Here is a 72,089-nt window from a genome sequence, read left to right as displayed (position 1 = left end):
GACAAGATCCGAATCTCAGACACTCTTCTCAGAGGAATCCAGTGACTCTCTTTTAATGCCAGGACCTGAAACTATTGGAAAAAAACTATTTAAAAACTATTTATCATAAAACTTAAAGCGTTGACAAAAATGATACGCATACATTTTGCCTAAAACTATCTTGTTTCCTTGTGATCATTACAGTAATACACTACATGGCCAACAGTATATGGACACCTGTTCAAATTAGTTGATTTGGCTATTTCAGCCACACCCGCTGCTGACCGGTGTATAAAATCAAGCACTCAGCCATGCAATCTCCATAGACAAACATTGGTAGTCGAATAGCCTGTACTGAGGAGCTCACTGACTTTCAATGTGGCAACATCATAGGATGCCACCTTTCCAACAAGTCAGTTTGTGACATTTCTGCCCTGCTAGACGTGCCCCGGTCAACTGTAAGTGCTGTTATTGTGAAGTGGAAACTTCTAGGAGCAACAATGGCTCAGCCACGAAGTGCACAAGCCTAAGATCACCATGCGCAATGACAAGCGTTGGCTGGAGTGGTGTGAAGTTCACCGCCATTGGACTCTGGAGCAGTGGAAACGCACTCTCTGGATGTGATGAATCACGCTCCGCCATCTGGCAGTCTGACGGACGAATCTGGGTTTGGCGGATGTTATGAGAATGCTACCTGCCCCAATGCATAGTGCCAACTGTACATTTTGGTGGAGGAGTAATAATGGTCTGGGGCTGTTGTTCATGGTTCGGGCTAGGCCCCTTAGTTCCAGTGAAGGGAAATGTTAACGCTACAGCATACAATGACATTCTAGACGATTCTGTGCTTCCAACTTTGTGGCAACAGTTTGGGGAAGGCCATTTCCTGTTTCAGCATGACAATGCCCCCGTGCACAAATCGAGGTCCATACAGAAATGGTTTCTTGAGATTGGTGTAGAAGAACTTGACTGGCTTGCACAGAGCACTGACCTTAACCCCATCGAACACCTTTGGAATAAATTGGAATGCCGACTGCGAGCCAGGCCTAATCGCCCAACATCAGTGCCCGACCTCACTAATGCTCTTGTGGCTGAATGGAAAGTCTCCAAAGCAATGTTCAAACATCTAGTGGGGGAAAAAATATTCCCAGAAGATTGGAGGCTGTTACAGCAACAAAGGGGGGACCAACTCCATATTAATGCCCATGGTTTTGGAATGAGATGTTCGACGAGCAGGTGTCCACATACTTTTGGCCATGTAGTGTACATCAAAGAACATTGAGTGAAAACATAGAAATAGAATCCATTTGCATGTGAAAACAATTGTATATTTATAAAATAACTAGTTTGTCACCATTTTATTGTGATGGTTAAACATGACATGAGGTTCAAGTCAGTAAGTTGGATATATTCAATATCAATCTGTCAAACTAGCCTACTACAATTAGCAGAGTATGAAATGAACAAGTCACAAACTGGGCAAATTGTGTGGGGACAGCTTCCAGTGCTGAATGGTCAATAACATTAAAACCGCATTCAATTTAATTGAAATAACATTAAATAGAAGGATCACAATGGAAATAAGACTCCAGGCTTTATTGTGTTTTATTAATTCTAATTTAATGTATTTATTGTACACATGCCAGCACCTCTGTGTCTCCACTAAATTTGAATTTCTTTGGGGGAAAGTTCCAATTACACCTTTTTGGATTCATCATATGGCTATATCCATGCCAGACTTTAGTAACACATTTGACATGTAGCCACACACTTGACTAATTTAAATCGATGGAAGAATGTAAAGTGTTTCTGTCATTCTATGAATGAGTTAAATAGGTTATCCTATGAGTTTGACTGCTGCTGTAGTTATAGTTTTATAGACTTGACCTCTATGGCAGCTGTTGTTTCTGTTCGACACTAGGATACTGATTTGACTAAAGACATGACGAAAGGAGCTTCAGCTATTTAGTTCTGCAATCCACCCTGTGAACAGGGACATATTCGGAGGTATTAAAACATCAAACTGTCATAATAACCACAATAACCTTTTAATAGGATAACACTGTATATCATTTTAATCCACTCACATCCATGACTATTCACATGTACTTCTCCATTTTGCTTGTTTGAAGATGAAAAATTGCACTTATTGATCATAACATCTCCAGAAGTTAGTGATTCAAACAGCTTTTTGTGCACATTCAACACAATTCTGTGAATAATTGTACATATATATCTGGCAGACCTGGATCATTTGGTTGTGTATTCTTCATCACAATTTACATTTTAAGATATAATTGTGGATACTACAATTATATTTCATACAGGTATGGTCAGGCGAAATGTATCCAATAAGTTATTGGAAAAAGGCTTCTGTGGGGTGAATGTATGAATCCTGTGATGGCCTATCTACAAGTCTTTTTTTTAAACCTGTTCTAGCTGTGTGTGCAATTTGGTCCTTCTATCACTAAAGTTACAATTAATTCTATGTCTATGTTTCCAACATTCTAATGTCAATGGCACAATTTGTGAGATTTTTCAACAATAGTTGTACCTAGTGCATTCAAAGTTTATTATGTTAAATATATCATTTAAAAGGTAATTTCATGACCTTTCAGAAACACTTGTCAAACACAGTTTAACATGTATCAGGTATTCTGATATGTACCCTAGAGGTCAAAGTTCTGTTGAACTGAACATTCCTGAAAATGTGTCTGATGGATAGCTGTGAATCTAAGCATTCCATTTATGATTGAATTATAGAACTTGTTTTATACTGACAATGTTTGTCATAGGGTAAAAGTCCTATCGGAAAAATTTATGGGATGGCGGGTGAAAGAAAAAGAGAACAGAAAACTCCCAAATTTGGGGGGCTGGCTCATAGACTACTATTAATGACCCCGAGCCCAAGTCAGTTCGTGACTTGGGCGTCTGCAGGTGATTTCGTTTGGCTGTCATTCCTCATTCACCTGACAGTGGCACAGATTCATCACTACACCCGTACAATAGATGGCGGTAGAGAGCCAGTAAACTAATTACAACCCCTAAAGAAGTAGTAGGGGTCAAAGTGGAACGATTTACGCATGTGACATTGAAAACGAGAAGGGGTAAATGCAATTTTCTGATTGATAATTTGGAAATGAATGTTATATGCTTTGGTTTGCTATCTATTTTAGTTGCGTTTTCTGGATTGTGGAGGCGATTGACTTTCAAGCTTCCTTGAATCCTCGGCATGCATCTCTCTTTTCAAGCTAACTAACGTTAGCTAACTGTCAACAAAATGTCACAACAATTAGCTACATTGCTAGCTCTAGTTTTTTCGGGTTAGCTACTACAATTAAGCTAACTAGCTACATATTCGCTTGGCAACGTACTACTAACCAGAAAATAGCAGGTGTGTTTTGCTATAGCCAGAAGAACGATTACCATTCTATCTAGCATAGCCAATGTTATCCAGCATCTAACTGACAGAGCCATCATTTTCATCACTGGTCAATGTCAGTGTTGCATTTGTGTCAATAAAACATAATGAAAATGCACACAGTTATTCACACAGTGTATACTTAAAAATAATATATCTATTTTATAATCAACTTTACATCACAGGAGAATTTGCTGATCAGCACATTTCATCTTATGTATCCAGCAAGCTATCTATACTGTCACTATCATAGAGATCCTAATTATATGGTCATTATACTGTATAGGCATCCATAATTAGGCTGTTGAGTAGTAAATGTTGAAAGATAATGACTTCTCGTTGTCTCCCTTTGATTTTTACAAACCGCACACACCAATTAAGTAAAATTCTGTTGTATTTTCTTTTCTCTTAGGAAAATGCGATTAACAGCCATACTGTCGATGGCCGCTAAGGCTGCCTTCCCTAAAGACTACCGCTACGGCACAAGTCGGCCATGGACCATAGCTGCCAAGAGATTGAACCCACCAGGCAAGAAGAGAAGAAAGGTGTTCATTGAGCCCATAGCTTATGAGGACTGGTCTGTTTTCAAAGGGGACACAGTAAGTGGTCATGCCAAAAGGACAATGAAGATTTTTAGATATGGAATATTTAAGCAATAAGGCACGAGGGGGTGTGGTATATGGCCAATATATCACTGCTAAAGGCTGTTCTTAGGCCCGATGCAGCAGAGTGCCTGGATACAGCTCTTATGTGGTATGTTGGCCATATACCACAAACTTTATAATTTCTAATAATAAATATTATACACTGAAAATGTTATGCTTCCATCTAAACACTGGTATTGCAGTTATATGCCTAATTCCTTTGCAGAGATACCAGTTATTAGACACAAACAAACTGTTAGGCAAACCATTGAGTTGATCAATTCCTTGCTATAAAAGCAACACATGGAAGGTCACAATAATGAGATGTAGGACTGAAAAGGGAGTGTCACTGGCAAGGTTTATTCAGCCATTAGCCTGATGTTTTGATGCTTTGATATTCTAAACTGGTATTCCACCTTGACCAGGTTGAGATTCTCTCTGGGAAAGACAAAGGAAAGCAGGGAAAAGTGGCCCAGGTCTTCAGACACAGAAACTGGGTCATCCTGGACGGGCTGAACACGGTAAGAATCCTAGTCATCGTTGTAAGACGGGATATGTTTGCCACTTCCATAACAGAGAAGACATTCATACACTACATTCAGTATAAACACCCAACAGTTGTATAATATTTTCTATACATACTGTATAACCCACTTGATATAGTGCCAGCTATGGTTGTTGTTGCGTAGTCACATATTTATTTTATTTTTGCATTTTAGAAAACTGTCCCTACTACCAATGAGGAGCTTCATAAATGCTTGATGGGCTTCCTTCTAATATTTTTATCATACTGGTTTCTAGTGCACTGTCTTTGAATCTGGGTAGCCTTTTCAATGGCTTCACAGGCCAAGCTACAGTTGCAAAGACCAGGGCCCGGTTTCATCGCTAGAACCATAGGATCCTACAACTCACAAACTAGACTTAATGCCATCCAGTAATTTATTTTGCTACCATCATTACAGTGAATTTAGTGAGAATCCATTGTCATGTTTTGGACTATGATGATAAACAAGTATGGTATGTTTTATGTTGAACCCCACTTTATATTATTAAAAAAGAATATGGCTCTTTTTAGGCTGCGTTACAAACGATCAACATTGATTTCAACAATAATTGAAGTTCTGTTATCTCTGCAATGTTTGAATAGATTAAATGAACCAAGTATTTCTCAATTTTAGCATTTCAGGTACATTGGGAAAACTGCAGGTTACCGGGGGACCTATATTGCCAGCGAGGCTCCCCTTCTAATCCGAGACATCTCACTTGTCGACCCTACTGACAGGTGAGTCCCAGTGCATTATGGGGAGGTCCAGATTTTAACATTTGTCTAAGCCTATGATCACCAAACCTGTTTCTAGATAGTTGCTGGGTGTGCAGGCTTTGGTAACAGTCCAATACTGAAATAACTGATTCAGTTAACCAGGGCTTCAGTGGAAAAGTCTCATGGTATTCAAACCTTTACCACAGGGTGGTGCAGAAAACCCCCATGCAAAACAGAAGCGGAACAATAGCCTGCTCACCCAGTAACTATCTACAACCAGGGTTTGTGTCCATGCTCAGAGTTTAGTTTAGATTTTCAGTAGATTTTATGTGCAGGGCTTGGATTTAATGGTGCAATAAGTAGTATTTTTGTGCACAGATGTACCCACATTTCTATTGTATTTAAATAGTTTATGATTAGTGAATGCTTTGACTTGAACCCTGACTGATCTTGACTACTTTAGTCCTGAGTTTAATACCAAACCTGACTTCTGTCTGTTGCTCCAACAGGAAACCCACTGAGGTGGAGTGGAGGTTCACAGAGGAGGGGGAGAAGGTGCGCGTCTCCCTCAGGACGGGCCGCATTGTCCCCAAACCAGTGTTCCAGCGCAGAGACGGTATCGTACCGCAGCAGTGGAAGGGTGAGTCTGCGTTTGGGGAGGAAGGAACAAAGGCTAGAGGAGGAGCAAAGAAATCTAGATGGATTGATGAGGTTGAGAGGGAGCTTTTGTGAATGAGAGTCAAGCTTGTCAACAATTTGGGTGAAGATGAGTGAGTGGAAAAGCAGGACACAAGCTGGTCTGGGTGATGTATAAGGAACACCTTTATTTGTTTAAAGCGGTAATCAGCAGTTGAAACAATAACAAAGCGTAGTCTCCGCCATTGTTTTGGTAAAAGCTGAGGGATGGGACTGGAGAAATGTAACCACTCAAATTTATTCACAGAGTTATGGATGCAAACTGTCCATGATATCAACATTCTAATTTAAAAAATGTGTTTATGTAAATGTTTGTTCACATTTACTTTGTTTACAAACATTGGAGTAAAACAGGCTTACCTTTTGGCTTCTGATGGGGTATGACAGTTGAACTAAGCTCATGAGGCATTAATAAGTTATATTTTCAAGAATCAATGGGATTTGGTAGCAAAATTTGGTAGCAACTTCAGAATGCCCCTTTAAAGGCCCAATCCAGCTATTTTTATCTCCGTATCAAATCATTTCTGAGTAACAATTAAGTAACTTACTGTAATGATTTTCAATTAAAATTCTTAGCAAAGAGCAATTTCTCAAGCAAGAAAATTACTAGGAATGTTTGGGACTGATCTGAGCGGGAAGGGGAAAACTGAAAACTAGCTGTTGGTGGCAGAGAGGTCTTTCTTATTGGTCTATTAACTAATTTACCAAAACTCCATCCCACCAAAACAGGCTGAAATTGCAGGCGGTCTTTTCAAACCACTCTAGAGTGGAAATATATATAACACACAGGATAAATCACATTTTGGCCGGCACTGGGCCTTTAACATATACCGCCTTGTGAAATCACCAGGCAGGCCTTAACTCCACCCATGCAAAACCTACTAATTAGAAGGTCCTGTGTAGATTGTATTTTCAACCAGCAACTATCAGAAAATAACACTGATTAAAAAAATATATATATATATATATACTTGTACAGTGCTAGTTTCATTAGCTGTTATTACACAATAAAACACAGGAAAACTTAATTTCGACTCCACTGGGCCTTTAAATAATTGTATTATAGCAATGTGAGAATTGTGCTGAAGTTAACAGTTCCCTGCGTCTCTAGTCAGAATTTGGCCTATGATTAGGATCCTTTTGCAGTCCCTCCATAATTTAGCGATTCTGCCATGGCATTTTTAGATGTTTTTTTTTCAAAGTCAACGATACTCCGCAAATTTGATCAATTACCGCATAAAACAGTAAAATCATCGCAATATCACAAAAAAGTGACCGATCACACACTACGAAAACAGGGCTCGCTGTTTCAACCAATCGCTTACATTTACTGCATAATATGGTTCAATCAAGCCAACAAACTTTTTCCTTCATCAGTGCATTTTCGTAACAGTCAATCACAGAACAATTACTAGGGTGATGTGTACCAGATTATAGACTGGTTAGGTGATTTGGGTCAGCTACATGCTGTGTACTTAGTGTAAGTATACCCTTTCTTCTGAATTAACCACCCCTAATTTTGAAATCCCCTTATTGGTTGGTGTCTGCCATCCCAGACTGCCCTAAGGACACCAGTCCGGAGGACACCCTGGAGAAGACTTACACGGCCTCCCTCAAGACTCTGGAGGAGGAGGTGATGGAGAAACTGGGCATCGAGGAACCCAGGAGGAACCGGAAGACCTACTGGTACTGAGGGGGAAGACCCTCTGGTGTCTGGGCCACAGGTTGGGTTAGGGGTTGGGGCGTTGCATCCACGCTATCCCTACTGAATGCTCTTTATGGACCTACAGTAGGCCTATATCTGTGTCTTAAAGAAATGTTCCACATCGCTCAGTCCAGATGGATATCAGTGGAAATGGGTTGAGTGAGTACAGTAACGTGATGGGAACCTTCATGTGCACATAGAAATGTAACTGCATTACAGATCCTCTGTCAGGCATAAATTCAGCAGAAGTCACTATTTATGATGCTTTCAGAGTTTGGCTCAAATGTTTTGGTTTGTTTTTATGTCATAAATAAATGTCTAAGTAATCTACAATCCTCTTCTAGATTTGACTTTGTTTTCCTAGATAGTGGGAGATAAAAACTAACACTAGAAGTAATCCTAATGTTTCTGTGTTACAAATTGAGCAGGTAAGTACTACATCTGCATTTGTTGTAGAATTGGCTACTTTAGTTATCCATTCAGATGTTGAACAAGTGGTCTTGTCAAAGCATCCCCAAGTGAACTTATGTCTGAGACTTAGATGAATATGTGTAAATCTGCAATGACGTCTCGTGTTACCAAAACTGCACAGTCAGCAACTAGTTCAAGCTTTTTAAAACAGGTTTTTACTTTGCAGGACAGAACTTGGCTTTTGTGGGACATTTTGACAAATAGAGAGCTCAGAATTTGACAGACGAGCTGAAATCAGAGTTATGGAGAAAGACGTCAAAGCTCTAAAGTTTGAGCTGCAGCAAACGCAGTGCCAGGAAAAAAATGTAGCTGCCAGCCTCTCTTGTAAAAGGGTTTGGGAAGATGAAGTAGAAAATACCTTAAGTCATTACTCATCTTGGGAAAGCTCACTGCCACTTTGGCCATTTATATGTTAAAATTAGTTCAATTATACTACTTGGGCCAGGGTGTAATAATGCCATTTTAAGCTTTAAGACAAATGTCTGGGTTTCTTTTCAATCCGTCTGAAGGAAAGAGGCGAAGGACCAAGTAATGGACATAGTCCAGAAGTAAATCCCTGGCAAGGGCGTGGCGAGGAGCTGGACGTCTTCTCAATAGGACCACACTTTCCTCATTTGATTAGGGTGCGTCGTCTTCTATGCCCAGTCACCTCATTTGACTCTGTTGGAAGCTGGATATGTGACATTCAAACTTTTACCACAGGGTAGTGTACAAAGTACTCATACAGGTTTTATATGATGGTCAAGAAGGGAAAAGCCCACCCCCCAAAAATAACAATACTGATGTACTGAACTGTTGAAAGTCCATGATTTATAAATGATTCATCTTTACATTTTATTTTACAGAAGTGTAATAATATTCTGTCGGCCAATAGTGGAAAACCTACAGTTGTCCTTAGTCAACTGAAAAGCAATCTTCATAAGTCTGTTTTTTGTCACTTTGACATCCTGCTTGTACATTTGCATAATTTTAAAATAGCAGCTGCAAAGGTGTAATGTAATATGGATGCATCCATTTCTTCAATTTATACTGTCGATCCAGTTGATGCTTAGATTAGCTGATGCTCCCTGGTGATAAAATGACACCGACAGACAGGGCAGCCGTGCTTCTAGCTCCTAAGCAACTTTGCAGTATTTAGTTTATGTGTTATAGCTTACATTATTAGCCCAGGATTTTGGGGGGATTATTACATACAACTGGAAATAACATTTGGATATCAGAGCGGCGGTAACCAGCATTACGATCAGGAATACGACTTTCCTGAATTTGATCCTTTGTTCGTACACCCTATGGCAATTGAACTGATTCCAGAGGCTGATCCAAAACACCGCCGTGGAGAAGAGGTATTCGGAGTCTGACTAAGGAGGCGTGCACACTAGAGGTCAACCGATTAATCGGAATGGCCGAACAATCGGAAATCGGTATTTTGGGCGCCGATATGCCGATTTATTTAAAAATATATATTTTATTTTTACACCTTTATTTAATCTTTATTTAACTAGGCAAGTCAGTTAAGAACACATTCTTATTTTCAATGACGGCCTAGGAACGAGGCAGAACGACAGATTTTTAACCTTGTCAGCTCGGGGATCCAATCTTGCAACCTTACAGTTAACTAGTCCAATGCTCTAACACCTGATTACATTGCACTCCACGAGGAGCCTGCCTGTTGGCAAATGCAGTAAGCTAAGGTAAGTTGCTAGCTAGCATTAAACTTATCTTATAAAAAACAATCAATCAATGACTGTCATTGCTCCAATGTGTACTTAACCATAAACATCAATGCCTTTCTTAAAATCAATACACAAGTATATATTTTTAAACCTGCATATTTAGCTAATAGAAATCCAGGTTAGCTGGCAATATTAACCAGGTGAAATTGTCATTTCTCTTGCGTCCATTGCATGCAGAGACAGGGTATATGCAACAGTTTGGGCCGCCTGGCTCTTTGCAAACTAATTTGCCCGAATTTTACGTAATTATGACAACATTGAAGGTTGTGCAATGTAACAGGAATATTTAGACTCATGGATGCCACCCGTTAGATAAAATACGGAACGGAATAAACGTTTTGTTTTCGAGGTGATAGTTTCCGGATTAGTCAAAGGTATATGGTTTAGAGAGAAATAGTCGACGCGTTATAATTCCTGTAATAACTTGCGGCTGAATTTGAAAGGGGTTCCTTCGTTATTTTACCGTTCATGTCTTCCATAGAGAATGTCTTGATCTACTTTAAATAAGGTCTGTGTTTCGTGCAGGCTTAAACCGCCTCGATGTTTTGATACCCGTGTAAATCTCACTAGGATAAGGTAARGTTTGTCAACATATTTTCATAATTCCATTCTACAATTTTTTTTTTATCTTCGCTTATATTTAGCCAATATTGATCAGAGTTACCTTGTCCTATGGATATCTACACAGTTATAAAATTGGCACGGTGATGTAAGCCTACACGAAACACAGACCTTATTTTAAGTGAATCTAAAAATATCCTATGCAATAAATGAAGGAACCGCTTTTTAGAAGGTGTCATGGGAATTATAACTCGCACTTTGGTTGTCAATTCTTACCATGCCCATTATTAAAATAGGATTTCCTGCATATAGAAATTAAGGTTTTTGTTTTCAACATTCATTACAGGTAACTTAAACAACAAACAGTTGAGAGTATTTGTCTCCTAAGCAGACTCTTTAGTATCATTGTCACTTCAGAGCTGTGTGTGTGTGTATTTATGTATTATATTAAGTTAAAATAAAAGTATTCATTGTTCATTCAGTATTGTTGCAATTGTCATTATTACAAAAATGTGTGTGTATGATATATATATATATATATATATATTTTTTTTAAATAAATCGACCGATTAATCGGTATCGGCTTTTTTTGTCCTCCAATAACCGGTATCGGCATTGAAAAATCATAATCGGTCGACCTCTAGCGCACACCACCCACCGCTTCTGAGTATATTACTCGCAAATGTTCAGTCTCTGGATAATAAAGTTGACGAGCTCAGTGTAAGGATCTCCTTCCAGAGAAACATCAGGGATTGTAACATAGCCATGCTTCCGTGAAACAGAGTCTCTCGGGATATACTATCTGAGTCCGTACAGCCAGTTGGGTTCTCGGTTCATCGCGCAGACAGGAATAAAGATCTCTCCGGGAAGAAGACGGGCGGGTTGTATGTTTCATGATTAACTACTCATGGTGTGATTGTGATAACATACAGAAACTCAAGTCCTTTTGTTCACCCGACCTGGAATACCTCACAATCAAATGCCAACCGTATTACCTCCCAAGAGAATTCTCTTCAGTTATAGTCACAGCTGTGTATATTCCCCCTCAAGCCGATACCACGACGGCTCTCAAGGAACTACACTGGATTTTATGCAAACTGGAAACCACGTATCCCGAGGCCGCATTTATTGTAGCCGGGGATTTTAACAAAGCTAATCTGAGGAAAACGTTACCTAAATTCTACCAAAACATTGACTGTAGCACACTCTGAGAACATTGGACCACTGCTACTCAACAAAATGCCTACAAGACTGTCACGTAGGCCAGAAGGCTAAACTGAAAAACCTAACCTCTATGAAATAAAAAGATGGCGGAGCTGCAAAAGTACAACTGTGCAAGAGTGTTTATTTACATAGTGAATCCGGAAGAAAAACAACAGTACTGCCATCCAAAGTATACATTATGGGGACAGCTTAAAACAATGCTGCTCCATCAACAGCTCAATCCCAAAATGGTTCCCCCCTTGAACTGAAAGAGAGGCTCATTTTGTAGGGGAAGCCCCTCCCATCAGAACATACCCAGCACTAACTAATTAAGCAATTACCTTCATCAAAGCCTACATTTTCCACTCAGCTAAGCATAATGAATTATATACATTGCAACACGTTTCTCATGATACAATACACCAATATAACACACACCAATATAACACAAAATCCCATCCCTACTGACATGGAGTCTTCCAATATGCCCATTCACATGAACGAGCCATTCGGGACAGGCACTACAAAGCCAGCCCGATTACCGTAGCTCTGGTCCTTATCCCAGCATACCTGGAACCTACAGAGATGGAGAGAGAGGGACAGAACCAAACAAACAACGCGCTTGTCCATAACATTGATAACTACAATGTGTTGCTTAAATTAAACATGAACGCTTGTCTGTATATTCTTTAAACTGCTACTGACGGGAGGTAAGAATAAAGTGTGAAATGTATGTACTAAGATAGGGAAGTTAACTTGTGTATCGACCCACATTGTTCACGTAGCTGATAACGGAGCAGGGAGGCTAGTGTAGTGTGATAGTGATAGTGTACCAAACGCTGCCCGCGGCCAGTGTCGGACTTCTCCGTCACAAAGACCCTCTCCCGCCCTCCCTTCAGGCAAATCTGATCTTGACTCCAATTTGCTCCTCCCTTTCTATAGGTAGAAACTCAAACAGGAAGAACCCGTGCTTCGGACTATTCAACACTGGTCTGATCAATCAGAATCCATGCTTCAAGATTGTTTTGATCACACAGACTTGGATATGTCCCGGGTAAAACCTACCCAAACCAGAAATCGTGGATAGATGCAAAACTGAAAGCGCTAACCACCACATTTAACCATGGAAAGGTGACTGGGAATATGGCCGAATACAAACAGTGTAGTTATTCTCTCCGTAAGGCAATCAAACAGGCAAAACGTCAGTACAGAGACAAAGTGGAGTCGCAATTCAATGGCTCAGCCCTCTCCTGTACTTACTGTTCACCCATGACTGCGTGGCCACGCATGCCTCCAACTCAATCATCAAGTTTGCAGACGACACAACAGTAGTGGACCTGATTACCAACAATGACGAGACAGTCTACAGGGAGGAGGTGAGGGCCCTAGGAGTGTGGTGCCAGGAAAATAACCTCTCACTCAACGTCAACAAAACAAATGAGCTGATCGTGGTCTTCAGGAAACAGCAGAGGGAGCACCCCCCTATCCACATCAACGGGACCGCAGTGAAGGTGGAAAGCTTCAAGTTCCTCGGCTTACACATCACTGACGATCTGAAATGGTCCACCCACACAGACAGTGTTCAACCTCAGAAGGCTGAAGAAATTTGGCTTGGTCCCTAAAACCCTCACAAACTTTTACAGATGCACAATTGAGAGCAACCTGTCGGGCTGCATCACCGCCTGGTACGGCAACTTCACTGCCCTCAACCGCAGGGCTCTCCAGCAGGTGGTGCTGTCTGCCCAACGCATCACCGGGGGTAAACTACCTGCCCTCCAGGACCCGATGTCACAGGAAGGCCTAAAAGATCAAGGACAAACAACCACCCGAGCCACTGCCTGTTCACCCCGCAGAAGTCGAGGTCAGTACAGGTGCATCAAAGCTGGGACCGAGAGACTGAAAAATAGCCTCTATCTTAAGGCTATCAGACTGTTAAATAGGCATCAAAAGCACGTTAGAGGCTCCTGCTCTATATACGTAGACTTGAAATCACTGACCACTTTAATAATGGAACACAAGTCACTTTAATAATGTTTACATATTTTGCATTACTCATCTGATGTATATACTGTATTCTATTATATTCTACTGTATTTTAGTTTATGCCGCTCCGACATTGCTCGTCCAAATATTTACAGTTGAAGTCGGAAGTTTACATACACCTTAGCCAAATACATTTAAACTCAGTTTTTCACAATTCCTGACATTTAATCCTAGTAAAATTTCTCTGTCTTAGGTCAGTTATGATCACCACTTTATTTTAAGAATGTGAAATGTCAGAATAATAGTGGAGAGTGATTTATTTCAGCTTTTATTTCTTTCATCACATTCCCAGTGGGTCAGAAGTTTACATACACTCAATTAGTATTTGGTAGCATTGCCTTTAAATTGTTTAACTTGGGTCAAACATTTCGGGTAACCTTCCACAAGCATCCCACAATAAGTTGGGTGAAGTTTGGCCCATTCCTCCTGACAGAGCTGGTGTAACTGAGTCAGGTTTGTAGGCCTCCTTGCTCGCACACYCTTTTTCAGTTCTGCCCACAAATTTTCTGTAGGATTGAGGTCAGGGCTTGGACACTCCAATAGCTTGACTTTGTTGTCCTTAAGTCATTTTGCCACAACTTTGGAAGTATGCTTGGGGTCATTGTCCATTTGGAAGACCCATTTGTGACCAAGCTTTAACTTCCTGACTGATGTCTTGAGATGTTGCTTCAATATATCCACATAATTTTCCTTCCTCATGATGCCATCTATTTTGTGAAGTGCACCAGTCCCTCCTTCAGGAAAGCACCGCCACAACATGATGCTACCACCCCCGTGCTTCACAGTTGGGATGGTGTTCTTTGGCTTGCAAGCGTCCCCTTTTTTCTTCCAAACATAACAATGGTCATTATGGCCAAACAGTTATATTTTTGTTTCATTAGACCAGAGGACATTTCTCCAAAATATATGATCTTTGTTCCCATGTGCAGTTGCAAACCATAGTCTGTCTTTTTTATTGCGGTTTTGGAGCAGTGGCTTCTTCCTTGCTGAACGGCATTTCAGGTTATGTCGATATAGGACTCGTTTTACTGTAGATATAGATACTTTTGTACCTGTTTCCTCCAGCATCTTCACAAGGTCCTTTGCTGTTGTTCTGGGATTGATTTGCACTTTTCGCACCAAAGTACGTTCATCTCTAGGAGACAGAAGGCGTCTCCTTCCTGAGCGGTATGACGACTGTGTGGTCCCATGGTGTTTATACTTGCGTACTATTGTTTGTACAGATGAACGTGGTACCTTCAGGAGTTTGGAAATTGCTCCCAAGGATGAACCAGACTTGTGGAGGTCTACAATCTCTTTTCCGAGGTCTTGGCTGATTTCTTTGGATTTTCCAATGATGTCAAGCAAAGAGGCACTGAGTTTGAAGGTACACCACAGGTACACCTCCAATTGACTCAAATTATGTCAATTAGCCTACCTGAAGCTTCTAAAGCCATGACATAATTTTCTGGAATTTTCCAAGCTGTTTAAAGGCACAGCCAATTTAGTGTATGTTAACTTACCCACTGGAATTGTGATACAGTGAATTATAAGTGAAATAATCTGTCTGTAAACAATTGTTGGAAAAGTTACTTGTGTCGAGCACAAAGTAGATGTCCTAACCGACTTGCCAAAACTATAGTTTGTTAACAAGAAATTTGTGGAGTTTTAATAACTCCAATCCTAAGTGTATGTAAAATTCCGACTTCACCTGTATATATTCTTAATTTCATTCCTTTACTTTAGATTTGTGTGTATTGTTGTGAAATGTAGATATTACTTGTTAGATATTGCTGCACTGTTGCAGCTAGAAACACAAGCATTTAGCTAATAATATCTGCTAAACATGTGAGACCAATAAAATTTGATTTGATCAACACACCCCATCTCCAGACATCATCTCTTCCGCTTGCTCAGCAGTTCTCCACTCGCTCAATGGTTTGTATTGTGCTCCCTCGCTTTTTGTCGAGTGGCTTTCTGTGTGTCTTTTTAGCTATTAACTTGTCAGTTTTCTGTTGGCGTGTGTGTCTTTGATTCAGTGCCTAGCTTGTCTTGTCTGTCCACTTTAAATAGCCCATTTTCTCCGTAGCCACACTCTTTGCACTATGAACAAAGGATACTGTTAGTTCTGCCGCAGACTGCCGTAGGGGTGGCCTGTCATGAATCATAGTCTGTTTGACTCTGAGGCTCAACCCGTGTGGGGTATGGCGTGTGCTGTGTGTGTGTGTGTGTGTGTGTGTTGTGTGTGTGGTGTGTGTGTGTGTGTGTGTGTGTGTGTTGTGTCGTGTGGTGTTGTGCCTGTTGTGTGTGTGTGTGGTATGTATAAAACCCCAATGTATATATTCTTCCAAACACCACCGCTGACATGTTATGTCCACTGGTGTCCATTTCCTCCCAGTTAAAAGTGCTTCACAGGATTCGAGCTGCTGGAAAAACTATCATCACCGCCAGCCGGTGAGTCAAGAGAAATGACGTGTCACGTGTCATATAAATACATCATTACCTCATTCATGGTCATCCATATCCTCCCTTGGCCAATGCAATACCATCATCATCTGGGAGTATGACTAGCCAGAGGTTTGGCCAGGGCAGTCAGCTTCTTACTTGTAAGTGAGACAAGCACAGTTATTTGCCCAGGCTTTGCATCCAAGGAAAAAGAACGGCGAGTCAGCAAAAAAATCTGGTTTTGTGGTTTCTTTTAAAAGGAAAGGAATGAATGGGGAAAATGACTTAACAGCTTGTCTCTTTTCCCATTGCCGTGTGAGTACGTTATGGATCGCAGCGTAGGAATATGGAGAGTAGGCCTATAGCCGAACTCTTGCTCACATTTTTACGCCTGTGTGTTGTGGGATCTCTGTTTCGCTTTCTGAATTAAATTTAAGAAGCTATATTGGCTTAGAAACTGCAAGAACTTACGTTACCAAAGCAAGCGTATAGGGACATATTGAATGAATGATGACAGAAAAATCTCCCTCTGGAATTCTCAATATTTAATTGGCAGATGAAACACATTTGTCAACAACCCATCTTTGAGCCTGCACAGTAATGGGAAAAGTGACCTTGAAAAATATGTAAACTTGTATTTTCCTTTATGTGGTAAAACAGCAGGAAGGATAACAAGCCATTTAAATAATACCGCTGAGAGTGAACTCAGACAGGCTAAATTAGAGACTTCTAATAAACACAACTCGGGTTCCTTGTAATTTCAGTGATTCACTTGGTGACCCAGCTTGTCCATGGAAAACAAATGCATCCCCAAATGCAGCCTGTATTTAATGCAATTGTTCTTACCTAAATTTGTAACCTTCTTATTGTGGGTTATTTGTTTCAAAGAGTTCTGGCATAGTTCTGATGTAATGTTGAACCATGTCCATGAGTCACTAAATGACCTGTGGTTACTTGCATGTTTGGTTGACTCCATTTTGCATAGCTTCCCTCACCAAATGAAACAGAATTGATGCTCATGAAACCGACATCAGTGTACTGCTAACTTCCTCCACTGTCCCCAAACCGGGCTCGAACCAGTGATCCTCTGACCGCAAACACATGACCGCCCTCCTTGACAACGTACCAACCAATTGAGCTATAGAAAAGGATACAATTTGATGGCTCTATTGGAGACATTTCAAGCTTATGGCATGTTCTTAACTCTGTGGCAGATTTGTGGACCTCACTTATGCTTACAAACTACCCAGAGGAATTCCCCAAGCTTTTGCACTCTGAGACGTGGCGCAAATAGTCTTGTGCTTCAGGACCACCAATCAACCTCCTCCAATGTGTATTTAGTCGTCCACCTGGATGCCTGAATAAGCCAGCCAGGTCATCAAAAAGAAAACCCCTCTGTCCTTATAGCCTTGGCTAACCTCAGTTGAATGACAGCCAGCCCAAATCTATATGGAATTATGCCCTCTGGACGCCAGCAGGATGGGATGGATGGATGCACTGGGCAAAAGTTAACTTTGCACATAGCTGCCACTGTGAGGGCATTTGAATGGCAGCTATCCATTGACCAGCATGCTTATGGCTAGCTACTGGATGGCTCTGAATGCACCGCTAGCATGCAGTCACAGATTTGACCACATATGTTAACTTCTACTTCATCACCATCCCGGATCCGGGAGCATCCTCATCAGTAAAAAGCTGACTAGCATAGCCTAGCATAGCGCCACAAGTAAATACTAGCATATAAATATCATGAAATCACAAGTCCAATACAGCAAATGAAAGATACACATCTTGTGAATCCAGCCATCATTTCCGATTTTTTAAATGTTTTACAACGAAAACACAATATGTATTTCTATTAGCTAACCACAATAGCAAAAGACTCAACCGCATATTTTCACCATTTTTTTAACCGCATAGGTAGCTATCACAAAACCGACCAAATAGAGATATAATTAGTCACTAACCAAGAAACAACTTCATCAGATGACAGTCTTATAACATGTTATACAATAAATCTATGTTTTGTTCGAAAATTTGCATATTTTAGGTATAAATCATAGTTTTACATTGCAGCTACCATCAAAAATATCACCAAAGCAGCCAGCCAATAATTACAGAGAGCAACGTGAAATACCTAAATACTTATCATAAAACATTTATGAAAAATACATGGTGTACAGCAAATGAAAGATAAACATCTTGTGAATCCAGCCAATATTTCCGATTTTCTTTAAGTGTTTTACAGCGAAAACACAATATAGCATTATATTAGCTTACCACAATAGCCAGACACACAACCGCATTCATTCACCGCAAAGGTAGCGATCGCAAAAAAACAGCAAAAGATATCAAATGAATCACTAACCTTGACCAACTTCATCAGATGACAGTCCTATAACATCAGGTTATACAATACACTTATGTTTTGTTCGAAAATGTGCATATTTAGAGCTGAAAACCGTGGTTATACATTGTGAAAATGTAGCAACTTTTTCCCAGAATGTCCGGATATATTTCTGACACTCACCTAATCTGACCAAATAACTCATCATAAACTTTTCTAAAAAATACATGTTGMACAGCAAATGAAAGATACACTAGTTCTTAATGCAATCGCCGTGTTAGATTTAAAAAAAAATACTTTACCATAACAAACAGCTTAAGTTAGTGTTCTTCTCTGACTCACTTTAGCTGTTCAGTCAGATAACCTTTATGCGGAGAAGTTCCACTCTATTACATTTTCTTGTCACACGGTGGTATACAGCGGAGCATCAACCTTGCAGTACCAAATTCTCTGTCAATGGGGGGCACATATCAAGGGACTATGTTGTCCTACCACCACTGAGGTGCCAGGACAGGGAAGAGCTGTGGCTGGGATGAAGGGTGCGGAAGCCAGGTGTCCACAGATTGCTGAACAGAGTGCTTGAGCCGAGGCAGAGATGGGCAAAGATACATCAAAATGTATATTGTTACAAAATACCCCCCAAACAAATGATCAGAATCCTGGTGCCAAATAAAATACATATTTTATTTCAAATAGAAAAGTCGAGTCACTTGTGGACCAAATTCACTGCATGATCCTTGCTCTGGAAGTGCATCCCTGTTTCAACTGTCTTTCAAGCTCCTCCACTCATCCACCAACACCTCTAATGGCCTCAAAGGATACTGCCATAAGACTTCTGATACCAATGCATTACATTTGGGGTAATGGGAGCCACAAAATTCGGAACCTCTATAAAAAATGGTTAAAAGTATTTTGTAAATGTTCTGAAGTATCTTGTTACAAATCACATACATTTTTTCCCAGGCCTTTCAAATACAAATGATAAAATACTCAAAAGTAATTAAAATACCCATCTCTTACTGGAGGTAGGGAGGAGCGATTTCCTTTGCTGCTCCGTAGGCATAAACCAAGGTGTTGAATTGGATGCAAGCTGCTACTGGGAACCAATGGAGATTGCAAAGGAGCGGAGTGACATGGGAGACCTTGGGCAGATTGAACCCCAGGGGGATGCGGCATTCTAGATGAGTTCATGGCATGGAGCCTAGCCAGCAGAGTTGCAGTAGTCCAGACAGGAGATGACATGTGCCTGGACTAGGACCTGTGCTTCAGCTGCCAAGTCATATTTTGCTGTTGTTCCCCTTCAATCTATTAGAAACATTGTTCAGATGGTGATAGTCGTTTCATTTCAGTTGTTTCTGTCATGGCCTCTTCACCCCAGTGAGGATGTTATTCTCAGTCCTTGGTCTCCAGAGCCCCCCTGTGTTTCTGTCAGAAGACTCCGGTGTGCTCCCCAGCTCTGGGCCAGTTCAAGTAGGTACGTCTCTCCAGAAACACCAGGATCAACACGTCCTTTTGCTCAGCAAACAGATGGAAGATGAAGATAAAAGTGAGTTGTGTTTTTGTGTGTGCATAGAAAAGAGAGTAACCCCATAGGACATACAACCCAGGGTTTAAATCGGCATTTGCTGTATTTGTTACCTGTTCGAGTCACCCCAGTCTGATTCGAGGGACATTAGATACACCCCACAACCTGGAACTATATGGAGCACCCCTCGCCCCCAGATAAATACGGCTGATCACACAGATGGTCTTTCTGCTCCCGTCTGTGATGTTGTCTATGATTGGTTTGCCTGTGGAATACAGTTGAAAACCAATCCTTGGTAAATACTGTTTATATTCAGAACCACATTAATGTAACGCTTAGAGAGGATCTCATGTTAAATACTGTTAAAGTAATATGGCTACAGGTTCATCTGCCTCACCTAAAACCCATTCTTGTGGGAAGCTGCTATAGACCACAAAGTGCTAACAGTCAGTATCTGGATAAAATGCTTGATAATGTATGTGATATCAGCAAAGAGGTATATTTTCTGGGTGATGTAAATATTGATTGGCTTTCATCAATCTGCCCACTCAAGAAAAAGCTTCAAACTGTAATCAGTCAACCTACCAGGATAGTTACAAACAGCAAAGGAATTAAATCATCAACATGTATTAATCACATCTTTACTAATGCTGCAGAAATTTGCTTTAAAGCAGTATCCAGATGCATCGGATGTGATGATGACAATATAGTAGCCATATCTAGGAAAACCAAAGTTTTGGAGGGAGGCCTGAGACGCCATTATAGCTGAGATCAAGGGGTGTGAGTGAATGTGTTTGGGTGCAGGGTCTGAATACAAAATCTCCTGCAATTAAAAATTATAACGATCTCAGACTTTCAACGTTCTAGTCATTTAGCAGCCGCTCTTATCCCGAGCGACTTACAGGAGCAATTAGATTTAACCACCTTGCGCAAGGGCATATCAACAGATGTTTCACCTCATTGGCTCGTATTCAAAACAGTGACTTTTCGGGTACTGGTCTAACGCTCTTAACTGCCAGGCTACCTAGACAGTTAAGCGGTAAACTACAAGATACTCCCGTAGATCCTGATTGTCAATCATCAGGTAATCTCGAGATGACAGGTTAGAGAATGATGGAGAGATTGGTATATATGTTTCATAGAAGATAGCATTACAGGATATTTCAAGGTTTAGTAAGCTTCTTAGTCCTGTGAGCACAGCACTTGTTATATGATACTGATCAACTGGATTTGATGACAGATGGAGTATTGTAACGTTGGCCAGTCGCTCTAAGACCCCGGGTTCCAGATGGAACATTTGATTTCCAGGTAAATCTAAATTATTGACTATATTATATATAAGCTTTTTTGTTCAGATTAATTTAAGATTATTTCCGGTCAAATCCAATGTCTCTAGTTTTTGCAAACCCTCCTTGAAAGTCTTCCTCAAGGTCTGGAGATTGTTGCTCTCAAGATTCATGGTTTTTAGGCCCTCAAACCCTGGACAAAACAGCCTTAAAGGTTTGGAATGTTAAGATTGAGTTCTGTGAGACCGGTGAGATTTTCACTACAGAAATTGCACCTTTTTTCTGGTCTTTTAAAAGTAATCCAGCAAAACAGCCTAAAATGTTTTTGCAATGGAAAAATAAAATGAATGTTTCTTATTGTACAAGTCCAGGTATTCCCTCCCTATTTCAATCTGTTTTCTTCTATTTGATTCCTAATGAACATGACCTAGCCCTTCCTGCTTTGCAGTTTTCCACCTAGACAGTCCTGGCAATATCTCATCAGTGTTAAATTCCTCTGGGCCCCGCCACTTCTGCCAAGGCAGAGGAGGACATCTACAAAGCACCATTCACTCACTGCCCGCCCAGCAACACAGGTGCCACCATGGCACACTACCACCAGGTGTGTTGAACTCCAACTCAATGCCCATATGCAGCATGTACAGTGGGGAGAACAAGTATTTGATACGCTGCCAATTTTGCAGGTTTTCCTACTTACAAAGCATGTAGAGGTCTGTAATTGTTATCATAGGTACACCTCAACTGTGAGAGACGGAATCTAAAAAAGAAAATCACATTGTATGATTTTTAAGTAATTAATTAGCATTTTATTGCATGACATAAGTATTTGATACATCAGAAAAGCAGAACTTAATATTTGGTACAGAAACCTTTGTTTGCAATTACAAGAGACATACGTTTCCGTGTAGTTCTTGACCAGGTTTGCACACAACTGCAGCAGGGATTTTGTGTCCACTCCTCCATACAGACCTTCTCCAGATCCTTCCAGGTTTCGGGCTGTCGCTGGGAAATACGGACTTTCAGCTCCCTCCAAAGACTTTCTATTGGGTTCAGGTCTGGAGACTGGCTAGGCCACTCCAGGACCTTGAGATGCTTCTTACGGAGCCACTCCTTAGTTGCCCTGGCTGTGTGTTTTGGGTCGTTGTCATGCTGGAAGAACCAGTCACGACCCATCTTCAATGCTCTTACTGAGGGAAGGAGGTTGTTGGCCAAGATCTCGCGATACATAGGCCCATCCATCCTCCCCTCAATACGTGCAGTCGTCCTGTCCCCTTTGCAGAAAAGCATCCCCAAAAGAATGATGTTTCCACCTCCATGCTTCACGGTGGGATGGTGTTCTTGGGGTTGTACTCATCCTTCTTCTTCCTCCAAACACGGCGAGTGGAGTTTAGACCAAAAAGCTCTATTTTTGTCTCATCAGACCACATGACCTTCTCCCATTCCTCCTCTATCATCCAGATGTCATTGGCAAACTTCAGACGGGCCTGGACATGCGCTGGCTTGAGCAGGGGGGACCTTGCGTGCGCTGCAGATTTTATTCCATGACGGTGTAGTGTGTTACTAATGGTTTACTTTGAGACTGTGGTCCCAGCTCTCTTCAGGTCATTGACCAGGTCTGCCGTGTAGTTCTGGGCTGATCCCTCACCTTCCTCATGTCATTGATGGCCCCACAAGGTGAGATCTTGCATGGAGCCCCAGACCGAGGGTGATTGACCGTCATCTTGAACTTCTCCATTTTCTAATAATTGCGCCAACAGTTGTTGCCTCTCAACACATGTCTGCTTGCCTATTGTCCTGTAGCCCATCCCAGCCTTGTGCAGGTCTACAATTTTATCCCTGATGTCCTTACACAGCTCTCTGGTCTTGGCCATTGTGCAGAGGTTGGAGTCTGTTTGATTGAGTGTGTGGACAGGTGTCTTTTATACAGGTAATGAGTTCAAACCGGTGCAGTTAATACAGGTAATGAGTGGAGAACAGGAGGGCTTCTTAAAGAAAAACGAACAGGTCTGTGAGAGCCGGAACTCTTACTGGTTGGTAGGTGATCAAATACTTATGTCATGCAATAAAATGCAAATTAATTACTTAAAAGTCATACAATGTGATTTTCTGGATTTTTGTTTTAGATTCCGTCTCTCACAGTTGAAGTGTACCTATGATAAAAATTACAGACCTCTACATGCTTTGTAAGTAGGAAAACCTGCAAAATCGGCAGTGTGTCAAATACTTGTTCTCCCCACTGTATGTGCTGGCTTTCTCTACCTTATATAACTTTTTGACCAATTAAATAAGCTTAGAGAAATGTGATTCAAACAACTGGAGAAGATGGTGCTGCTTAAAATACAGTGCCTTCAGAAAGTATTCACACCCCTTGACTTTTTCCAAATGTTGTGTTACAGCCTGAATTTAAAATGGATTAAATTGAGATTTGTTGTCACTGGCCTAAACACAATACCCCATAATGTCAAAATGGAATGATGTTTTTTGACATTTTTACAAATTAATTACAATTGAAAAGCTGAAATGTCTTTAGTCAATAAGTATTTGTCATTGTAATCAGAGGGCTAATATTAATACTATGCATGTCAGTCTCTCTTGGCTAAGAGTTGAGGAAAAACTGACTGCGTCACTTCTTGTTTATATAAGAAATTCCAAATTGTTTGCTTAGTCAATTTATACAGCACTAACACACACACTTACCCCACCAGACATGCCATCAGGGGTCTTTTCACAATCCACCGTTTCAGAAAAAATTCAAGGAAATGTACAGTATTATACAGAGCCATGAGTGCATGGAACTCCCTTCCATCTTATATAGTGCAAGTAAACAGCAAACCTGGTTTCAAAAAACAAATAAACCAACACCTCACGGCACAACTCCTTTTCCCCATGTGAACTACTTGTTGTGTGTATGTACTGACATGTATGTGTAACTGATAGATTCACACACACACTACATGTTAATGTATGTAAATTGTAAAGTATTTTGTCTGTAATGTCTTTTTTGTTATTTTTCGGACCTCAGTAAGACTAGCTGTTGCCATTGGTGTCAGCTAATGGGGAACCTAATAAATCAAATCCAAAAATGTGTTATGACAAGCTTAAATATATTCAGGAGTAAAAATTTGCTTAAGTCACATAATAAAGCTGCATGGACTCACTCTGTGTGCAATAATAATGTTTAACATGATTTTTGAATGACTACTTCATCTCTGTACCCCACACATCTGTAAGGTCGAGCAGTGAATTTGAACCACAAAGACCTGGGAGGATTTCCAATGCCTCGCAAAGAAGGGCACCTATTGGTAGATGGGTAAAACAAATTAAAAGCAGGCATTGAATATCCCTTTGAGCAGGGTGAAGTTAATAATTACACTTTGGATGGTGTATCAATACACCCAGTCATTACAAAGATACAGGAGTCCTTCCTAACTCAGTTGCCAGAAATGAAGGAAACTGCTCAGGGATTTCAACATATGGCCAATGCTGGCTTTAAAACAGTTAGAGTTTAATGGCTGTGAAAGGAGAAAACGGAGGTGGATTAACAACATTGTAATTACTCCACAATACTAACCTAATCACAAATAACTCCCTAGTCCTTGCCGATGACAAGCAAACCCATAACATGATGCAGCCACCACCATGCTTGAAACTATGAAGAGTGATGTGTTGGATTTGGCCCCAAAATTATGCTTTGTATTCAGAAGATAAAGCTAATTTCTTTGCCAATGTCTTTGCAGCTTTACTTTAGTGCCTTATTGCAAACAAGATGCATGTTTTGGAATATTTGTTTTCTGTACAGAAGTGACAAGAAGGAAGCCTGTACAGAATACAAATATTCCAAAACATACATCTTGTTTGCAATAAGGCACTAAAGTAAAACTGCAAAAAATTTGGCAAAGAAATGAACTTTACCTTCTGAATACAAAGCACAATGTTTGGGGCAAATCCAACACAGCACACCACTCTTCATAGTTTCAAGCATGGTGGTGGCTGCATCATGTTATGGGTGTGCTTGTCATCGGCAAGGACTAGGGAGTTATTTATGATGTGAAAGAAAAGGAATAGGGCAAAGCACAGGCAAAATCCGAGAGGAAAATCTGGTTCAGTGTGTTTTCCAACAGAAACTGGGAGACAAATTCACCTTTCAGAAGAACAATAACCTAAAACACAAGGGTATATATACACTGGAGTTGCTTACCAGACAACATTGAATGTTCCTGAGTGGCAAGACTTGAAAATGGCTGTCTAGCAATGATCAACAACCAACTTGATTGAGCTTGAAACTTAAAAAGAATAGTGTGCAAATATTGTACAATCCAGGTGTGGAAAGCGCTTAGATTACCCAGAAAGGCTCACATTCGTAATCGCTGCCAAAGATGATTCTAACATGTATTGACTCAGACACAACACATTGTGGAAAAAGTCAAGGGGTGTGACTACTTTCTGAAGGCACTGTATGTACTGTGTACCAACCACTCAACTCTACTCTGTTTCCCAAATTCACAGTTTAACCCTTAGGATGGGATGCCACACTGTGCTGGCTTTGCATACTGCTCTTTGGGGTTAAGAAGACATTGTTGTCAATGATGCACTTTCAGATATCATTAGCAGAAGAGGAACTTTGTGAAGTTCAAAGGCCTTTGTCAACCTTTGTGGACATAAACATTGTATGTACTCATTTTGATCTAAATAATATCAAAATTTAGCATAACACATAGAATTTCTAAATAATTGTATTATGTTCATTGACCAAAATGAACATATTGTAAGTGCATTATAAGCCTATTGTAAATGCACTATTCATGGTTGTCTGCAGGCATACGTTATATTCAATATACTTTTTCGTGGGCTGCTACCCATCTTCACATCGTCTTCTTTGCCTGCTTCCTGCGAATCTAGCCTATACTCTCTCTTAGCGCGTGCCTGCAGCATCAGCAACTTGCCCGCATGCTGCACTGACTGACGCACTATCCCCATTTGTCTCCTCTCTACGCACGGCATCTCTCTACGCACGACACTTCTCTTCTATCACCCTTTTACTGCAATATAACCATGTGTCCTTTCCATTAAATGTCATATTCACCATCAGTTTTATGATGAATAAGCCTACGTTGAGACATTGCTCAAACAGTTCAACTGCATTGCTCTGTAGGCTGTCATTCCGTCCCACTTTAAACCCCATCCCTTTTTGACGGACACATTCTCCTCCATCCTCTTAGTTGCATGAAAAAAGTGGGCAGTTCAAGATTTTATATTTGCCCTCACTATCTCAAACTCCCTCTTTTCTCCCTGTTCTTTGCAGCCGGTCGGACGCACGCGTCCCATACCTGCATAGAGCTCCCTGCATTCTTGAGGACCGTCCCGTATCGAACGTCGCAATATCCCGCGCGCACTGCACCAAGAGGGAGACGATACCGAAAATAATTCACTTCACTTCAACCAAAATTATTATAAAGTCCAGGACTTCACAACCATTAATCGAAATGTTTGTCAAAAGAATGCGGTAGGTAACGTTTTATTTAATTTAGCCTAACAGCTTTGGACCGATGGCGCTTAAATGAGGGCAGAAAGTTCTAGTTGGCTATGTCAGAGTATATTTATTGTATTTACCCATAACCTGCACTTATATGTGATATGGAGCTTTTCTTTCTTTCCTCGCATTGCGTTCCTCCTCCGGTGGTCCTGAATTTAGCCTACTCTTATTTACATGAGCTATAATAGGGCTACAAACAGGATTAGACCACTTAGGGTCGTATTTCTTTGAAGCTCACCTGCGCACTATCAGGAAAAAAGTACATGTTAAGAACAATACTCTACTAATATTCTACAGTGACATTTGACAGCGTAATTTTAACGTCTTTGCATCAGATTGAGGATAAACCAGTAACTTCATTTTTCATTCCATAATCTTAATGCAGTGTCTTTTGGGTGATACGTTTTAAACTTTGCTTAGTAGCTTAAAGTTTGAACCAACTATGGGCCGAAGGTGTCGCCAACTAAATGCTGCTGATGAAAGAGGGTTTTTATGTGGACCTTTGAGAGTTCTGATATGGTTTGTGGAACATCTTGCAAAGCTCTTTAATTACATTAAGAAACGTACAGTAGACTTCTTCACCCTTTTTCTAATGTAGAAACTTACACATAATTCAACTCTATACTTAAACACTTTCTTTTTTGCTCTTCTCCACTAGTACAGTACCACTCCTAGTAACTCTTTAGTCTTTCTTTCTCTCTTACACTCTCTCTCTCTTGTCCCCTCCCTGCTACCTCTATTTCTCTCTCTCTCACTCCCCCCTCTCTAATGCAGTCTCTTAGTGGACATGTTGCCTTTGGCATCAGGCTAGAAGCCTCAGTCTCTGTCAGTGACATTCGACTTTAAAGGTCCAGTCCAGTCAAAATCGTGATTACCTGTGTTTTATATTTATTTCCACCCTATGAAGTTGGAATAATACTGTGAAATTGTGGAAATTAGGAAAAATCCCTTTTTGTGTAAGAGCTGTTTGAAAAGACTGCTTGAAATCTCAGCCTGTTTTGGTGGGATGGAGTTTTGGCCTTCCTGGTGACATCATCAATAGACCAATAAGAGTTCCAAACCTCTCTGCCAATAGCATCTTGTTTTCAGTTTTCTCCTCCCCACTCAGACCACTCCCAGACAGTCCTATCAAAATTCTTGCTTGAGAAATAGCTCTTCGCTAAGAAGCTATTTTTGTTTCATTTTGATAATTTTAATTGAAAATAAAGTAGCAAATATAGTAAATATATATAGTGTATATATATAGTAAATATCAACCGTGTTGCTATTTAATTTTGTTGTGAACTATATTCTGAGGAGAGATGTTGCTAACCCTCATGATGTGTATTCTTCTCCTCTCAATACAACCCATCTGAAGAAGATCATTGCACATCTATGATCTGACCCCTGTGGTACTGCTTTGGCTCTTTAATCTAGTGGCACCAATAGGATTCTAGCTCATAACTACCAAACTATTATCAATATTCAACTTCAGGGCTAATTTTAACCAACCTAATTTGCCAGACGTGATTTAAAATGGCTGGTGACAGAGTGGGCGTATGTTACTTGTTATTATCCCTGGCTTGTGTGCTTTGTGGCCACAAAGGTTGTTGTCCAGAGCCCACATTAGCGTAGAACATCCACCCCTCAAGCTATGTCTGAAGATGCAGTCTTGACAAACAAATGTTATTGCCACCATTGGTTGTGAATTTGAACTTTTGAAGAGTTCGTCAACCACTGGTAGGTAGTACAACTATGTTGACACAAGGATTGGGGTCAATTCAATTTCAATTAAGTCAAATTAGGGGGTTGGCTAAAATTCCATTTCCATTTTTTTGTTGCTATTTCAGTTTATTTGAAGATACTTTCTGATAGACTCTTGGGTTCAATCAAATGTCATTTTCACTCCCAAGTGGCGCAGCGGTTAAGGCACTGCATCGCTGTGTGTCGAGAAGCAGTGTGGCTTGGCAGGGTCAAGTTCCGGAGGACACACGGCTCTCGACCTTCGCCTCTCCCGAGTCCGTACGGGAGTTGCAGCGATGGGTCTAGACTGTACCAATTGGATATCACGAAATTGGGGAGAAAAAGGGGTAAAAGAACAACAACAACAAAAAAAATTCAACCAAGAATCTGAAATTGCAATAGTGGAGGTGGTTGTGTGATTCACACACTTTTTATTAGCTACATGAAAAGGAAGGATGGATGGAGAAATAGATAAATCCATTAGGATTCTGAATCTATTGAATCTCCAGCCCAAATAACATGTAATAATCCTTACTAGAGATTTCCACGTCAATGATATCAATCTCCCATTGACATTAATACTTGACTTACGTGAAAGTTCAAATGACAGCACACACACATTTCTCAACTTACAATGCAGCCATAAACGACTGTAGAGGTAAGATGAGCAAACTCATGGGATGTGTGATAGAGGAAACAGACACTGGGGAGGAAACATACACTGGGGAGTTGGAGAGTAATCTTCCCTAAGGGATTATTTTTGTGGTAACAGACATGATGAGTGATTTATGAATATGTGGAAGCAGGTTAAATTAATAAACAAAAAGTAACTGGGTTCTACATGGTTGTTAAAGGGATAGTTCACCCAAATTGCATTGTAATTTGCGTGAACTATCCCTTTAACAGACAAGATTGTGGGGAAGAGTCAGAGGTAGCACTTAATAAAGGAACTTGAACTAGCCTCCGGTGTTCATTGAAAAAGGGGAAGTTAAATGAATGAACTAGGCTCACGGAGGACAGACCAGTGATGAAGAGACAATGAGCTGAGAGAATTAAAAACAAGCCACCAACATTCTCTTGTGTATCTGTGCCAGAACATTCCTTTTGTAGTTTTCTATAAAACAACATGCGGATGTTGTGCCTCACTGGGCCGTGCAGAGACTGCTAACATCTTCTGCTTCCCCCGTGACTGTCTCCTCAGTCTCCTCATCCAGGAAACCAGGACATCATGCACCTTCTTGCCTTTCATCCCACCCTGCAGGAGGCGAGAGCCGGCTGCTCTGAGTGCACTCTGTTTCTCTGGCTTTCACCACGCAGCCTCTGGGACTGTGGGCTCATTTAGTTCACTTCATTAACGGACACGACATATAGGCTGGGCGGGTGGAGAAGAGAGGGGGAGATGGAGGAGTGGGAGCATAAGCAGAAAAGTGAGAGGTGTCCTGACGGAAGTGAAGGGATGGAGAGCAGGAGGTAAGGAGGGAAAGCAAGATTCAATCTAAATTTAACACTCCATTAAGCATCCCCCAACCTTGAAATTAAGTGACAGAAAACACAACCTCACTAAAATGGGTGCAAGAGCTACAGAGCTTCAAATCAAACCAAATCAAATTGTATTGGTCACATACACATGGTTAGCAGATGTTATTGTGAGTGTAGCGAAATGCTTATGCTTCTAGATCCGACAGTGCAGCAGTATCTAACCGGTAATATCTAACAATTCCACAACAAAACCTAATATCTAACAAATTCCACAACAAAACCTAATACACACAATCTAGTAAAGGAATGGGATAAGAATATATAAGTATATATGGATGAGCAGTAACAGAGTGGCTAAGATGCAATAGATAGTAAAGAATAGATAGTGAAGGATACAGTATACAGTATATACATATGAGAAGAGTAATGCGAGATATGTAAACATTCTTAAAGTGGCATTATTAAAGTGACTAGTGTACCATTTATTAAAGTGGCCAATGATATCAAGTCTGTAGGTAGGCAGCCGCCTCTCTGTGCTAGTGATGGCTGTTTAACAATATGATGGCCTTGAGATTGAAAAACAGCTTCTATCTCTCTGTCCCAGCTTTGATGCACCTGTACTGACCTCGCCTTCTGGATGGAAGCGGGGTGAACAGGCAGTGGTCTTGATGATCTTTTTTGCCTTCCTGTGACATCGGGTGTTGTAGGTGTCCTGGAGGGCAGGTAGTTTGCCCCCGGTGATGCGTTGTGCAGAACTCACCATCCTCTGGAGAGCCCTGCGGTTGTGGGCGGTGCAGTTGTCGTACCAGGCGGTGATACAGCCCGACAGGATGCTCTCAATTGTGCACCTGTAAAAGTTAGTGAGGGTTTTCGGTGACAAGATACATTTTTTCAGCCTCCTGAGATTGAAGAGGCGCTGTTGCGCCTTCTTCACCACACTGTCTATGTGCGTGGACCATTTCAGTTTGTCGGTGGTGTGTACACCGAGGAACTTAAAACTTTCCACATTTTCCATTGCTGTCTCGTTGAAGTGGATAGGGGGGTGCTCCCTTTGCTGTTTCCTGAAGTCCACAATCATCTCTTTTGTTTTGCTGACATTTAGTGAGAGGTTATTTTCCTGACACCACACTCCCAGGGCCCTCACCTCCTCCCTGTAGGCTGCCTCATTGTTGTTGGTACTCACTCAAGCCTACCACTGTAGTGTCGTCTGCAAACTTGATGATTGAGCTGGAGGCGTGCATGGCCACGCAGTCATGGGGGAACAGGGAGTACAGGAGGGGGCTGAGAACGTACCCTTGTGGGGCCCCAGTGTTGAGGATCATTGGAGTGGTGGTGATGTTTCCTACCTTCACCACCTAGGGGCGGCCCGTCAGGAAGTCCAGGACCAAGTTGCACAGGGCGGGGTCGAGACCCAGGGTCTCAAGCTTAATAATGAGATTGGAGGGTACTATGGTGTTGAATGCTGAGCTGTCGTTAATGAACAGCATTCTTACATAGGTATTCCTCTTGTCCTGATGGGATAGGGCAGTGTGCAGTGTGATGGCAATTGCATCGTCTGTGGACCTATTGGGGCGGTAAGCAGTTGGGTGTGACAGGTAGGGTGGAGGTGATATGATCCTTTACTAGTATCTCAAAGCACTTCATGATGACAGAAGTGAGTGCTACGGGGCGTAGTCATTTAGTTCAGATACCTTAGCTTTCTTGGGAACAGGAACAATGGTAGCCATCTTGAAGCATGTGGGGACAGCAGACTGGGATAGGGATTGATTGAATATGTCCATAAACACACCAGCCAGCTGGTCTGCGCATGCTCTGAGGACGCGGCTAGGGATGCCGTCTGGGCTGGCAGCCTTGCGAGGGTTAACACGTTTAAATGTTTTACTCACGTCAGCCACGGAGAAGGAGAGCCCACAGGCTTTGGTAGCGGGCCTTGTTGTTGGCACTGTATTGTCCTCAAAGCGTGCAAAGAAGTTGTTTAATTTGTCTGGAAGCAAGATGTCGATGTCCACGACAGGGCTGGTTTCCTTTTTGTAATCCTTGATTGTCTGTAGACCCTGCCACATACGTCTCATGTTTGAGCCGTTGAATTGTAACTCAACTTTGTCTCTATACTGATGGTTTGCTTGTTTGATTGCCTTATGGAGGGAATAACTACACTGTTTGTATTCGGCCATGTTTCCAGTCGCCTTGCCATGATTAAATGCGGTGGTACGTGCTTTCAGTTTTGCGCGAATGCTGCCATCAATCCACGGTTTCTGGTTAGGGAAGGTTTTAATAGCCACAATGGGTACAAGATCTCCTATACACTTCCTTATAAACTTGCTCATCGAGTCAGCGTATACGTCAATGTTATTGTCTGAGACTACCCAGAACATATCCCAGTCCATGTGATCGAAGCAATCTTGAAGCATGGAATCCGATTGGTCAGACCAGCATTGGATAGGCCTAAGCACGGGTGTTTTAGTTTCTGCCTATAGGAGAGGAGCAACAAGATGGAGTCATGGTCGGATTTGCCAAAAGGAGGGCGGGGGAGGGCCTTGTATGCATGGAGGAAGTTGGAGTAGCAATGGTCGAGCGTGTTACTCGCTTGTGTACTGCAAATTATATGCTTATAGAATTTAGGTAGCCTTGTTCTCAAATTAGCTTTGTGAAAATCCCCAGCTACAATAAATGCAGCCTCAGGATATATGGTTTCCAGTTTGCATAAAGTCCAGTGAAGTTCCTTGTTGGCTGTCTTGGTATCCGCTTGCGGGGGGATATACACGGCTGTGACGATAACCGAGGAGAGTTCTCTTGGGAGATAATGTGGTCCGCATTTGATTGTGAGGAATTCTAGGTCAGGTGAACAAAATGACTTGAGTTCTTGTATGTTGTTACAATTACACCATGAGTTGTTAATCATGAAACGTACACCCCCGCCCTTCTTGTTACCGGAGAGACGTTTATTCCTGTCGGTGCGATTCACTGAAAAACCCGTTGGCTGGGGACAGCATGTCCCCAGCTAGCCATGTTTTTGTGAAACAGAGTATGTTACCATCCCAGATCTCTTTGGAAAGCAACTCTTGCCCTGATTTCGTCGATTTTGTTAACTACTGTAGGGACTGGACATTAGCAAGTAATATACTCGTAAGTGGTGGGTGGTGTGCGCGCATCCGAAGCCTCACTAGAAGACCGCTCCGGTACCCTCTCCTCCGACGGCGTTGTTTTGGGTCGGCCTCTGGAATCAGTTCAAATGCCCTGGGAGGTGCAGACAAAGGATCCATTTTGGGAAAGTCGTATTCCTGGTCGTAGTGCTGGTTGTGCTGGTAAGTTGACGTCTCTCTGATATCCAATAGTTCTTTCTGGCTGTATGTAATAACACTTAAGGTTTTCTGAGCTAACAATGTAAGAAATAATACATTAAAAAAAAAATACTGCACAGTTTAGAAGTGAAGCTTCCATCTCTATCAGCGCCATCTTGTAGCTGTTTATGTGATTTGACCTTGGTACGCCTCTTGTATGAGACATGTACTGCGGCAGTACACCTGTAGTCAACCAACCCAGGATCCGGGAGAGATACAGGGTGTGCAGGCTTTTGGTCCAGCCCTGCACTAAGGCACCAGAATGAACTAATTTGATTCAACTAATTGATTGGAACAGAAGTGTTTGTGGTGGGCTGGAACAAAAAGCTGCACACCACATAGCCCCCCTGGCTCAGGGTTGGTGACAATAGTGCACAGTGCATCACAACACAGTACAGTATAAGTGTTTGATATCATAATAAACTGCAGTATGGGTTGTGATAACCTCTTTTCAAAGTCCCCACAGTTACTTCTCAACAACGTTTATCTTGCATTCTACCTGTCTTTTTGTGTCTGTATAAAGCGGGTATCATAGTCCAAACCTTGTATGCGTTTGCACAGCGGTGTTCTAGAAAATTGTACCGTTGGCTTTCAGACTTGTCAAATTCTCAGCGCGGCCCAAGCAATTTCTCCAACTGTCAACACGTTCGATTGAAAAAAAGGACGTGTACATGGGAGCCGCGTTTGTTGGGAATTTTGGGAAGGTGTGCGTGCGTTGGGGCTGTGCGTCCCCTGTGGACAATGGTCTCAGAGCCGCGGATGTCACAATGGGACGCCGGACTATCAAGTCTTAGTGTCTGTGGACTATGATTTACGCTTTAAAACCTCTTAAGGATCCGCCCCCTTATTTTCAATTTTCGCCTAAAATCACATAACCAAATCTAACTTCCTGTAGCTCAGCCCCTGAATCAAGGATATGCATATTCTTGGTACCATTTGAAAGGAAACACTTTGAAAGTTTGTGGAAATGTGAAAGGGATGTAGGAGAATATAACAAAATAGATCTGGAAAAAGTTAAGAACCAGTTGAAAGAGCCCTATTTTATACTGTGTGTATCATGTACTTGAGGATATTGCACAGGCAGCTTTTACTGGATATGGAATTGCTCTTGGTGGCGTCTCTGGGTGATGCTTGAGTTCTATTCACTGTTTTCTTCATTAAAAAGAGCAGAAAGCTGGCGGCCCAATGACTTTAAGTCCAAGGACTTTCTTCCTGAAAGATAACCAGGCATGACCGCCATTTTATTCCCCGTCATCAGTCTGTCGCCATTAGGATGGATCCAAACCTGTGTTTATGGATACTCATATAACAATTATATCGTTTCAGACATCCCTGGTTAGCGTCCTCTTCATGTGGTCCTGTTTAAAGGGATTCCTAGTGGTTTTCGGCTTCCTTTTCCATAAAAAAAGCAAATACAGTGTGCCAGGGCCTCTTGTCCTGTAATCTTCCCACATGGACTTTTGTAAGAGAACTGATATAAAGTGAAACACAGTGTGCAGCTGTCCTCTTGCCCGTCGCTCGCCTTTTGTGAGACATTTTCTAGTCGAGAATACTAATGGCTGCATGTCTGTGGAGCTAACCCAGCTGGCATGAATACAAACAACATTTATTCGACCACAAGAGAGTGCCGTTTTATACTACACGTGTGTCTCTTTGTTTGCTTTGTATTTGGAGACCTTTGCATGGATAGGTTGTCATTTGATATAAAGTAACAGTAATGATGAGAGTAAGGATTAAGAAAACACAGATGAATGACCTGTGCACTGCGATTGACTAAGATTGACTTGATTGCGAGTGACGTCAGCTAACATGATTTTCATGAACATCTGGAAAATTGCCTTTTAAAGTATCCTGTTGTGCGCAGCTCACTAATCTGTGTTGGATGGAATCCCGGCCTAAATTTTGACTCAGAAAGAAACACATACTTTGTGCATGTGTGCTTATGTACAGTACCAGTCAAAAGTTTGGACACACCTACCCATTCAAGTGTTTTTCTTTATATTTACTATTTTCTACATTGTAGAATAATAGTGAATACATCAAAACTATGAAATAACACATATGGAATCATGTAGTAACCAAAAAGTGTCAAAACATATTTTTTATTTCAGATTCTTCCAAGTAGCCACCCTTTGCCTTGATGACAGCTTTGCACACTCTTGGCATTCTCCCAACCAGCTTCATGAGGAATGCTTTTTCAACTGTCTTGAAGGAGTTCCCACATATGCTGAGCACTTGTTGGCTGCTTCACTCTGCGGTCCATCAGTACAAAGGATCACATTAGCCTATGTTAGCTTAACCGTCCCGTGGCGGGGACACCGATCCTGTAGAGGAGGTAGACTCAGCGATGCAGGAGGTAGACTCAGCGGGCTGATTTCCTCAACAATGTTGAAGCGTGAGGCTAAACTTATCCGCTGTTTTGGTTCTGTAGCTACTACGTTGTAGCAGCATGAAGCACACCTGTACACATGTGCAGATCTTATGTGTGACTGTGTGAGAGCAACGTCTTAATTCGTTCTCAGCTTAACTTCTGTGGTGCTGCTCGTGCCAATGTCGTTGCGCTGCGTCTACCTTTAAATATTATGGAATAATATGTACTTACACTGTAGTTAAACTGTCTCTGCCTACGTAATTACTTTGTAAAGACAGATTTTTAGGAAAACACTTTGAAGTGGTCCCGAAATGCTCACATTCAATGGGTCATATAAGGACTTGACTTTCAATTTCACTTAACACAGAAGAGAGTGAATATCCACAAATGTTAGTAGAAGTATTATTATTAGTAGTAGTAGTTTGTTACATTTTACATGTAGGCCGTACTTGGCAGCTAAAAGCTGAATTGCAGTACACAGCATATACAAGTAAACAAATCTCAAAGCACTTGAAAGCAAAACAAGCATCAATTGAAAGTATGAATGACATGAGTATAGGTCTGGACTTCAAAGATCTAAGTACTTCAAGCCTCCAACAGATGAAGCGACAACCGCTTATACATTTGTAGCTACAACCCGCATCAGAGTAGCTACTGTACGAGCCCTTTAACACAGACAGCTCAGAGTAGGTTATGTGTTGTCTCCTGCATTTACATATTCCTTACCATGACTTGTATCATGATGGAAGGTGATCTTGGGTTTCCAGAGAAGTGTACTGGTATAATATATGTGCTGGGTCTTCCTTGGTCAGTCGAATGAACTTGGCTCTGTTTTGAGGGTGTCTGGGGCTCATTTAGTAGGCGAGTAGTAAGCTCTGTGAAACTGTTGGAGGTGGATTGGTGCAACTGGTGCTTGATTATTAGAATTTCAGTCACATAGAATGACTAAAAAAGCCTGAATCAAGCCAGCTGGATAGGAGTGTACTCCCCCAACACAAAGACAAATACCCCCCCACACACAAACACGCGCACGCACACACACACACACACAGAGTATTTGTGTGTATTTTGATAAGAAGACCTTCTTCATTTAATGTGAGCAGGGCTGTGTTTTTGGGGCAGCTAACAGACTCTGCTTGTCTCTAAAACAGTGTCTGCAGTCCAAGTGACTTAATAGTCTACTGTGTCTGTTAATAGTCTACTGTGTCTGACTGCAAAATAATGCAAATGAAACAAAAACAATATTCACAAACATGTGTAACAAAGACAGATAACTAGAGAATTTTTTCAAAAAGTTGGTTTCCCGCAATCATTGCATTTTTTTGCAGAAAAGGCACTCAAATTTGCCTTTATCCGCAGAATTTACCTTTGCGGCAGAATTTCCCCAAAATGCATTTCTCTTCACCGCTACTAGATGGCACCAGCCACACTGTATACTTACCCAGTCAGCTAACCTAACATAGATAGGCGTAAAAGAAACGCCTGAAACTAGATTCCCCACATTCTGTTTTCGACAATATATATATTATTTTAACTGTCAGGGAAGGTTCTCTTCTGCACTTTTCAACCAATCCAGTAAATGTGAAGGAGAAGTTAAGATGGAGTGTCGCCTTGTTAAATTCCGTTTGTTGGCAACTCTGCTAATGCTACCAGTCGACAAACATTCAGGGAGATTCTCAATTGGCCAAAAGTCTGTCCTTACCTCAACTCCTCCTCCTCTGTGACCCGGAAACCGATAAGTGGTCGAGGAGAGTATCAGTTTGTCAGTAGGCGAATGCAGGAGTGTCATCTTCACCTCGATAGCCTCCTCTCGCGAAATCCTCAGCAGAAGAGTTTTGAAATCTGCCACACCCCCTTTGAATCAGCTGTTGCACATATTTAAAAATGATACACTACTTATCCTTTTATCTATAATATCTGTAGACATATCACAACTACCTACATTTATTTTTAATGCTTCACACATTTATGTTGGGATACCATGCCTGTAACTGTCATGACGCGCTAGTGAAGAAGGTCTTATTTCATGGGAGTGCATTTGTTTCCACGGTTCATCCCCTCCTCTCCTTGACTACCTTTGACTTTTTAAAAAAAGAGGTGAGGAGAAGAGGATGCAAGGAGTTGAGAATACCAATAGAGATTCTCCCTTCATTATTCATGGAGGAAGAGAGGTTTTTACGACCAGCTAAGCCAAACGCAGGAAACTAGGCAACTTATCAGGTTTAGAGGGTTTTTGACAATTTAAATATTTAGTATAGGTGATTCAACTGGTGGTCAAGACACACAAATTGAAATATTTTAATTTATATGAGGTTAAAGGTAAAAAGCATACCCTTTCGGAGGTTCTGAAAGTACTCAAAAGTATGAGGTAAAGTTTGTTGCCCTGTCCTTTCTGAAAAGTATTTTGAAAAACATAAGAAGTACTTCTGCTGTCTTTTGTCAAAAATGCCTCTGCCCTTATTTGTGTGAGGTCGATGTTTATGGCCCCTCCCCTTTCCATCGTGGCTGCCTCTGAGGTTGTGTGAGGTCAGTGAGAGCCGCCTGCCATGCCTGCTGAGCTAATAACAGGGTCAGACTGGTGAAGAAGCACTGGCAGGCAGCCCTGGGCTATGCAGACGTGTAATTTTCTCTTGGAGGTGATGAATCGCTTGCGGTCCGATGTGGATGTGCCGCCGGATTCCTTTTTGGGGGCTGAGCAACTGCTCCTCCAATGTCTCTGTGTCCTGTATTGGGTTATTTCAAGGTCCCTGATCTTTTTTATTTTATTGAATTAAGACCGTTTAGTCTTTACTTTATTCCCATAAATGGTACATTTTCTGTCACCCCCACGTTTTTTCCTCATACTGCATATGCTTTTCATCAACTACACTTTCAATCTCATCATCCTCTATTTCTCCACACATCCTTCCCAACTGATAGATAGAGAGATGAGAGAGAGCAGGAGCATGCTCTCTCTCATCTCTCTATCGATCAGTTTGACGCTGTTTATGTCATTCAAACTACTTGTTTACCATCTGGCATTGATCTAACATTTTAATACTCATCATTCATCACTCTCTGCCCCCTCTGTCCTTATCTACACTCAAATCATAGAGGGTATATAATGTAGGAGTAAAATAAGCCAACTAAAATAATACTGCAACCAATTGACGAAGTAGAAATAGTTTCTTAAATGAGGTGCATATGCCATATGTAATATGTCAATTTTTCCCCCTCATCTCACTCTCACTACCTCTCCACAGACCAGTAAGGTTCCTTCTCCTTCTGTGCGCAGTTTGCCATCTGACCCAGGCTTTCCCCGCCCAAACAGGATACTCAGAAGGTACAGATCTTCTAATGTGTATTTTGATGGACTATCATTATTTGGGATGACTGCATTGCATTAAAACTTTTATTTTGATTTCAGGTTATTATTTTAAAGGGATACTTCGGGATTTTAGCCTTTATCTACTTCTCCAGAGTTAGATGAACTTGTGGATACCATTTCTATGTCTCTGCTAGCATTAGCGCAAATAGCATGCTAGCTGTTCCTGTAGACTTCTAGTCATTGTGCTAACGTTAGGTAGCGTTGGCTCACGAAACTACCTCTTAACTTCCTTCATACTGGACACAGAGACATAAAATGGTATCACAAAGTATCCCTGTAGCTTTAGCAGCCCTGTGGTCCTCATTAACGGAAATATAAAGCCTCAGTTGCGGTATAGTAATTGCCGCATAATAGTTGCTGTATTACAATTGTTTGGGATAGAAGATAGTTAATATAAACATGGATTATGTATAATTTATATTTCTATATATTCAACATGTAGCTGATTAAAGCATTTGGTTTTCCACCCACTCCGTAATCATATAATATTTTGGGGGGAAATTATACTCATCCATGGAATATAACCATTGCTGCAGAATTTTGAAGATTGTCCCCGAAATGCATTATTCACCATCACCACTAGAGGTCAATAGCCGACCACTTACTCAGTCAGCGTCATTTACTCACTGTGTCTCTCCTTCCTGACTCAGATGACAACCGACAACTCCAGGTCACCATCTCCAAGGCAACCCCGATCTCCACTGCACAGCTAGGAGGCTCCATCACAATCCCCTGTCTGGTGTCCCTGTCGCCTCGGCCCCCCTCGTCCTCCTCACCCCCCATCCCGCCCCGGGTCAAGTGGAGCGTGTTGCATGATGGGGAGCAGGAGGAGACAGAGATCCTGGTGGCGCGGGGTCAAAGGGTGAAGGTCAACGAGGCCTACAGAGAACGAGCTTCCCTGGTCAACTTTGCAGACTCGCCCGAGGACCTCTCCCTCTGGCTGGGGGAGCTGCGCTCAACAGACACAGGGCACTACCGTTGCGAGGTGCAGCAGGGCCTGGACGACGCCAGCGACTTCACACAGATCAAGGTCAAAGGTAACAGAGGTAGAAGGATTTTTAAGGTTGTAGGAGTCGATGTGAATATTTTTGATTTTTTAAACTTGTCGAACAGGTTTAGAAACTCCGAACAGGTTTAGAAACAACCAGATTTTGCCTTATATGCAACTATTAATATTTTTTCTTTCAGTTTTTACCACATATTGTGTATTTGAGCCTGTCCATATTTCTGTGTGTGTGTATGTTTGTGTTTGTGCACACGTGTGTGCGTGTAGGTGTGGTCTTCCACTACAGACATTCCTCTGGTCGCTATGCATTTTCATTCAGTGAGGCCCAGGGGGTGTGCGAGAGCATTGGGGCACACATCGCCACTCCCGACCAGCTTCTGGCAGCCTATTACGATGGCTATGAGCAGTGTGACGCCGGCTGGCTCGCTGACCAATCTGTCAGGTATCCACAACTTATAATACAAAGACACATTTCTTAAAGGTGCAATACTTTGTTTTGACTAATTCACACGCCTATAGGCTACTGGGGATTTAGAATTTGGCCCACCGTGTGGTATGTAATACTATTTTCTGGCAGACTGTATGTTGAACCGAGTCAGTTTCACTCTAGTCCTGGTGTTAATTAAGCTAGATTTCCTCATGAGCATTATCATGGCTTACATGTGTAAGATAGGGACTCTATTTGGTCCGTGTTCCCAACACACACAACAATTCCCGCTAACAGATTAAAAAACAATGACTGAGGCCCCTCACCTATCAGAGTTAGTCTTTACAACATTTTCTTAGCACAGGAAATACTAACATTTTCTATTCCGCAGATATCCAATCCAAGTTCCCCGGGAAGGTTGCTATGGTGACATGGATGGCCGCCCGGGAGTGAGGAACTATGGGACGCTGGAACCAGAGGAGCTGTTTGATGTGTATTGTTATGTGGAGCATATTGATGGTAAAAAAAACTACTTGTCAATAGCTCCCCATAAAAAGGCAGTGTAAATAGTACAAGTGTTGAATAGCTCCCGTATAAAAGGCAGTGTAAATAATGGCCGTGTGAATAGCTCCCCGTAAAAAGCAGTGTAAATAGTGACAGTGTGAATAGCTCCCCGTAAAAAGGCAGTGTAAATAGTGACAGTGTGATAAATCCCCGTAAAAAGGCAGTGTAAATAGTGACAGAGTAATTAGCTTCCCGTAAAAAAGGCAGTGTAAATAGTGACAGTGTGAATAGCTCCCCGTTAAAAGGCAGTGTAAATAGTGACAGTGTGCATAGCTCCCCGTAAAAAGGCAGTGTAAATAATACATTGTAAATAGCTTCCCGTAAAAAAGGCAGTGTAAATAGTGACAGTGTAAATAGCTCCCCGTAAAAAAGGCAGTGTAAATAGTGACAGTGTGAATAGCTCCCCGTAAAAAGCAGTGTAAATAGTGACAGTTTAAATAGCTCCCCGTAAAAAGGCAGTGTAAATAGTGACAGTGTGAATAGTCCCCGTAAAAAGGCAGTGTAAATAGTGACAAGTGTAAATAGCTTCCCGTAAAAAAAGGCAGTGTAAATAGTGACAGTGTGAATAGCTCCCCAAAAAAGGCAGTGTAAAATAGTGACAGTGTGATATTCCCGTAAAAAGGCAGTGTAAATAGTGGCCGTTGAATAGTTCCCTGTAAAAAGGCAGTGTAAATAGTGACAGTGTGAATAGATCCCCGTAAAAAGGCAGTGTAAATAGTGACAGTGTGAATAAATGTGATTCTACTGAGCAATAACATATGTTTGTAAGTTTGTGTCATTGTGTCAAAAAATAATAAAGGCCAATATGTAATTTTGCCAAGACAGGTGCTTTGTCATTGTATATCATAATGTGTTCTGAAGGCACTCTATAAAATGACTGTGTTGGGTCTCCTTAAAGGGATAGTTCACCCAAATTGCAAAATTACATATTGGTTTTCTTACCCTCCAAACAGTCTCTGAACAAAGTATGACAGCAATCCATGCTTTGATTTAGTTTCCCTGGTACTGTTTCCACATGCTAACCTTTAAGTATTCAGTATTTGTGGCACCATCCGAGTCATGGGACCGATATTAGCATTTTTCACGCATCATATTCAAATAATTTATAAGTGACTTTGTTGAGCTTCACAATTTTAGATACTTTCTGATTATTTGTACATGATGTGTGAAAAATGCTAATATCGGTCCCATGACTTTGAATGGGATGTGTGCCACAAATGCTAAAACATGGTAACAGTGCCAGGTAAACTAAACCAAATCATGGATTGCTGTCATACCTTTACCATAGACCACTTACAGGGCAAGGAAACCAATATATCATTTTGTAATTTGGGTGAACTATCCCTTTAAGTTACAGGCATGTAGGGATTTTAGCTAGTGGACAGAGTACACACTTTAGATGAGTCAGATAAGTTGTATTTACACAGCATAGATTTTAGATATTGATAGTACTTTCCCTCCAAGGACAGGTACAATACACATCAAATATTGATGTCAATTTCCCAACCGAGATCTCATTCTCCCATGTGTTCAGCCTTTTGTATTTTTCCAGATACTGCAGGAAAATGAAGGATCTAGGACAATCGTTCGGAATCTAAATCCCATTAGGAGTCTAACACATTACCTTTTTTTTGTGCAGGGGAGGTGTTCCATGGCTCTGCCCCTAAGCAGCTGTCATTGAATGAGGCTTGGGCATACTGTGAGAAGGAAGGGGCAGAGCTGGCTACCACAGGGCAGCTGTATATGGCGTGGAGTGAGGGTCTGGACCGCTGCAACCCTGGCTGGCTGGCTGATGGCAGTGTGCGCTACCCCGTCATCACCCCTAGAGCGCGCTGTGGAGGGCCTCAGGCAGGGGTCAAGACCCTGTATCGCTACAGCAACCAGACAGGATTCCCTGAATCATCCAGCCGCCATGATGTTTACTGTTTCAGAGGTCTGAGTCTTGTACTGGACTAATTAGTAGTCAACCTCTACGGGATCGCCCCCCCCCCCCCCCCCCCTGAGCTAATGTAGGCTAATGTGATTAGCGTGAGGTTGTAGGTAACAAAATAAAATCCCAGGACATAGACATATCTGATATGGGCAGAAAGCTTAAATTCTTGTTAATATAACTGCACTGTCCAATTTACAGTAGCTATTACAGTGAAATAATACCATGCTATTGTTTGAGGAGAGTGCACAATTATGAACTTAAAAATGTAATAAAAAACCAATTAGGCACATTTGGGCAGTCTTCATACAACATTTTGAACAAATATGCAATGGTTCATTGGATCAGTCTAAAGCTTTGCCCATATACTGCTGCCATCTAGTGGCCAAAATCTAAATTATGCCTGGGCTAGAATGATACATTATGGCCTTTCTCTTGCATTTCAAAGATGACAGTAAAAAAAAAAAAAAAAAGTTCATTCTTTGTATTATCTTTACCAGATCTAATGTGTTATATTATCCTACATTAAATTCACATTTCCACAAACTTCAAAGTGGTTCCTTTCAAATGGTATCAAGAATATGCATAGTTAGATTTGGGTATGTCATTTTAGGCATTGAAAAAACATTGAAAAAAAGTGTTCGATCCTTAAGAGATTTTAAAAGAGATAGTAAAGTACTTATTTCAGAGGTCTGTTTTGTGCTGGACTAATTACTAGTTAAAAGATCCTTAAGAGTATATTGACGCACCCGTGCGTTAAACCTAAGTAACATAATAATAAAATCCCCATCAAAATCCGTCAGTTTAAGCTAGAGATATCCGTTTTTTTGCATGGGCTGCGTCTCAGTCCCTAACAACTGTCTATGTCGGCCTTCCGTATCTGTGGTGGAAGGTGGCCAAGCTACAGTGGTGTTTGTCAGACCATGAGACATCCCGAAAATCGGTCTAAACGGATGTAGCATCTGAACGGTTTGGCCTAAAAAACTGTTATGACCACTCTATGGAAAAGGGAGACCCTCACAAACACGTTTTCTGTTTTGCTTTACGAGGACACGGGTCTCGTCTGAAGGTAACCCATACGTGAACCCATAAGTGTGAAGGTTGTTTTGTGCCTACAAAAATAAGGGTTTAAATATGTGGAAAGAAATTGTAAAAAATTATCCTGAGCTTTCTTATATCTCCTAAATATAGGACATACACTTCAAAACCTTATTTCTTATGGAGTTAATTGTTTTACTATTTTTTGCCATGTTTGAATGTGTTATTCAATGCGTTTCTATGGGCTATAGTCGTAGAGTCCTAATTCAATATTTAATCAAATTTTTAAAGATACCTAAATGGGTCCTAAAATTCTAATCAGATATCCATATGATCCATGGTATGACCATCTTAAAATAATTCCATATTCCCCACTAATTTTAGAGGTCTGTTTTGTACTGGCCTAATTAGTAGTTAAAAGAGATAGTACAGTACTTATTTCAGAGGTCTGTTTTTGTACTGGACTAAATAGTTGTAGCATAGATAATATAGTTTTTTTTATTGCAAGATATTTGTTAGATTGCGTGCTTCCATGGATTATTTTGTGTTGTTATGCAGGGAATGTGTTCGTTTAATGAATGGACATAAAACTATCTCACTGAGTCTCCTATCTACTCCCTGTTCTTTTCAGGTAATGGGAACTCTCACACTGAGGCCCCCATGGACTACATGGCCACTGAGTCAGAGGACATCGGACAAGATATTGTTGTTCTTATGAAGCCTGCCGAGGAGCTCCATCTGAGCCTGGATCCAGAGCAAGTGGAGCGAGAGGCCCAGAGTGTCCTGCAATCCCTCCCCGTCTTCCAGTCAGCTCCTGCTCGGGAGGACCTGCAAGGATCTCCCCCTACTTCCATGTCAAGCACAGAGATTCCACTCACCCGTACAGCTTCCACCCAGGACCTCCTCCAGCCTTTTGATGAGACTTCACTTCCTGTAGAAGAACACTACCACTCCCAGCATCCGACTTCACTTCCCAGCACCTCCAGTGAGCCAGACTCCCTTCTCAAAGAAAACTATCACTCCCAGCATCCTACTTCATTACCCAACACCTCCAGTGAGCCAGACTCCCTTCACAAAGAAAACTATCACTCCCAGCATCCTACTTCATTACCCAACACCTCCAGTGAGCCAGACTCCCTTCTCAAAGGAGACTATCTCTCCCAGCATCCTACTTCACTACCCAGCACGTCAAGTGAGCCAGACTCCCTTCACGAAGGAGACTATCACTCCCAGCATTCTACTTCACTTCCCAGCACATCAAGTGAGCCAGACTCCCTTCACGAAGGAGACTACACTCCCAGCATTCTACTTCACTTCCAGCACATCAAGTGAGCCAGACTCCCTTCATGAAGGAGACTATCACTCCCAGATATCTACTTCACTTCCCAGCACCTCAAAGTGAGCCAGACTCCTCACGAAGGAGACTATCACTTCCAGAATTCTAGTTCTCTACCCAGCACCTCCAGTGAGCCAGACTCCCTCCTCAAAGGAGACTATCCCTCCCAGCATTCACTTCACTTCCCAGCCTCCAGTGTGCCAGACTCCCTCCACGAAGGAGACTATCACTCACAGAATTCTAGTTCTCTACCCAGCACCTCCAGCGTGCCAGACTCCTTCATGAAGGAGACTATCACTCCACAGAAATTCTAGTTTACATTCTTACCCAGGCAAACTCCAGTGGTGCCAGACTCCCTCCACGAAGGAGGACTATCACTTCCAGAATTCTAGTTCTTACCCAGCACCTCCAAGTGTGCCAGACTCCCTTCATGAAGGAGACTATCACTCCAGAATTCTAGTTCTCTACCCAAGCACCAGCAGTAGTGCCAGACTCCCTTCATGAAGGAGACTATCACTCACAGAATTCTAGTTCTCTACCCAGCAACTCCAGTGTGCCAGACTCCCTCCACAAAGGAGACTATCACTCCCAGCATCCTACTTCACTACCCAGCACCTCCAGCGTGCCAGACTCCCTCCACGAAAGCAACTCCAGTTTCTACCGGCTCGAACTGGAAACGACCCCAGAATTCCCAGAACCGTCCTACGAGCCACACAGACATTACCAGCCGATGCCAGAGATGAACCCGGAGGAACCCGACTACCAGCAGTCAGGCTCTTCCAAGCACTTCCAGCCAATGCCAGAGACCAACCTGGAGTTGGATCAACTGGAAGCCAACTACAGCACAACAGCAGGTAACCAGAGTCATCGGGAGAATGCACAAGAGACTACCAACATGGCCTTTGACCCCATAGAGAATGCTACCGAGGCACGTGACCACACCGCAGAGAGAAGGCACAAAGAGGCGATCGTGGGAGAACCTGAGGAGACATCCATCTCGACCGAATCCCCGGGAGAGCTTGATCCCCACCCAGTCTGGTCTACACTCTCCCCCCACGGAAGGGCAACCTCAGCGTGGTTGCCCCTGGATGGATCTGGAGATATGTCCCAAGGTATGGCTAATGTGGCAGCCAATTCCTCTTGTACTTTGGGTTATAGCTTTATGATACATGACATTTCATATTTTTTGTATTTTGTATTTATTAGGATCCCCAATTAGTTGTTTCCGAGGCAGTGGCTACTCTTGCTGTGGTCCAAACAGGAATCAACACAGCAAATAAAATACAGAATATACATTTCAAAACATTTACATTACAATTTAGCCATTCAGCAGACGCTCCCATACAGAGCGACCCACAGCTAGTACATTCATAAGATAGCCAGGCGAGACAACCACCATATCACAGTCGTATCCCAACCACGTATCACATACTACATAATACAATGCAAAATACAATACAAAATGCATAAAAATGTATGTGTGTCTCTACACAGTCCCCGTCGTCCCGTAAGGTGTTCTTCTATCAAATTTTTGAATCTGGTTTGATTTGCTAGCTTGAGTTACCTGGGGTGGCTGAGAGTTCCATTTAGTCATGGCTCTATTTAATACTGTGTGTTTCCTAGCCTAAGTTCTGTACCTGGGGACTGTGAAGAGACCTCTGGTTGCATGTCTTGTGTGATACCGATGAATGTCCGAACTATGTGCCAACTGCTTGAACAGACAGTTCTGTACCTTCAACACAATAGCGATGCAGTCAATCTCTCCTCAACTTTGAGACAGAAGAGATTGACATGCATGTCATTGACATTCGCCCTCTGTGTACATCTAAGTATGATACGTGCTGCTCTGTTCTAGACCAACTGCATCTGCCCATTGCATGAAAACATGCTTGTTATTTTAGAAGCAAGTGTATTTTGATCATACTTGAAAATAGTGTATAAAGTTAAAAATAATAATGTTTTTGATCTTATCGATGTTACTCCTAACTCCTTTTCTCAAAAGTATGTACTTTGTCATTGTAGGGCTGTGTAAAACTTAAGACTTGATAATCATGCAATAATAATGTATATTGTACCTTCTTTACAGAGATAGACCTAGGTGTCCACCAGGGAATGCACACAGACAGATCCCCCACCTCTGAATCCTCTGACTTCACCACTCACATGTCCGCCTCCCCTGGAGCCACCGGCATCCCCAGTGAGCAGCAGACAGGAGTTCTGCATTCAAGCAGCATCTCATCTGGACAGGATCATTCTGAGGAGCTGGGACTGGATGTGTACTCCACAGTAGCTGTGTACTCCACAGTAGGCCATCCACCAGGAACCTTCCAGGGAACTTCCTTCGCTAGGCCGGAAGGCAGCACCAGTCTAGATTTCGAGGGTATCGTCAATCCAGAGAGATTGGAACCTTCAGGAGCAGTGGAGCTGGCACCAGGGGAGTCTGATGAGGAGCACCTGGGGTCTGGAGAGGGCATAGCTACGACTGAGTCTCCAGACCTGTCCACCACCTCCCAGCTGCCTGTCGAGTTTACCACAATGGGCTATCAAACAACGGCCATGTCCAGAATAGAGGTGGATCCCACAACCACGGAACCTGAAGAAGACGGAAGTGGACATGAGCCAGGCACTGATGAACCGTCCCTCGGAGACAAAGTTACAGTCTTCCCCTTTGAGTCGCAAACAACCAGTTGGGATCTGCACCGTACCACCTCTGCACCCCAAGACTCTCAGGACGACCTTGAATACAGCGGGGAATCCGCTTCCTCCTCTTCCCAGACAGAGCTTCCAGACTCCACCATGTACACATCCACAGAGTGGGCCACACAGACCTGGAGCCCCATCACCTCCACTACACAAAGTCCCCCAGAACCAGAGAGGGTGACGGCTCTTATGCCCCCTGTGGATCATGGCCGGATGGATCTGGAATTCGGCCTCACCCAGCCGCCAACCCTGCTCATCTTGCCCAATGAGAGAGCTGCTGTGGGCAGTTCCAGGAAGATTTCAGGTAACACTCGAGCCACCCTAACCAGCCTAACCGCCCTCCTCTTGCTGCTCGACACGGCGATGCACTAAACCCCGGCCTATCCCACCCCAAGCTGCCTTGCTCCATTTTCTGTAAACCGCCACCCTCCCAACGGCTCCCCCCTCTTCGTCTGTCTCACTGTTTGTCTCAGCAGCTCACTCACCCTCCTCCCCCTCCCTCCCCCCTAAAGAGCACCCTGCTCCTTGTGATGCCCAAGAATTGAGCATTGAGAGATATATGGGACAACCCCCTTTTGACATTTGTCAAATAAACCAGTCTTGCGGTGCATGATGTTTTTTTCACTCAAAGATTGACTTCTGTGAAGTACTGTATTGCCCGGACACACCATTTCTGTGAAAGAGAATTGCGATGCTTGATTGTCTCCCTCTACTCTTCCTGCAAGAGTGAAGTCCAACTTGCACCTTCACCGTCCTGAATGTTTCTGCATTCAAACAGTCAATTTCCTCTTACCGGGGGCCCATATTAGTTTGAGCACATTTCCAAGTGGAAAAAAACAGTGTTATTCAACCGGACAAACATTTGTCCTTGCATTGTAACTCCACTAACTCTGAATGTAACAGCACTGACTCCCAAATGCAACACCACTAACATTTTTGGGGTAACGAATACAGATATTATTGATTTAATAGAGGGACAGTATCCCAATTACAAAAAATCAGCAACTTTTTAAACTAACTCAGCAGCTATTGAGTTAGTATATAGTAGAGAATGTATGGCAAAGAATGTCACTTTTATAACCATAATCAGGGAATATCCGGTTTTCAAGTCTTGTAGATATGTAAATTACATCTATCAAAATATTTGTAATGTTATTTGAGGTAAAAATGTCTGTACTGCCATCAATCTCCCAGTGTAACAGGACGTACCATTTGAAAAATGACAATGACCTCCTAGATGGCGGTCTGATCATAGTTTCTCCCAAATCTTTTAAACATTTGTAATGAGTAAGAGTTGCTAAATGCAAAATGGAAAGTATTGAGGCTGGTTTATTGTTTAATGTTAAAGTATAGTCAGTGTGGCATGATTATTGCCATGTCATCTAATCTAAAATGGGTCTTTGCAGATTGTGATTGTACTGTGATTGTAGATGGAGAGTCTGAAGCAGCATCTCACAAGCACAGCTAACAGCATTGATTATTGTTTAAACATGTGTGCTTTCTCCTCTAAGGAATTAACTCATACAGGATGGCCCAATCCATAAAACCATCAAACTAACAGACCATAAACCAGCCTGTTGGATAACTTGCACAGAATTGTATAAAATGCTACATTTGCCGTCTCATTTTAGTAAATGTGCCTTTTCACAGAGCCGTAACCATTAAAGGTGAAAATCTAAATTAGAGGACATGGCCTTTAATTTTAGGTTTACTTTGTCACTGGTGCTTTACATTCCTGACAGGTTAGGTTAGGTCTCATTTACAACTGCGACCTGGCCAAGATAAAGCAAAGCAGTGCGACAAAAACAACAACACAGAGTTACACATGGGATAAACAAACGTACAGTCAATAACACAATAAAAAAATCTATGTACAGTGTGTGCAAATGTAGTAAGGTTAGGGAGGTAAGGCAATAAATAGGCCATAGTGGCGAAATAATTACAATTTAGCATTAACACTGGAGTGATAGATGTGCAGACAATGATGTACAAGTAGAGATAATGGGGTGCAAAAGAGCAACAACAAAAAAATAACAATATGGGGATGAGGTAGTTGGGTGTGCTATTTACAGATGGGCTGTGTACAGGTACAGTGATCGATCGGTAAGCTGCTCTGGCAGCTTCCCTAACCACTGACACAGCATCTGATATTTTTTTATCTCATGGCTAAAATACTGGGTTGGGTAATCTGTTCCTACATCTGTAGTTAAGGACAACTTCTACATCAAACTTTCTCGACACTGAGCTAATGCCAGATGCAGGCTTTGTGAGTGTTGTTATCAACTCAATATGTGAACTTTGGTGCCATCTACTGGCTAATTGCATGCTCATCTAAAGGAAAGGAGAATTCGGAGGTAACTTCTGGGAGATAACTTGTGGAATAGACCACATCCCTATCAAATCAAATTGTATTTGTCACATGCGCCAAATACAAAAAGTGTAGACCTTACTGTGAAATGCTTACTTACAAGCCCTTAACCAACAATGCAGTTCAAGAAATAGAGTTAAGAAAATATTTACTAAATAAACTAAAGTAAAAAAAATTGAATCAAAAGTAACACAAGAAAATTAAATAACAAAAACGAGGCTATATAAAGGGCGAAATGGTACCGAGTCAATGTGTGGGGGACAGGTTAGTCGAGGTAATTTGTACATGTAGGTAGGGGTAAAGTGACACCAGCTGGAATGCGGTTTTAACCAATCAGCATTCCGGATTAGAACCACCTGTTGTATAATGTCAGATTCGTGTGTCCTCTAGTCTGACACATGAGGCAATGTGATACTTTCAGTCAGTATCTTTTTGGTGTTATTTTGGGGATTGGACACATTTTCATACCAAATCGTCTAATGTCTAAGTCTCAGTCGCTCACTTCTGGTTCCAGCCCAGGTTACATTTACAGTAGATTGCAGAAATACCACTAAGGTATGAGGCATCCATAATGTGTCATAGTTCATTTTTACAATTGTCAGCAGTCTTAACACTGTACTTTGGTAATATGTTCTCAGACCAAAATATAACATCTACACAGAGATACCTGCAAAAGTATAACCTATGGAAAACAGCATGAGCGGTTAATTGTAGGTAATCAGTTGCAGATAAAGACAGTAATACTAATTCCCTTGCACTCTATCACATCACCTTCATCATCACAACACTGAAATCATCATCGTAATTGTCAACGTGATAGAAATGCCTTAGTCATCCTTGCCAGAGAGGGCGTAATTATCCTGAGAGTTAATAAGTACTTGCCCTGGTGAATAGTCAGGGAGTCAGTCAAAGTAATGGTGATATCTTCAGCAGACATGACAAGGACTATGTTTTCATTTTTACATTTTTTTATTGAACCTTTATTTAACTAGGCAAGTCAGTAAAGAAGAAATTCTTATTTACAATGACGGCCTACCGGGAAACAGTGGGTTAACTGCCTTGTTCAGTGGCAGAGTTACAGAGTTTGACCTTGTCAGCTTGGGGATTCAATCCAGAAACCTTTCGGTTACTGGCCCAACGCTCTAACCACTAGGCTAGTGAACATCATTCGGGCAGGAGATGAGGCACCTGATTGGGCAGCCTTACAGACCTTCACCAACCTTGCTTTTTCTTTACATCATCTCTTTGTCTTCAACTCTTTTATCATCATACTCATATTCTTTGCTGCAGCTGCCCGCACTGCTTTCTACACACTAGGCTGTAATATCATTGTATTATTTGTTTTACTACAGTACAACTTTATTATTTACCACTATTACTACAGTAGTAGGCTGCATATGATTATCAGAGCTGGCAGGACTGGCCTCTTGCTGTGTTTCAGATGCCTGTCTGGAGGACCCCTGTGCCAACGGCGGCACCTGCATTGAGATGGGCGGGAGCACCAAATGCCTCTGTTTGCCCAGCTATGGAGGTGACCTCTGTCAGATGGGTGAGCTCCTCATTCAGCTGTTACAGTACCTCTAGAATTGTAAGAGTGCTATTAAATAGCGTTATACTGCACCAGATGACAGAATACTGGGCGACAGGTAGTCTAGCGGGTTAAGCTCAGGGATTCAACTAGTTGAAAAATATGCCAATGTGCCCTTGAGCAAAGCACTTAACTCTAATTGCTCCTGTAAGTCACTCTGGATAAAGAGCGTCTGCTAAATGACTAAAATGTAATGTAATGCGCCACCACATTCAGTAATAATAATTGTGGGATTGTATGTGCTGGAGCAGATTGTCAGGCTCCGATGAGTGGAGCCACATTCCAGTTATTTTCGTAATAAAGAAGTAATGGGATATATACGGCCAAAACATAAACAAAGTAACAGGTCCTTCATTGTCTTGTTATTAGAAGGTAAGACATTTGTACTAGTCTAGTTTAGTAGTAGACTAGTACAAGTCTATTAATAACTAGTTTTACTATTAACTCAATCAATCAAAATATAAATATTACACACTGTGGCTTTAAGAGACCATTAATCACAAAGACCCACCTTGTTTTGAAGAGAACAATCCAGGAATGGCTGTTCCATCCCTGAGCCCAACTCAAGAAAGGACAAAACCTTTCTTTTGGAACAATTGTCCCCTTCAGTTCAGTCGGACGAAGCCTTTTCTTTGAGACCTGCTTGCTATGCCACCGTGTTCCTGTCACATAGTTTTAGGGATGAGAAAATAGAGATGGAAAGAAGGTGAGATGAGAAGTGTTCTTTAGATGGATGAACCTCATGGATCCATCTGCTCAGGGAATCAGGGAAACTGTCTTCCTGGGTTAGAATCATCTAGTTTCAGAGTCAGGCCAGGATTCAATCAAAGGCCATTTTCCTGACATTGGCGGCGATCATATTCACGTCAACACTGGGCATGTTGGCTCAAGCTTAAACAATTTCCTTCAAAAGTCAAGTGTATTGAACTTGTCGATAATGCATCTTTGATTGAATCCCGGCCAAGGACGGATCTTACCTTTCCCTCTTAATCATTCAAATAAAAATAATGACATCTAGTAAATCTCTCCGTCCCTCCTGTTCTGTCTTTTAGATCTGGAGCAGTGTGGGGTGGGCTGGCAGAAGTTCCACGGGAACTGCTACAAGCACTTCAACCAGCGGCTGAGCTGGGAGGTGGCGGAGCAGCACTGTCGCATGGTGGGGGGCCACCTGGTGTCAATCATGACCCCTGAGGAGCAGGACTTCATTAACAGTACGGTGGGAGCGGTGACAGCGAGCCACCAAACTTCATACTCCACCTTTTCTCTTTCATTGACAGGCAACTCCATTTGTTAGCATAGCGTACCATTTTTACAGCGTATTAATACATTGGAAATACAGCAGCAAGCTCTCAAGGGTTTGTGTGTGCTATTTACTAGCATAGGAAGGCCCATGACCCTGCTGTGCGGAAGTGCTACATGCAAATGCTAATCTGGTTCATTAAAGAGGTAGTTCAGCAAAATGACTAAATAAATTAGATGCACACTTACTTTTAACCAGAGTGACAGACTGTGTACTAAACCACTGTCACCAACTGCTGACAATAGCATTCATTACCAAACAAACTATGGGAGTGATGGGGGCAGCTTTAGCATGTTCTAAATTACGTGGCCACATTACTTCCAAGTAACTTCATGCCAAGTCAATTGGAAACACAAACCCTGGCAGAGGTGTTGATAGTCGCAGTGGAAGCACAAAGACAAAGGCCTACTGTATAATGTCTTTGAGAAGTGATAGGCCTACTGCTTGAAAAGCAAATAAACTGGCTTATTCTATCCGCAGATAACTATAAGGAGTATCAGTGGACTGGACTGAACGACAAGACCATCGAGGGGGATTTCCGCTGGTCCGATGGTAACCCTTTGGTGAGTCCAGACAGATTGGGTTGACATAGAAAAAGTACTGTGTCAAAACATGTCCACAGGATGACATGCAGCTACAAAGACACAGGAACACAAGACATTAGCTCCCAGGCTTATAAACAACTACAGCTCTGTGTCTCTTACCTTGCTTTCACAGCTCTATGACAACTGGTACAGGGGCCAGCCTGACAGTTACTTCCTGTCTGGAGAGGACTGTGTGGTGATGGTGTGGCATGATGCCGGGCGCTGGAGTGATGTGCCCTGCAACTACCACCTGGCCTACACCTGCAAGAAAGACACCTGTGAGTAATGGACATGATGTTACTACAAGCAAGCACCTATCTACCAGTGCCTCTACATACCTGTAACTACCTCTGTGCAATAGAATATATTGCTACAGTATACAGGCAATAGGTCACAGAGGTAGTTAACTTAGAGGTATGTAGTAGTAGATGTTTAATGCATACATTCAATACAGTCCCAAACTAGTGTAATGCTCAAAACGTAACTGAATGTGTACATTAGGACAAATAATCATTCAACTTTTCATTCATATGTTGTTGATTTAGAAGACATTATCACCTACAGTCTTTGTAACTCCTCCCACAGCTTCATGTGGCCCTCCCCCCAAAGTCCGGAACGCATCTGCGTTTGGCAGAATACGCCAGAGGTACGAGACAGACGCCGTTGTGCGCTACTACTGTGCCCAGGGCTTCCAGCAGAGACAAAACCCTCTGGTCAAGTGCCTGCCAGGTGGCAAGTGGGAGGAGCCCCAGATCCTCTGCATTCCTGGTATGAACAGTTCTATGATCAGCCCACCTCTCTCTAACCCATGACCATGTTCCATTACACGTCTATGATCAGCCCACCTCTCTCTAACCCATGACCATGTTCCATTCACGTCTATGATCAGCCCCTCTCTCTAACCCATGACCATGTTCCATTACACTTCTATGATCAGCCCACCTCTCTATATACATCGACCATGTTCCATTACACTTCTATGATCAGCCCACCTCTCTCTAACCCATGACCATGTTCCATTACACTTCTATGATCAGCCCACCTCTCTCTCACCCATGACCATGTTCCATTACACTTCTGATATTGCTAAATATGACTCAAGAACAGTTATTGGGATACAGTTCATCTCCCATGACAGACTGTCAGCAAGAATCTGCCCCACTAAAGAAATACTGAAGAATTGTGATTTAGTTCATCAGTGTCACTGATTCTTTTAAAGGACTAAGGAGATGCTTAAGAGCAGAGACAGGTTTTTTTTTTAACCGGAAAGTTAGTTGTTGTTCTGTAGTGGGGAGTTTCTGATTCTGCTTTAGCTCTGGAGGAAAACATCTGTCTTTGTGTTCAAGGCTGGGATTCTACCAATCGCATTGTCGACAAGCGCACTGCACTTCACTTTTAAAGGTAGTTTACACTTGAGCCAACATCCGCAGTGTTTACTGCGAATGCTATCTACACGACCGTCAGGGAATTGCCTGTAGAAGGCACAATGTCAACTGTCGACAGTGCTGTGCGCTTGTTGAAATGTGCCTTTCAAGTCAAGGCAATGCCATAACAGCAGGCAAAGCCAACCCAGAAAACTAGTGTCTAAATCAGACAATGTTCTCACTCTGGACATTATGTGGGGGGGACAAGATAAATGTATGAAAGGGGTGTACATATGACACTGCCTTTTTATCCAACAGATTTGTCAGAAGTATTTATTTTCAACTTGTTGGGGTTTCCTTTCAGGGGCAGGAAACACAGCACAGGTAGCAGGAGTAACATCACCAACAACAGAAAACCAGGAGCCGACTGAAGAGGAATCACAAACAAAGAAAACACCTCAATACTGGGACATCAAGTGGAACTTTTAAATTCCATACCATGTCCCATTACACTTCAAGAGTTTTCTTTCTTCATTGACCAGAGATCTGAAATGGCTGAACATGTGAAGGCAATATGGTGATCTTGAAAGGAGACAAGGAAAGAGTATTGAGACACAGGGTCAGTTTGGCATTACATTCCTACTCCTCCTCAAAGCACATCGATCTGAATCTGTAGTTGGGATAGCCTGGGCTTTAGTGTCTCTTGCAGCCCTACATAGGATGCCATGAATTGCAATGTTGTGCTAGAATGCGGAACACGGGACATTTTCCGTGAAAAGTCCTTAGGCTTTCCGAAAATCCTGCCACTGACGCATATCTATTATCAGTAACTCCTTGTCCATCCATCCTGATTGTACACTATATATATAAAAGTATATGGACACTCCTTCAAATTAGTGCATTTGGCTATTTCAGCCACACCCATTGTTGACAAGTGTATAAAATCGGGCACACCGCCATGCAATCTCCATAGACAAACATTGGCAGTATAATGGCCTTATTGAAGAGCTCAGTGACTTCCAACGTGGCACCGTCACAGGATACCACCTTTCCAACAAGTCAGTTCGGCAAATTTCTGCCCTGCTAGAGCTGCCCCGGTCAACTGTTAGTGCTGTTATTGTGAAGTGGAAACGTCTAGGACCAAAAACGGATCAGCCACAAAGTGGTAGGCCACACAAGCTCACAAAACGGGACCGCCAAGTGCTGAAGCGCGTACTGCGTAAAAAACGTCAGTCCTTGGTTACCACACTCACTACCGAGTTCCAAACTGCCTCTGGAAGCAACATCAGCACAATAACTGTTCGTCGGGAGCTTAATGAAATGGGTTTCCATGGCTGAGCAGTAGCACACAAGCCAAAGATCACCATGCGCAATGCCAAACGTCAGCTGGAGTGGTTAAAGCTCGCAGCCATTGGACTCTGGAGCAGAGATGTTCGACGAGCAGATGTCCACATACTCTTGGTCATGTAGTGTGTAATGTGTCGCTATCTGTAAAGAAACTGTCTGAACCTAACTTTTCTCCAAACTGGCACCTAACTCCAACTGTGTTAGACAGTGGTAGGATACACGGTAGCTCGTCTTGAGAAAAATTTGGTTCAGATGGTTTTTATAACGATGTCCACACATTGTACAATCCAGAAGGACGGACAAGGAGTAATGGATTATAAATATGCCTTAAGTAGCAGGATGTTTGGAAACCGGTATGCCTAAGAATTTTTCACCAAATATGTCCCGGGCTCCAAATTATAGCGATCTAGGATGCCATTGCATTCAATGTGCGACGTCAACTGTAGGCCCAGGTCAAATCAAAAATCAAATTTATTTTATATAGCCCTTCGTACATCAGCTAATATCTCGAAGTGCTGTACAGAAACCCAGCCTAAAACCCCAAACAGCAAGCAATGCAGGTGTAGAAGCACGGTGGCTAGGAAAAACTCCCTAGGAAGAAACCTAGAGAGGAACCAGGCTAGGGCTTGGTTTTAGTGTTCTGCCACTAGGTTACCAAAATAGCTTACTGAACAAATGTCATGACATTAACTCTGGAAGATACAACATTCAGACAAACAGTAAGAAATTGCAAATATGAACCTAATCATAAACACATGACAAACTACGAGCATTGATACTGTATGTTCCAGGTCTTGGTTGGTTTTAAACAGGCGTCAGCATGCTAACGGTGTCAATCATTGTTTATTGACTATTATTGGCAAATCAGCTTTATAAATCCACCCATCATATTTTAAACAACAGCTGGTCTGTTTGCAATTCCATTCATATTCCATCAGCTAGTGATTACCTGGGGTCTGTTCAGGAGGGAGAATGTTACAGAACGTTCAGATTTTGCTATGTAAATTCACCTAACCTTTGTCGTTTTAGTTCTCCTAACCTTTGCCGTTAGTTCCCCTAACCGCCCATGTAAATTCTCCCTGTAGTTCTCCTTTGTTGTTACAGCGCAACAAGAAACCTGGCCTCAGATAAAGACCTGGAATACTATACGTCCTCCAAGACGTATGATAAGTTACATCACCCAATTCGTATGTTTTGTATGACCGGGTAACACCTATGGCACTGTACGTCCTCTAATTCGAATGATATTGTACGACTGCTATTCCATTTAGAATCTAATGTAACGCATCATACTAAATTGAATCTTAGACTGTCACAGATGTACGTACAGAATAATATGAATTGCCCTGAGACCACATTGGATTGCCTGTAGACTTGGGACTTGGGGACGAATGTAGTTCTATTAATAATATTTCTACCTGCAATGTTTTTGAACTTTTTATCTCACCGAGTACACTCCAGGACGGGTGAGTCATTATTGGGATGTTTGGTTGAGTGTCAGGGAAGACACACAACAGACTCTGTGGTCCATATCCAAACCTGTTCCACGTCACAACCTCTAGGTCCTTTGAGTCCCTTTCATTGAACTAAAAATGACTGTATAGGTGTACACAATATTGTTGGAGCTCTGCCAAGCCTACCAGAGGGCTAGGTGTGGCTATTACCACATTGCTGATACCAATCCAAATATTTCAGATCCACAAGATAACTTGACAAAGTATTTAGAAAAAGAGCAATGGTTGGTTTGGAATTGGAGCAGAAAAATCCCTGTCCTCCTAGGAACCCATATCAACTCTTGAACTCTTGAACTCTTGAACTCAGCATTATTTCCATCTCAACTTTCTCACAGCCATAGATAGGCCTTCTTGGACTTTTATCATCAACAGACTTCATATGAAATATGGTGCTAACACCCTTGCCTATGATACATGCATGAAGTACATTTCATTTTTTAAATCATAAAGAATCAAAATGGCACGTTTGTGCAGTAAGATGTTAGAAAACAAAACGACTCCAAACACAGCACGTTTATAAAGCCAATTCCATTATCAAACTAAAATGTACATTTCACACAGTGGTTTATTTATTCACTCTTAACTATTTTGGGGTGAAAAAGGTTAGAGTGAGTAGCCTGCAATTGTTTTTACAAGGGTGACAATGCCTTTACTGTACGTATCAATGATATTGATTAGATTTTGTTTCAAAGTATTGTTGAATTACTGTCCACTCTTCCCTGTGATAGATGCCCTACATTTTACTGATACAGTCCTATGAAAAGCTTTATGTTGTAATAAAGTTTTGTAGAATAAAGCAAGGATTTAATCAGTATTAACCACAAAGCCATCTTCAGAAATATGTTTTGTTTGTTCTTTATTTTCCAATTTTATAAGTATCTTTTACAGTAACACTCTTCCTTTATAAACAAAATAAAATGACGTTAGAACGTTTCTGTGACTGTTTGTGTGCCTGTTTGTGTGCCTGTTTAGTTGATGTGGAGCATCAACTGTTGAGAGATAGTCAGAGGTTCAGGTGCATAAAATTGTGGAATTTATTTAACAGTCCAGGTGATGATGAAGACTGTATCCAGAGGTTGTATTTACACTGAACAAAAATAAAAACGCAACATGTAAAGTGTTGGTCCCATGAAACGAGCTGAAATTCAAGATCCCAGAAATGTCCCATACGCACAAAAAGCTTCTCTTTAATTCTGTCAATTTTGTCCACAAGATAATCCATCCACCTGACAGGTGTGGCATATCAAGAAGCTGATTAAACAGCATGATCATTACGCTGGGGACAAATAAAGGCCACTCCAAAATGTGCAGTTTTGTGTCACAACACAAAGTTGAGGGATTGTGCAATTGGCATGCTGAATGCAAGAATGTACACCAGAGCTGTTGCCAGAGAATTTAATGGTCTCACAACCGCAGACCACGTGTATGGCATCATGTGGGTGAGCGGTTTGCTGATGTCAATGTTGTGAACAGAGTGCCCCATGGTGGGGTTATGGTATGGGCAGGCATAAGCTACGGACAATGAACACAATTACATTTTATTGATGGCAATTTAAATGCACAGAGATACCGTGACGAGATCCTGAGGCCTATATTTGTGCCATTTATCCACCGCCGTCACCTCATGTTTCAGCATGATAATGCACGGTCCCATGTCGCAAGGATCTGTACACAATTCCTGGCAGCTGAAAATGTCCCAGTTCTTCCATGACCCACATACTCACCAGACATGTCACCCATTGAGCATGATTGAGATGCTCTGGATCGACGTGTACGACATCGTGTTCCTGTTCCTGCCAATATCCAGCAACTTCGCACAGCCACTGAAGAGGAGTGGGACAACATTCCACAGGCCACAATCAACAACCTGATCAACTCTATGTGAAGGAGATGTGTCGCGCTGCATGAGCCAAATGGTCACACTAGATACTGACTGGTTTTCTGATCCACTCCCCTACCTTTTTTGTAAAGGCATCTGTGACCAACAGATGCATATCCGTATTCCCAGTCATGTGAAATCCATAGATTAGGGCCTAATGAATTAATTTCAATTGATTGATTTCCTGATATGAGCTGTAACTCAGTAAAACTTAGAAATTGTTGAATGTACCCTGCTGTTTAATCAGCTTCTTGATATGCCACACCTGTCACGTGGATGGATTATCTTGGCAAAGTAGAAACGCTCACTAACCGGCATGTAAACAAATTTGTGCACAGAATTTGGGAGAAAGAAGCTTTTTGTGTGTATGGATAATGTTGATTGTCTTTTATTTCAGCTCATTGGACCAACACTTTACATGTTGCGTTTATATTTTTGTTCAGTATATAATAATCTGCTTTGACTGGCCGACCAAGATTTCAAAACGGAGATGGTTCTGAACTCTGCAAGTTATCTGTCTCCTGGGCACATGTACATACAACAGTCCTCATATGCTGATTTCTCACATAGATGCACATCTTAAATCGGGTTACGTTACAGACCAGTTAACTAGGCCTTAGACCCCTAGATTTAGCGAGCGTATCAATATCAGCAGGCTAGTTATTGGTTTCGTAACACTTATAGGTAACATCTCGATTTTAGTAATGTGATGATGTGCACTGGGTGAACTTTGAACAATGGATGTGAATTTGTGATTGCATTTCCTTCACCAAATGCATGCCTAGTGCATAACCTTTCCCCCTATTTCCTAAAGAGAACACGTCACCATAGACCATGGGGAGTCTACAAACAGCCAGGGGAAGCCCTCGACACATACTGGCTGACATGTGGCCAGAGGAAAAGGTTATTCACCAGTTTGTTATGTCAACCTTCCAGGCTCCTCCAACAAACACATAAATAGGATACAAAGTGCGAGGGGAAGCCTTCACCACATCCTATTTTACAGACGGTCAGGGGTAAGAGAATTTATTCACTAGTTTATTCTGGTAAAGTTCCAGGTTCTCATCCAAATCTCTTTCAGGCTTCCCCTTTAACACGAAGAAACAAACAAAGGTTGTCTGAGAGGCTTCTGGCCTCCCTCTCCTGGACTGACCATCATACTGATTGCCAAACCCTGAGTCATTATCAAGGCTTCCTGGCAGAGCACATCCCCTAAACCTTTGCTTCTGCCCTCTGGGGATGGAGTGTGGAAGTGTATCATGGAGAAAGTTTGCTAACAGGGGAGGTGCTTGACACGGCAATACAGCCTGCAGTGTTTTTTATACATTTCATGGACAAAAAAAACTGCTTTTAGGGAATAATAAAGGCAGAGGAGCATGGTTCATGATCAACAACTCATGGTGTGATGTAGGACTGTACAAACCCTTAAGACTTTCTGCTCCCAGCCAATAATTAAGTTCCCGGGTTGCTTCCGACAAAAACATCAACAAGTATACATACACAGTCACGGGGTTCATCAGGAAATGCATAGAGGATGTTGTCCCAACATTGAGTATCGGGTCTCGGACCAACAGTATCGGGTCTCAGACCAACAGGCCCAGAGACAGCTTCTACCACCAGGCCATCAAACTGCTGAAAAGCTAAACCTAGCCGTCTCCCTGCACAGACCTGCACCTTAGAGACTATTTGCACTTTAGAAATTATTTGCACCGACTACCCACACATCCATGCCTTACACAAAGACACCCATAAACACACACACACACAACACTGCGGTTCTATTATAAATGATTGATTCCACTACCCACTTTATATTTGTAAATACAGTCCATTATTACTATGCATACTATATCTTCTCTTATTTCTACTATTTGTTACTTTTTACTTGACTCAACTCTTCATTGTTGTTATTGATCAGTGTACTGCATTGTTAAGGGAGGTAGCACATAAGCATTTCGCTGCACCTTTAATATCTGCTGTAAACTGTATGTGACAAATACTTTATTTGATTTAAACAGTTAGCGCTAGGCTAGCTAGTGGCTAACACAAATGCATGTGCCACAGAGTCCTCCACACTCCAAACTGGGAAATCCAATCCTACAAACAGCGCCAACAAAAGCTACCAAAACCATAGCCAAAAACAGTCAACACAAAATGTTCCGGCCCATTAGCAAAACACCTCACCAGCCCTAATGTATTTAGCGACTACCAGCTGTAAACAACTGACTAAACACATGGCCGTCACCCCAAACATCTCTGTTGACCAAAACAATGAGCTATCTTGCTAGCCAGAAAACTGAAACTCACAGTAGCACTGCTGCAACCCTGTCCTACCGTGCTAGCTTGACACACCTGCTACAAACTCTCAAATGCACAACCACAAACCAAGCACTCTTGGTTTCGGCTTGTCCAAGCAGATTATTCATATGTTCATGGTGACAAAATAAATATGTAAAAAAATAAATACAAGGCATGCCCAACTAAATAGGTTAACAAAGAAACAATGGCCAGCTGAGAGGGTTCTGGCCTCCTCTCACTCTTGGACTGACTGTCCACACCTGAATAATTATCAACGCTTCCTGGCGGAGCACATCCCCTTAACCGGTTGCTGCTGCCCCCTGGGGATGGAATGTGGAATGTGGAAGTGTATCTTGGTAGTGCATTGCCTAACTGTGTGCTAACACTAAAATTACACAAGTGTGTGTGAGAGACTGTGCCTTGTTACAATTATTTTTACCAGATGCAGTGAATGCTATCAAACGCAGTGTAAAATACTGTTAATTTCTTAGTATAGTTTAAAAACACTACAAACATCCTGTCAGTGTGCACTTAAACCAAGTTCTTACAATGAAGAACTAATAAATATTCAGGGAGAAAAATGTGTAGATTAATGTGCAGAGCGCAGCAGGTATTTATTTCACCTTCACAGAAGGCAGGAATCGTGGTCACAAGAAGGGAATGGTCATACACAGGTAGGCAAACAGGCAGGTGAATCAAAACTAGGACTGAAGGCTGTAACTGGTTCCCACAAATAACCTAGGAAAAGGCTTTGTAGAGTCAAAACGAACAATTCCTCACAAAGGCACAAACAGAATGACCTGAACTAAATACGGAGCTAATGAGACCAGGTGAGTAACTAACACAGGTGAAAACAATTAACAAAAATGAAAGACAGGGCTACGTTCAAGAACACAAAGAAACAGGCTACGTTCAAGAACACAACGAAACAGAACAAAAGGTTGACTAAGAAAATAAATACAGAACCTTACAAGAACAAGTGTATACCACTCTAAAAAACATTTGATGTATTTGATAATGTTGCAGTTATAATCCACATTTACTTGAGGCTTCAAGTTGCAATAAATTAGGTTTTTCAAACTTGGTCAGCATGAAATCATACCATTAAACAGCCATATAAAAATTACTGGTGGCCGATCTCAGCTCTTCAGTATGTCTACCATGCTGAACACATAGTGAAGGCTTCAGGGAACTATAATTAGAATCAACATTGGCAGGAAAGGTTCCCTGGGTGAGAATATCAAAGTGACAGTTGAGTCAAAACACACTTTGTTCGGTTAAAACATGTGCTCGGAAATTGTTGTTTTTAACCTATTTCTAGTTTATGTTGCAGGTTTTGTGAAAGACATGGTACAGCCAGGTACTTGGACACATCATAGAACTATGGTTCCCAAAATGGAAGGTCCAACTCCAGGCACACGGTGGCATGCAGTATTTACATAAAGTGTCGTTTCCGTGCTTACATGTTCAACCGTATTCAATGTGAAAAGGAGGAGGGAGTATGAAAAGTTTCTGGGAAAAGAAGCGAGTCATATAGCATTGATAACTTGAACTCCTCAAATGGAGAAAAGATGGTGAGCGAGGACATTTTGAGCGAGTTTGTATCCCACGTTATAGCTGCTAACAAGGCAACTGCGTGACAGAGAAACCAGGACTGCATAACTAAATAGGCCAATGTAGACAATGTGTACACTCAGTGTCCAACAGAGGCAAAAGCTGCTTCAAAGGTCATAACTAGAGCATTAGTCAACATTTTGGGATTTTCAATTTTCAAAGTGTGCAATATTGAAAGTGTAATCCAGCTAACAAAAAGCGTTCCCCCAACTTTAGTTTCCTTAAGAGTCTCATTAGGTCATTAACTGTGTTTTCATACGAATGTTCCTGTAATGTGCAAGGAATGTTTCCAATAGACCATTTCCTTAATGACAAATAGAACTTACCCAGAACGTGGTTACCATGTTCTCAGAATTTAATATATTCATGTTCTAGACACGTTTCAGGGGAACATTGAAAAAACATTAGTGTCCAGTTTTCTGTGGGTTAGGAGAATATTCCGTCAACGTTCCCGCAAACATACACAGAACATGGTTGCCATGTTTTAGAACATAAGATATTAATGTTCAAGACACGTTTCATGGGAACGTTGCAATGTCTGCCTCAGCATACGAGACTTTCTGTACTACTCTGATCCTGGCAACCTCGACCTGCCTTTCTCTCACCGGAAACTTGTGATCTTCAGCGCCATGGGTAGCCCTACAGTTAACCCACACAGCTTTTTCCACCGATACCACACATTTCTTTGTCTCATGCCCTCCTGCACACTTCTCACTTCTAGGAATCTCACCCCTACACACTGCTGCAACATGACCAAAAGCTTGGCACCTAAAATACTGTAATTGGTTTGGGAACAAAAGCCTCACGGGATAACTGACACATAACTTGACTTTGTCGGGTAAAGACTCTGCATCAAAACTCAGCAGGACAGACAGTGTCTTTCTGGTTTCACCACGCTCTCCACCAGGTCTGATTCGCACCAAACAGCAGGCGTCACAAACACCGTGAATCTTCCATTTCAGTTGGTCCTCCTCAACACTTAACGCTACTCCAGTTATCACTCCTTTCCCTACTCCGGAGAGCAAAGCAAGTCACAGGTCTTGTGACCTCTGGATGGAAGACACAAAAAATCATCACGAATACACTTACTTTCACCATTTCAACAGTCCACTACCTCTTCTCCACCCATCCTGACACGACATGTGATCAGCCAGAAGGCAAGGGTCCATTCTCATAACTCCGACTGTACCAGAATCGTCCTTGTCATCATCAGAACGAGGCCCAAACTCGGCGGTCTTCACCACACCTGCCACCGCAGGTAATTCATGCTCACTTTCGTCAGGCTAGATTTCTGAGCTACCAGAGTACGTTTCTTTTGTTGTTGTACATGGCGCCAATCTTCTTCACCACACCACTCCTTCCCTTCTTCCTTGCTGTCCATTTCCACATCTTCACGCTCTTTCTGCTCCTTCATCCACTGTAACAGCAAACTGTTCAAATGGTTCTGGTATCTTGACGTTCATTTTTTAAATCTGTTGTGGTTTAGTACTGTCTTTTTGCTAGCTAGGGCCATCTACTTTAAGTGCTGCCTGTCTCCCAGTAGCCTACTTGGTGTGTGAACTGCTGACTGCTCATCATTTGCAGATAGTTGTTTACACATCAAACAGGATCAAGAGGCAGGGCAATTTTTACTTGTTTTAGTAATCAGTGGCTGTATTGGAAAGGGATTGGTTTGAGTCTCTTTTCTGAGTCTATATAACCAGCTTCTCAGGCTCCATCACAGTGTACTTCATTCTATAGCCAGAAGACTACTACACTACGCCTTGACCTCTTTCTCCCCTCTCTCTCCAGATGACATCCTGCGACTAGTGAGGTCTGGCCACCCGATAACCTACCTGCTCAACCCCATGCCCTCCTCCCGTCTCCAGACCATCTCTGGAGACCTTGTCTCATCCCTTACTTCCCACATCAACTCATCCCTGACCACTGGCTGCATTCCCTTTGACTTCAAAATGACCCGAGTTGCTCCCCTTCTCAATAAACCAACACTCGAGTGAACCATCAGATCCTCCTCTCCACCCTCTCAGGACTGGGCGTCTCAGGCTCTGCACACTCTAGGATTGCATCCTACCTGGCAGGCCGCTCCTACCAGGTGACATGGAGAGGATATGTGTCTGCACCACATACTCTCACTACTGGTGTCCCCCAGGGCTCGGTTCTAGGCCCTCTCCTCTTCTCTCTATACATCAAGCCACTCGGCTTCGTCATATCCTCACATGGTCTCTCCTATCATTGCTATGCGGATGACAATCAAATACTTTCCTCCTCCCCCCCTTCCGACACCACGGTGGCGACACGTATCTATGCGTGCCTGGCTGATATGTCAACTTGGATGTCGGCCCACCACCTCAAGCTCAACCTCGACCAAACGGAACTGCTCTTCCTGCCGGCGAAGATCTGCACAGGGAAGGTCTGCCCACTCAAAGACCTCTCTATCACAACTCCAGTGTCGCCCTCCCAGAGTGCAAAACACCCTGTCGTTCTCTGCAAACATCAAAGCAGTGACACGCTCCTGCAGGTTCATGCTCTACAACATCTGTAGTGTACAACCCTTCCTTCCTTTGAGGGGGTTGACTCACTGTCGACTCACCTTGAATTGAATTCCGCTACTCTATAGATTGCACACACATTCAGTCTGAATCTGCCATCCTAGATCATCTCTAACAAATCTGACCAATCAGAGTATCAAAGTTGATAACTCCTCATGAAGGCTGGCTCTGGCCCAAGCCATCAGTTTCTGATACCAATCAGAACGATCAGAATGTGTTCACATTCTAGAAATCGTAGGGGAGGGAGGTAAATCCAGCATTTGCTCGCGCCTCCTTTTCTACCACTAGATGGCATCATTGAGACATGTTTATACACTCATAGTTGGGTGTGCTTAGAGAGCCAAAGGAAGACAGGGAAAATGTTCTTATATAGATTCAACGCTAGTGCATTTATTTTCGATAGCAGTTGGGGTTTGGGGGGGGGGGGGATTTGTAACAACAGCCCTTTATAAACTGTGGGATCATTTAAGAGGGGAAACAGCCTGTTTTCTTAGGGTATCTTAATTTGAGATATTGAGGGTATAGAGTTTAAATTCCCCTCTTTTACATGTGAAAATGATGTTGTGCCTATGTTTGTGAAAGTGTGTGTGTGTGTGTGTGTGTGTGTTGATCGTGTGTGTGGGAGCTAATCTTTATGAATTCATTATGTAAGCTGTGATATCAGCGCAGCAAGGGATACTGTTGGCATCCAGATGGTGTTTATCTTTGGCTTAATTAACACAGTTGCAGTTATGAAAAGGATCAAACGACTGAAGTCACAGTTGCCATGCCTCTTTTTTGATACACTGCATTCAGTGGTGTAAGGTGCTTAAGTACTACTTAAGTCATTTTTGGGGGTATCTGTACTTACTTTACTATTTATATTTTTGACAACTTTTACTTCACGACATTCCTAAATAAAAGTAATGTACTTTCTACTGACACCCAAAAGTACTCATTATATTTTGAATGCTGGAAAATAGTTTAATTTATACACTTATCCAGAGAACATCCCAGGTCATCCCTTCTGCCTCTGATCTGGCACACTCACTAAACACATGTGCTTCGTTAGTAAATGATGTCTGAGTGTTAGAGTGGGCCCCTGGCTATCCGTCAATTTAAAAAACATGAAAGTTGTGCCGTCTTGTTTCCTAAATATGAGCAGTTTGAAATTATTTAACTTTTGATACTTAAGAATATTCTTTTAGCAATTACATGTACTTGCTATACTTAAGTATATTTAAAATCAAATACTTTTAGACTTTTACTGAAGTAATATTTTACTGGGTGACTTTCACTTTTACTTGAGTCATTTTCTACTGAGGTATCTTTGATTTTACTCAAGAATGAATATTGGGTACTTTTCCCAACACCAACTCCGTTAAGCAGGGCCTGGGGGGTAGCTAGAGTGGTGTTTGTGTGTGATGGCGGAACAGAGTGGGCTTAATAAGCAGAATCCTGCTTTAGGCCCCGTCTCCACGTGAACCAGGGTGCCAGGGCTTTCCCATGAGCCAAGCCAGGTGTTCTTTGCATTAATGAATGGACGGTAATTAAGAAACCATTTAATTATGGTGTAAAGCTCTAATTATAAAATGCAAGAAAGTGCTGCTAATTGTGATTATGATAATAACCCCGCTCCGAGCAGAATCTTAAGCAAATTTCTCAGATCCTGACCAAGGTTGGCCCCAGCTAATCTTTTCACTGTCAGCAACATGAAAAACAGTGTTATCAGAATTTGAACAGTGTGTGTGTGTGTGTGTGTGTGTGTGTGTGTGTGTGTGTGTGTATACACATCTAGATGTGTATAAGAGACAGGTGTGTGTGTGCGTGTGCACTTGTCCAGTGACAGCAATGAGGTGAACCCTGAATGCAGTTTTTCTTATGGTTGTTTGGTGAAAGTTTCAGGGTCTCCACCATATAAGTAAACCACACGGCCCCAAATGGGGTTGCATTGTGGGCCTTGATCCCAAGGTCATAGGGTCAGTAAGAGGTGAAGAGAGGCCAGTGCTTATGAACACTTTATGGAGTTCCTCCTTCTTTTCAAAGGACATGTGGCCCTTTAAGCAAAGGGAAGCTAGCGGTAATTGAAAACTGGTCAAAAATTTGCTCTCTGCCCCCGTCCCAAGTGCAAAGTGCTTTTCACTCTGTAATGATCAGCCACCCCAACCCCCATGGGTAGAAGGAAAGAAAGTTTATTTTGAAAATATTCGATTATGCAGTATATTTCATTCCTTTTCCCTTGTAGCCTACTTCAACAAGTGTAATAAAAAAAGGTTCATATTTTATCATTCTCAATATACTGTACTTGTCATTTCCATTGAAAAACATACCATCTACTCTGACCTCCTAAATTATTTACAGCATAGGTAAATATGAACAAAAAAGGCTGAGAAAAAATCTCATTGTTGTTTATCAGCTTGATTCTACACTCAAAATATCATATTAATCTAACTTTTAATTGAGTTAAAATAGTTTTTTTTGTGTCGTCATCAAGAAATAATTTTATTCAAAAACATGCATGTAACAATTATTGACACCCCTGCATTTAGTACTTTGTACACCCTCCCTTTGCCAAGATAACAGCTCTGAGTCGTCTCCTAGAATGTTTGATGGGGTGGGAGAACACACCCTCCCTTTGCCAAGATAAGCTTTGAGTCGTCTCCTAGAATGTTTGATGAGGTGGGAGAACACCCCTCCTTTGCCAAGATAAGCTCTGAGTCGTCTCCTAGAATGTTTGATGAGGTGGGAGAACACACCCTCCCTCTGCCAAGATAACAGCTTGAGTCTCTCCTAGAATGTTTGATGAGGTGGGAAGACACACCCTCCCTTTGCCAAGTAACAGCTCTGAGTCGTCTCCTAGAATGTTTGATGGGGTGGGAGAACACACCCTCCCTTTGCCAAGATAACAGCTCTGAGTCGTCTCCTAGAATGTTTGATGAGGTGGGAGAACACACCCTCCTTTGCCAAGATAACAGCCTCTGAGTCGTCTCTAGAATGTTTGATGAGGTGGGAGAAACACCCTCCCTCTGCCAAGATTCAAACAACTCCCTCTTCTCCAGTGAAATCTCGCGTCTTGTGACGCCGGCCGCAACAACCTGCCCGCTTGACCCTATCCCCTCCTCTCTTCTCCAGACATTTCGGAGACCTTCTCCCTTACCTCACTTCGCTCATCAACTCATCCTTGACCGCTGGCTACGTCCTTCCTGTCTTCAAGAGAGCGAGAGTTGCACCCCTTCTGAAAAAACTACACTCGATCCCTCCGATGTCAACAACTACAGACCAGTATCCCTTCTTTCTTTTCTCTCCAAAACTCTTGACCGTGCCGTCCTTGGCCAGCTCTCCTGCTATCTCTCTCAGAATGACCTTCTTGATCCAAATCAGTCAGGTTTCAAGACTGTCATTCAACTGAGACTGCTCTTCTCTGTGTCACGGAGGCGCTCCGCACTGCTAAAGCTAACTCTCTCTCCTCTGCTCTCATCCTTCTAGACCTATCGGCTGCCTTTGATACTGTGAACCATCAGATCCTCCTCTCCACCCTCTCCGAGCTGGGCATCTCCGGCGCGGCCCACGCTTGGATTGCGTCCTACCTGACAGGTCCGCCTACCAGGTGGCGTGGCGAGAATCTGTCTCCGCCACGTGCTCTCACCACTGGTGTCCCCAGGGCTCTGTTCTAGGCCTCTCCTATTCTCGCTATACACCAAGTCACTTGGCTCTGTCATATCTCCTCATGGTCTCTCCTATCATTGCTATGCAGACGACACACAATTAATCTTTCTCCTTTCCCCCTCTGATAACCAGGTGGTGAATCGCATCTCTGCATGTCTGGCGACATATCAGTGTGGATGACGGATCACCACCTCAAGCTGAACCTCGCAAGACGGAGCTGCTCTTCCTCCGGGGAAGGACTGCCCGTTCCATGATCTCGCCATCACGGTTGACAACTCCATTGTGTCCCTCTCCCAGAGTGCTAAGACACTTGGCGTGATCCTGGACAACACCCTGTCGTTCTCAACTAACATCAAGGCGGTGACCCGTTCCTGTAGGTTCATGCTCTACAACAATTCGCAGAGTACGACCCTGCCTCACAGAGAAGCGGCGCAGGTCCTAATCCAGGCACTTGTCATCTCCCGTCTGGATTACTGCAACTCGCTGTTGGCTGGGCTCCTGCCTGTGCCATTAAACCCTACAACTCATCCAGAACGCCGCAGCCCGTCTGGTGTTCAACTTTCCAAGTTCTCTCACGTCACCGCGTCCTCCGCTCTCTCCACTGGCTTCCAGTTGAAGCTCGCATCGCTACAAGACATGGTGCTTGCCTACGGAGCTGTGAGGGAACGGCACCTCCGTACCTTCAGGCTCTGATCAGGCCCTACACCCAAACAAGGGCACTGCGTTCATCCACCTCTGGCCTGCTCGCCTCCCTACCTCTGAGGAAGTACAGTTCCCGCTCAGCCCAGTCAAAACTGTTCGCTGCTCTGGCACCCCAATGGTGGAACAAACTCCCTCACGACGCCAGGTCAGCGGAGTCAATCACCACCTTCCGGAGACACCTGAAACCCACCTCTTTAAGGAATACCTAGGATAGGATAAAGTAATCCTTCTAACCCCCCCCCTTAAAAGAGTTAGATGCACTATTGTAAAGTGGTTGTTCCACTGGATATCATAAGGTGAATGCACCAATTTGTAAGTCGCTCTGGAAAGAGCGTCTGCTAAATGACTTAAATGTTAAATGTAAATGTAAGATAACAGCTCTGAGTCCTCTCCTAGAATGTTTGATGAGGTGGGAGAACACACCCTCCCTTTGCCAAGATAACAGCTCTGAGTCGTCTCCTAGAATGTTTGATGGGGTGGGAGAAACACCCTCCCTTTGCCAAGATAACAGCTCTGAGTCGTCTCCTAGAATGTTTGATGAGGTGGGAGAACACACCCTCCCTTTGCCAAGATAAGCTCTGAGTCGTCTCCTAGAATGTTTGATGAGGTGGGAGAACACACCTCCTTTGCCAAGATAACAGCTCTGAGTCGTCTCCTAGAATGTTTGATGAGGTGGGAGAACACACCCTCCCTTTGCCAAGATAACAGCTCTGAGTCGTCTCCTAGAATGTTTGATGAGGTGGGAGAACACCCTCCCTTTGCCAAGATAACAGCTCTGAGTCGTCTCTAGATGTTTGATGAGTGGGAGAACACACCCTCCTCTGCCAAGATAACAGCTCTGAGTCGTCTCCTAGAATGTTTGATGGGGTGGGAGAACACACCCTCCCTCTGCCAAGATAACAGCTCTGAGTCTCTCCTAGAATGTTTGATGGGGTGGGAGAACACACCCTCCTCTTGCCAAGATAACAGCTCTGAGTCGTCTCCTAGAATGTTTGATGGGGTGGAGAAACACACCTCCCTCTGCCAAGATAACAGCTCTGAGTCCTCTCCTAGAATGTTTGATGGGGTGGGAGAACACACCCTCCCTTTGCCAAGAATACAGCTCTGAGTCTCTCCTAGAATGTTTGATGGGGTGGGAGAAACACACCTCCCTTGCAAGATAACAGCTCTGAGTCCTCTCCTAGAATGTTTAATGGGTGGGAGAACACACCCTCCCTCTGCAAGATA

General features: G+C 42.4%; 2 protein-coding genes across 2 annotated transcripts; both read left to right on the top strand.

The window, feature by feature from the left end:
* Window positions 1-2,998: 2,998 nt before the first annotated feature.
* Window positions 2,999-8,036, top strand: mrpl24 (mitochondrial ribosomal protein L24). The gene is made up of 6 exons (XM_023975467.2): window positions 2,999-3,083; window positions 3,810-3,996; window positions 4,467-4,562; window positions 5,220-5,323; window positions 5,812-5,942; window positions 7,555-8,036. The coding sequence occupies exons 2-6, from the start codon at window positions 3,814-3,816 to the stop codon at window positions 7,689-7,691; spliced, it is 651 nt and encodes a 216-aa protein (XP_023831235.1). The 5' UTR covers window positions 2,999-3,083; window positions 3,810-3,813; the 3' UTR covers window positions 7,692-8,036.
* A 21,914-nt stretch (window positions 8,037-29,950) lies between these two features.
* On the top strand, window positions 29,951-59,108 carry LOC111954831 (brevican core protein-like). The gene is made up of 16 exons (XM_070436137.1): window positions 29,951-30,021; window positions 38,985-39,064; window positions 39,760-40,146; window positions 40,383-40,557; window positions 40,934-41,061; window positions 42,746-43,039; window positions 44,706-45,402; window positions 45,532-45,676; window positions 45,871-46,522; window positions 47,497-48,414; window positions 51,920-52,027; window positions 53,119-53,277; window positions 53,847-53,929; window positions 54,084-54,228; window positions 54,536-54,718; window positions 55,679-59,108. The coding sequence occupies exons 1-16, from the start codon at window positions 29,951-29,953 to the stop codon at window positions 55,801-55,803; spliced, it is 4,350 nt and encodes a 1,449-aa protein (XP_070292238.1). The 3' UTR covers window positions 55,804-59,108.
* Window positions 59,109-72,089: the final 12,981 nt, after the last annotated feature.

This window comes from Salvelinus sp. IW2-2015, linkage group LG30, assembly GCF_002910315.2.
Source record: "Salvelinus sp. IW2-2015 linkage group LG30, ASM291031v2, whole genome shotgun sequence".
In the NCBI taxonomy this organism is placed as follows: Eukaryota; Metazoa; Chordata; class Actinopteri; order Salmoniformes; family Salmonidae; genus Salvelinus; species Salvelinus sp. IW2-2015.
Note: the sequence above shows the minus strand (reverse complement) of the source record. Positions and strands in the feature narration are given on the sequence as shown.

What these genes read in the sequence shown, in the direction of transcription:
- mrpl24 (XM_023975467.2), top strand. Translation starts at nt 3,814, where the DNA reads ATGCGATTAACAGCCATACTGTCGATGGCCGCTAAGGCTGCCTTCCCT. An exon ending in TCCTGGACGGGCTGAACACG is followed by an intron (nt 4,563 to 5,219) that starts GTAAGAATCCTA and finishes TCTCAATTTTAG; the next exon opens with CATTTCAGGTACATTGGGAA. An exon ending in CTTGTCGACCCTACTGACAG is followed by an intron (nt 5,324 to 5,811) that starts GTGAGTCCCAGT and finishes TTGCTCCAACAG; the next exon opens with GAAACCCACTGAGGTGGAGT.
- LOC111954831 (XM_070436137.1), top strand. Translation starts at nt 29,951, where the DNA reads ATGGAGGAGTGGGAGCATAAGCAGAAAAGTGAGAGGTGTCCTGACGGA. An exon ending in CACACAGATCAAGGTCAAAG is followed by an intron (nt 40,147 to 40,382) that starts GTAACAGAGGTA and finishes GTGTGCGTGTAG; the next exon opens with GTGTGGTCTTCCACTACAGA. An exon ending in TGATGTTTACTGTTTCAGAG is followed by an intron (nt 43,040 to 44,705) that starts GTCTGAGTCTTG and finishes TGTTCTTTTCAG; the next exon opens with GTAATGGGAACTCTCACACT.